We start from the raw sequence: 72,089 nt of genomic DNA on the forward strand, positions 1-72,089 counted from the left end.
AGTATTTTCAATTCCATTATCTTAATTGATCCTTACAAAAGATCATGTGAGATAGGAGGGCAATATTAGCATCCCTAATTCACAGATGGAAGAAAAAAGCCCCAAGAATTTTAGGTAACTTTTTTAAAACAAGAAAGTAACTAAGTTAGAACTGAAAGCAGAAACCAGATATGTGGATATCGCTTCTAAACATAAAGTTGTTTTAAAAATTAGCATATGAAACATAAATCTTACTATTCATTCAGTGAATATTTATGTTTTAGGTGCTGAAAATATGGAAATGAACAAAGTAAAGTCTCTGTTCCTATAAAGTTTTTTTTTCTCATAATTGCAACAAATTGATACTTATTGAACATCTCCAGAAAATGGAGTTTATTGCTTAACTGACATCTAATTAGCTGAAACTAGATGCAATACACCTCTGATTTTTTTTCTTCAATTCGGATACTTTAAGGATTTTTGCAGTGCCTCAGAGTTACTAAAACAATCAGTTATTTTGGCACATTCTTACTGATTTAGAAGATGAAAAAAACTAGTTATGCAAATGACTGTAAAGTGCCCTGTTTTAAATGAATAATTTCTGTGTTTTTGCCTGTTTTTAATTAATCAGATGATGCAAAATTTTAACAAAACTGAATTATCTTAGATTTTTAGTTATTTGTACATTAATTTTTTTGTTTATTCAGAATCATTTTTCCATTTAGTGGAATATTTCTGAGACTTAGAAAAATTTAAGTAAAATTTCAGATGAATTTCTACAGTTCTCTTATTAGAACGTATATACTAGTCTTATTCTAATATACTTTCAATACAAAGGTATTTTTTTCAAAGTTGGAATTACGTGTTATTGTAGAAAATGAGTGAGTTAAGAAAACTCTAAGATACATAACAGAAGCCTCTGTTCAATTTTTTTCCTTCTTTTGGTGATATGGTATTAGTCTTTTGCTTCCCCTCCTTCATTGGCCTACCATTGTGCTAGCTATTGTCCAGTCTACAGTGCTGATCCCTAAAGTTGTTTCTCATCTTGGCTTAGGTTTAAAAGATGGGGTAAAAGACGAGGTAGAAAATGCTCTTCTGTACCTTGTATTAAGAGTTAACCTAATTTCTTCATCAACTTGTTCTGAGATGTTTTGTAGCGTTATCAACAATGGCAACAAATAGTAATTCACTGAGCACTTGTGTGCTAGGCAGTGTGTTAACTGTTTAACATGCATTATTTTATTCGGTCCTCATAACAGTTTTAAGATGTTCGATTTTAAGATTTTATAGGTGAGCATTTTATAGGTGAGGAGACTGAGGTTGAGAGAGTTAGGTAAACGACTTGAAAAGGATCTGAACCCAGTCTTCTAAATCCAGTGTTCATTATTACTATGCCAGTAGTCAGTCTTCCATAATTTATCAGTTGGCAGCTTTTAACTTAACTGTGATAACCAAGTCCTGCCATTCTGAACTTAGGAAAAAAAGATTTTGGTTAGCCATTGAAAATGTTGATAGCTTGATATATACATCTAAGAAAAAAGACATTCAGAAGAATGAGAGAAAGGATATGAACAGGGAGTTTTATATACAATCCAAATCTTACTGAAGAAATGTGCATTAAAATAATGATGCTATTTTTTATTTGTATTTTTCTTCTCAACAGAAAAACAATTTGTGCAGTGTATAAGTTTTTATAAAAGGAGAGTTAGCAGCAGAATGTATTGAAAACTTTATATATCTACTGACATACTCATTCAACTTTGTAGCAAATAACTCTAAGGAAATAAGCAGATATGTAGACATATAAAGATAGTTTTGTTTGTTTTTTTAAAGAGAGGATCTTGCTCTGTCACACAGGCTGGTGTCCAGTGGCACAACACAGCTCACTGCCACCTTGAACTCCTGGGTTCAAGCCATCCTCCTGCCCCAGCCTACCTAGTAGCTGTGGGACTACAGGTGCTCAACACCACACCCTGCTAAACTTTTTTTTTTTTTTTGGTAGAGATGGGGTCTTGCTGTGTTGCCCAGGCTGACCTTGAACTTATGATCTCAGGCAATCCTCTCACCCCGGCTTTCCAAAATGTTGGGATTAAAGGTGTGAGCCACTGTGCCTGTCCAAAGATAGTTATTTGCTGTACTTTTTATTACAAAAAAATTGGAAATAACTTAATTTCAGGGTAGTAAACTTTAAAAATGATAGTATACATAGTACATAGTAGAATACTTTGTAGCCATATCACCAGGACTAGTATTTAATTACGTAGAGGAAAAAAAGCAGGTTATAAACAGTATCTGTGGTATATTTTATAACTACACATTAAAAGTGTAATCTGTATACATAGAAAAAATTGTATAGGAGGCCATTGTTTTGGACAGGTCTTCTCTGCTAGGCCCCAGCAAGCCATACCAAAACAGAATGGAGTCACTTGTGCTAAGTGCCACATAGTTAAACTGAACTTTGAAACAGGCCAGTTTTCCAAAAAAAAATCCAGGAGATTCCAATCAACCTGAGTCAGTGAAATAAGGAAGTCCCCTGTTTTATCCTTATAAGGAAAGTTTTCTGCTTTGAGACCACCAGATCTACTTTTTGTCACTTATTTCTGATTTCTTCAGCCGTTTTCTGCCTATAAAGCCAACCTCCTTTGAGCAGTTCATCAGAACATTCATTTTATAGAATGAGCCCATTTCTAGAATCACAAATAAAAGCTAATTAGAACTTCAAATATGTAGTACTTTTGTCTTTCAACAATACCAACACTGGATACTTCTTTGTGATGGGAAAATGTGATTTTTTAAATTCTTAATTATCTACATTTTCCAACAGCTTATAGCTTTTGTAATTTGAAAGAAAGTTTTTTGAAATTGGACTAAAGAAACAACTTTAAGACCCCTGTTGGTAATCGTAGATCCGTAAGGATTGAAACAAAGATAGGGAACCATGACTCTAGAATTGCAAACTTTCTTCAGCCTGTGAAACGCTCTAGTCAGCTGAAGACTAGTTTCCTTAGGGGGGTAACAGAATTTTTATTTCAATCCTTTTATTTGCCTGATAACTTCACAAATAGTACTGGGTGTAAGAGAAGAGAAATTGGAAGCATAAATTGATGAACTTAAGGAATCAGATTTTAATGAATTTTCCCTAGTTCAGGAAACATCAAAGCCAGAAGCAGAGGATACAAAGACAAGGGAGCTGAAAAACCGATTGTCAAATTAAATTACTCTAATAAATGCTATGCGTATACAGTGAAGTAACATAATCATACTAGCAAATAGTGCTTTCAGAATACCAAGCTCTGTTCTAAGTACTTTGCTTACATTAACTTGCTCACCTCTTGAGTAACCCTGTGAAGTAGATGCTGTTATTAACTTAGTATAGAGGTATACAGCAAGAACTTGAGCCAGACTGCCTGGATTTGAATTTCGAATCCACCACTTACCAGCTACCTCACCTTAACTCTCTGTGCCCAGTTTTCTCATCTATAAAAATGTGGATCATATAGAATTGTATAGCTCTGTATAGAATTGTAAATCATTTAGACATAGTAAGTGGTGTTTCTCAAAAATAAAATTTTTTAAGTCTCTCATTTTTATAGCTGAGGAAACTGAAGTTCAGAGGTGACTCGTCATCTGCCCCAGGTCCCAGTGAGAAAGTGGAGGAGCCGGATTGTGCCCCTTAATTAGTAGGATTATATTATGGGAAGGAAGACCAGAAGGATAGCATCTTGGGAGGGGACTGGTGAGCTACATCTTGCTGGATGATAAAAAGTTAGGCAGACAGAGGAGGAGGGCTGGGTAAGGAGGGGTCTGGTAAAGGGAGGAGCTCTGTGAGCACTAGAAGGAGGCATGAAATAGAATGGTATGCATAGGGCAGGATGAGTAGTTAGGTGTAATTGGGACTTCAAGTGGGAGGTTGATAAGTGAGACTGGAGAGATGGGCAGGAACTAGGTGTGGGGGAACTTGCATGTTGTACTCAGTAATACCTATTTTATCTTGTGGTTGATGAGGACGTAGGTCACATAGAACTGGGGGGCAGTTAGCAAGCTGTTGCACTAGTACAAAAGAGATTGGAGGAGCCTAACCTAGGGTTACTAGCAGTAGGATTGGAAAAGGGGAAGCAGATATGAGAAATATAGAAGGTGAAATTGACAGAGTTCAGGATGATCCAGACTTGGGAAATTCGAAAATACCCTGAAAACACCAATTTGTGTGTGTGTGTGTGAAGAACATGCTGTTTCAGGAAAAGTATAGCAGGCAGTTGGAAACCGGATGAATCAGAGGTTAGGTAAATTGTGACGAAGTGCTACCACGTCTGTTTCTGGCTCTGGGAGACATGGAAACAAGACCGGAGATATTAAGTGATTTAGAATGAGATCACAGAGTTAAGTACCACAATCATATTCGATACAATTAGCCCAAGCCACATCATCTTTGTATTCCTTTTCAACAAATGGAAAGTGTAGAGTGTGCCGAGCTGGTAGGCAGTTGCTAGGTACTACAGATGCCTGCAGCCCTGGAGGAAGAGGCAGGTCTTCCCTGGGGGTGTGTGCAGTGAGGGGACTTCACTCCAACATCCTCAAGGTCAGGTAGAGAGCATACAGTAAATACCAGTCTACTCTTTTAAATTTGAGTTTGTGACACTGCCAGGCTAATGGCTGTTTTTCAGTTGCCTTTCTTGAAAGCTAACCTGGAAGGCAGATAATTCTGAATGCTTTGATTATTCTAGAGGCCTCAATGAGCACTTTTGGCTCTTTTGGAATTGAGAAGGATTTGGAGTCAAGTGGGATGGCTTAATCTCTTTTTAAAAAGAAGTATTAGAAATTTGAACTCACCTGCTGCTGCCGCTGCTGTGTTTATTTTCTAATAGATCATTCAAAGGAATTATACCATTAACATTTGAAATTCTCCATAAGAACATTAGAGACACAGACCTGTGGAGGAGGAGTCTTAAAATCTGGCTCTCTCTTAGTCTCTTCTTAGGATGTACATCTTCTCTTCTTATTCCCGTAGACACTAGCTTTTTAGGCTGTCCCATGGGGGATCTCAACAGCCTGGTATTTCTGTGTGGAGAGAAGGAACACAATCTTTTCTTGCTTTGTAGAAAATAGAGAAATTTATAGATTGCCTAGGTTTTTTCAAAGACTGGGCTCTGTCATTTCTTTCAGTGCTGCCCTGAAGAAACTATAAAGGTGATTGAATGGTGATGGCATGGCTAGATGGGTAGATATTCAACAGTTTTGAATGTGCATTGAGAAAGCAGTGAGAACTTACCATATGAGAACAAATTTTTTTGGGGGGGGGAAGTCCTATAAGGATCCAAGCATGGAGTGGGCTGTTTGTTGCAATTGTAAACTTTCTCTTGTTGGAGTCTATCTCAAGGATGCTATCAGAAGGACTCTGGCTGTGGGTGGAAAACTGCACTTTCTGAGCCGTGTCCTTTACAGCCCAGAATTTTTGATGCCTGTGTTTTTACTTTTCATCCTTGTACTATTTTGACACACACCACTCTACTTTCTTTTTTTTTTTTTTTTTTTGAGTTGGAGTCTCACTTGGTTGCCCAGACTGGAGTGCAGTGGCCACTCCCGGCCACCGCAGCCTCAACCTGCTGGGCTCCGGTGATCCTTCCGCCTCAGCCTTCCGAGTAGCCGGAATTACAGGCATGCGCTACCACGCCCGGCTGATTTTTTGACTTATTGTAGAGATGAGGTCTCGCTACCCAGGCGGGTCTCGAACCCGCGGGCTCAGGCAATCCACTCACCTCAGCCTCCCAAAGGTGCAGGATTACAGGCTGAGCCACCGAGCCCGACTCACTCTACTTTCTGAACTCTAGTTGTGCTTGTCAAATCACGATTACACGATTCTGTTTGCTGTTTCCCAATGAACCTTTCTAGCTAAATTGTTAACTCCTCAAAGACAGGAATAATGTAAAACATTTTCTAACACCTACAGGGTTTAGCATTGTGCTAGGAACTCTTGATTTTTATTTTTTATTTTAAAGATGTGGGGTACAATTCAGGGTTAGGTACATAAGTGGTCATTGTACAGGTGAGGTTTGGGCCTCTCTTTGATTCTTGCTGCACCTGATTTGGGATCCAGTATCCTTATTAGTATTATGAGCTCCTCCCTCCCCCAGTAGTGACAGCTACTGCCGATCTCTTTCATGTAATATTAAGATACATGTTCAGGGTCCACTTATAAGTGAGAACATGTGGTGCTTAGTTGTTTGTTTCTGTGAAAGATCACTGAGTATAATGGACTCTAACTCCATCCAAGTTGCTGTGAAGTTCATAGTTTTGTCCTTCTTTATAGCTGCATAATCTATCATGTATATGTACCACTTTTTTTTAATCCATTCCACTTTCGATGGGCAGCATGGTTGGTTCCATCTTTTTGCTGTTGTGAATAGTGCTGCAGTAAACATGTGCGCAGGTATCTTTTTTGTAAGGAACTTTTAATTCTTGATTGATTAATCACAATTACTTCTAATTTCTGTGCATTTTTGTTCAGAGATAATGATTTTCAGTGATACTGCTTTAAGAAACACAAGACAATATTCTAGACATCTCAAAGAAATGAAACTATTTTTATGAAGTACAAATTTCATTCTTCTTTAAACATTCTTATTGATACAAAATTTGTGGGAACAATGAATTCCAGTTTTCAGGCACCAGCACCTGAAAGAGGCCTAATTTAATTGTCCAGATAAGAGTTATCTGTAGAAAAGCAGTCGTTTACAAACTAGAGTAAACCAAGGCGTAATGAATGAATTTTATTACATTTTATTTAGATGCATTAAAGTCTTTATACCCTTTTCACAGTGAATGTCTTATTTTATGTTTTTGAAGACTTCAAAGACAAATAACCTTAAAAGAGTCATGCTAACATTATCTGTAGATACATGGAAAATTAGTTTATTGCGTAGACTTCAGTTTTAGAATCCATATAAATGTAGTAATTGGTTACAGTAATATAAGTGAACAGCTAAGTGTCTGAAATTCTGAATGCCTAGGAATAGTAATTTGGTTTCAGAGTACGGATGTAGGTGATAGTGAAATTAACATGGAGTCTTTTTTCTCCAGAGTATTTGAGATTAAATATATTTTGAATTGGGCCAATACCATTCTTGCTGATGGCAAGAATTGAGATTTTTGAATGATTCTTATCAACCCATTTCCTGCAGAGTCTAGACCACTGTATATTCTTATAAGATTGATCCTTCATCAGTCCCTGGTGACTGTGGAGAGTCCCTTGCAATAGCTGTTTATATGGTCGTTTTTATAAATGAGGATTTAGAAATTAGTGTATAAAAATAAGATTTGCTATACAAAGGTAAATCTAAATATCAAAAACATGTCTTTAAAATCTTTATAGATTACCTTTTTATTAAAAAATTGGTTTTCTTGAGGATGATTATTCATATTATAAAAATATTTCTGGTATTTCTAAAACAGTCATTTCTTCTACTAAAATGATCTGCTTACAGTTATTTGATAGATTGTGTAGAAAAGACTCAGCATGTAAAGTGGGTTGCATCTGTGCTCGCCTTGCTTCATAAACTTTAGTTTGGTGATTCTGACTCTGGAATCAATGAGTCATTTCTTAATCTAGTATGATAATATTTTGTGGATTATATAATCTTTTAAAAATAATCATGTCCTTATAAAATATTTATTTCAGAGCCCAGTGACTTGATTCTAAAAATTTATAGAGCAGAATCATATGCTGGTCTCCAAGAGTATAAAGCAGCCATTGAAGATTTAAATGCAGTTCTCTTCCAACTTCCAGATTGGCCTGAGGTAAAATGACTGTTTTATATTTGCATAAGTTTTAAAATTTCAACTGTAGGGAATATGCATTCAGTCACAGTTACAAGTTTTAACAAAATGGATGGTTGACTCTAAATAAAATACATAGCATCCTAAAAATATAGGTTCAGTATTTTTAGTGGATGAGTATCATCTGACAATTTTTTTTTAATTTTAAGAAAGTTTTGTTTCATGAATAAGAAACAAACAATTAATGGCACAGAAAAAAACACGCATTATTAAACAAAATTTCCACAAAGAAATACAATTTACCATATTGTAGAAATGGATCCAAACTGAACTTCATTGAAGGAGATTTTTTAGTGGTCTTTGAAACTGGAAAGTTGTTTGTTCGAGACACTACAGTAGCAACTAAGTGATGAGGCAGTGATTTAATACAGAAGATGGGGCAAAGAAGGCTGCCTTGCCCATATGGCTTTAAAAAAGACTTGAGAAATGCATATAAGATATAATCAGTTTTTTAATTTTCCTTTTTATCAGATTACCAAAACAGATCAGCTCATCTCTCATACATGTTCTTTAAGATAGAAGTTACTTTTTTATATGACTTTTCCCCTCTATTAGAAATGGTGCCTTTGAGGACAGTATAATAAGGGTGCTTTAAAAATTATAAATTAATTGCAGAAATGATGCAAAGTCCTATGATGGCATGACTGGTTAGTACAAAGCAGATATATATTAAGAATAAGAGAGCAGTGGGTGGCATGGATAGATTTTAAACTGTTGAAAAGAAAAGAACTGTCTGGACTTATCACTGAAGTGATGTAATTAGAAATGTGCTTTTCTTCAGCCATTGAAAAGGTAGGTAAAAACTTTGACTAGAACATTCTTTCGGCTTCTCTGATGTTATTTAATAGTAATAGTTTTATGACTTGTAAAACCTCTTTCATTCTAATCATGTAAGCAGGGCACATTTAAAGTTTACCAATTGACCTTTGTTGGTGGACTGTCCCACAAATTGAAGTCTGGTTTATCAATGATTATTAGTAGGGTTCCAGTTTTTGTCATAGAGCTAGCTGAACTCATATCATGAAGGAGAAAAAGACAATAAGAATTTATAGCCGGGCTCGGTGGTTCAGCCTGTAATCCCGTGCCTTTGGGAGGCTGAGGTGAGTGGATTGCCTGAGCCCGTGGGTTCGAGACCCACCTGGGCAGCGAGACCTCATCTCTACAATAAATCAAAAAATCAGCCGGGCATGGTAGCGCATGCCTGTAATTCCGGCTACTTGGAAGGCTGAGGCGGAAGGATCGCCAGTGCCCAGCAGGTCGAGGCTGCGGTGGCCGGAAGCGGCCACTGCACTCCAGTCTGGGCGACAGAGTGAGACTCCAACTCAAAAAAAAAGAGAATTTATAAAAAGTGTCATGTCTACAAGTAAGTACTTTCTTAGGAAATATAGACAAACATACATTCCTAATAACTTCTAAGACATTTACCTTATTGCCCTGATTCTAAGATGCATGTTTTTTCACATTTTAATGTTTCTTTAATCTTGATGCATCTTAAAAGTCAGCATAATTTTACATATTATTCCCTTTTCCATAAAACAGCTATCATTAAATCAATAATATTTAAAGCAGTACTTTCTTAAAAGTGAGGAAATGTGTTATTTCTGGCCTTACCTAGCTCTGACTTGCTGTGGAACTCTGGTTAGGTCATTGTCTGGTTCCCAGTTCCCCTGTTAGTGTTTCTCCAGTGTGGTGTGTAGATATGCCTTTAAAACGTTGGGACCTCAGTCATTCAGAGTTTCAGAATCAACATTTCTGAGCAGACTGATTTGTTTTTCTTGATAATGATTTTTTAAAAATAATTATATATTATAAAGGTTTTATTTATGTGCTTTTATTGAAGGTCTACTTCAGGAAGGGAAAAGTGCTCCACGATGCTGGTTTTTTAGGTGATGCCTTACAACTCTTTCTTCAGTGCTTAACCCTTGATGAAGATTTTGCCCCTGCAAAGCTACAAGTAGAAAAGGTAATCAGTTTACCAACTACAGTAATTCAAGGCAGGTCTGAGGCATAGACCTCTTTTCCAAAAATGCTAATACAAAGTTAGAATAAGAATTTAAGAAATTATAACTTAGGAGCAATTTAACAAGTGGTTTTCAGGTTTATATACTTAGTGTTTTGGGTTCTTAGTGAAATAAAACTTTTCATTCACAGTTATTTCAGTGTAATTTTTTTTGTTTAGTTAATTTGGTTTTCTTTACTCTTTTTTTTTTTTTTTTTTTGAGTTGCATTCTCGCTCTGTCACCAAGGCTGGAGTGCAATGACCTGCTCACAGCCACCCCAGCATCAACCTGCTGGGCTCTGGCAATGCTTCCACCTCAGCCTTTCAAGTAGCCAGAACTATAAGCATGCAATACCACGCTAGGCTAATTTTTGATTTGTTGTAGAGATGAGGTCTCACCAAGTTGCCTAGGCTGGTCTTGAGCCCGTGGGCTCAGGCAATCCACTCCCCTCGGCTCTGAAAGTGCTGGGATTACAGTCTGAGCCACCGAACCTGGCCACTTTATCTTTTTAATAGTTTTGTTCAATCCAAGCCAGACTGATGGTTCTTAATTGATCAGTGGTATCCTGAAGTTCCTGCTCAGGAATCTTACCTGCGTTTTGCCAGTTACTTCAGGTCTCACCTGTGCTTAGTTCCTGTGATTTCCTGTAGTGTTGCCCCAGTCCATTTGTTTTGCCGTATTTTTCTCAATACTCTATGTGTCATTTTCCAAAGTTCATTCTGTTTATGGTATGTAAGTTGGTATTAAATTTAAAAGGTAGGGGAAGAGGTAAGGAAAAGAGCTCTCTTATCAAATGTGTTTTGGAAACATTGGGTTAAACCAAGTTAGACAGGTTTCTTCAGAAGTCCTGAGAGTCTTTGACATGTCAGCATGAAATAAAATAGCCTTCAGCTCTTGCCAGACTTATTCACAGAGTATCTGGAAAGAGTCAGGTCTTTGAAAAAATTCTTGGAGAAAATCTAATACTTAGTACAAAGTCAGGATTCCACTCATGATGCTCTCCTCAGTATCCTCTAAATATGCCACATTATTTATCACAGCTGTAGTGTTTCTTAGAGTGTGATTTTTTTTTTGTCAGAATCACTTTGGGTTCATGCTAAACATAAAGATTACTGAATCCCACTGACTGCAGGTCTTTGGGATCAAAATCTCTGAAATTGGGGCACTGGTTTAACAAGCATCCCTGGAGATACTTATGTGCCATAAAGTATGAGAACTTTGAAATTTTTCTCAGATCTCAACTCCCTTCAGAATCCAGGTAGCGTTGGTAAATCCTCTATGAGTTTGTTTGCATATACATTCTAACCCACTGACTTAACATAAAATTTTTCACTATTATTTGTTTTCTGGCTTTTCCATATTTGTTTGTGTTATCTCCCTGGTGAGTCTGCAAACATTTTAGAGCCTGTGTATTTATATTTTCGGTGCTGCCTGACATCCTTATATTTCTGGAAACACTTGTTTGCTGGTAAATATGGTCGGGTGAATGCAAAACAAATGATGCTTTAAAACTTTGTTTTTATCTAATATATTTCTTGTATTATAATTGACATATAATAAAATGCATGAATTTTGCAGTTCAGTGAATTTTGAGAAATATATAAGCTCGTGTAATAGCACCCCAGTGAAAAAATAGAGACTATTTCCATCATCCTAGGAAACTTCTAGACTACAAAGTTTCTTCATCTCCTTTCGAGTAAATCCTCCATCCCTACTCTTAGAAGCAGCTACCGTTCAGATTTCTATCACCATAGAGTAGCGTTGCCCATTCTAGAACTTTGTAGGAATGGAATTAGTGTGTACTCCTTCATGTCTGGCTTTTTTGATTGACATAATATTTACAATACATCCAGTCATTTTTTCCTTTTGTGTTTATTGTTCATTAAATATTTCATTATATGAGCATACCATGGCTTGTGGTATTTAGCTAGTAGTGATTTTCATTTGAATAGTTTCCAGTTTTTTAAAACTATTATGCTTAAAGCTACTATGAACGTTCTTGTACAAGTCATTTTGTGGATATGTTTTCACATCTCTTTGGCAAATACTTAGGAGTGGAGTTGCTGGATTGTAGGGTAGGTGTGTGTTAACACATTTTTTTTAAATCCGAGGAAATGTGAAAGTATATACAGATTTTTAAATGTTTGTTTATTAAACGGGGTATTGCTTTTATTTACATTGTGTATATTTCCAAATAATGAATTTTATCTGTTTAAGAGATAGTATAGCTGAAAAACAAGACCTCCAAATTTGGACTTTAAGAAATGCCTTGCTGTTCTTAAAAATACAGCTTACTGGACAACTAAAAAAAAAATCAGAATCCCTTATTTTCTTCTAGCCAGGTTTCTACTCTGTCTTAACCTACCCTGTTTCTGTGATAGTTTTAGGTGTATTCCTGGTATAAGCACCCAGAAATTTTATTTTCCAACTGTCTCCCTCTTTAACTCCCTACTGTTACAGGGAACTGCCATCTGGTATGCCCAACCAAGTTCTGGGCAGTAGAGTGACTGCCCACACAGGTTAGTTGTTCAGAGAGAAGTTAAATTCAATGTAAATAAAGGGAGTTTTTTAGTTTTGTATTTAGAGGTCCAAGTTTTTTAATTCACATGAATACTCTAAGTTCAACCTTAAAATATGCATTGGGGTGAACATCAACTATTTTGATAGGATAGGGTTCACTGAGATTCAGAGACAGACATTTTATACTCCTTTTAAGATATTTTCTTTTTATAATCCTTATTTTAGAAAGTCAGCCTTTACCTGAGTCTTACCACTCCCATGCCTTCATTTCAAAATTTTGAATCATTTTTTTGAGGTGATTTGACCCCATGAGGTACACTTTGGTTTTGCAAAACTTTATAAACTTACAGTATTGCTTAGCTTGTTTCTTTCCTGCTCACTAAAAATAATGTCTGGTACAAACATTCCAAAAGTTTCTTAAGTAAATTTATATTAAATTATTCTTAACCAAATATTTTGTATTTTCTGTTACTTTTAATATTTCTCTTACAGATTTTATGTGATTTATTATCACCTGAAAACTTAAAAGAAGGCCTGAAGGAACCTTCTTGGAGTTCATTACCATGTACTAAAAACAAGCCTTTTGGTTTTCCTTCAGTAATGGAAGAGTCTCCGTCTCCCAGTGAGCTTAGCCCAAAGCAGGTAATGGATGATCATGGGTTTAGCATATCTGTTTCTTTACAAGTTAAGTTCTTCACTTTCCTAGTTTCAAGCACTAGAACCTTTTTAAGTACTTTTAAACTGTTTAGTTATCTTAATAAAATTTTGTCTGTAGCCTTTTATTTTACACTAAAACCTTTTATGTAAAGTATTTGCTTATTAATCACAATTTTAAGTCACGTGAATGTTAGGCAACTTTTAGTGTTTAGAATATGTAGAGCATTGTATTTATTTTGATTTCAGGGTAAGAACAACGATATTATAGCTTTATAATAAGGTTTAAACCTTATTATAACATAAGTCACATTAATGTCTAGGGCTAGTACAGTTGTCCCTCCTATCTTTGAGGGATAGGTTCCAGAACCTCTCACAGATACCAAAATTCATAAATGCTCAAGTCCCTTATATAAAATGGCATAGTCTTTGCATATAACCTATTCACATTTTTGCATATACTTAAATAATCTCGAAATTACTTATATTACCTAATACAATGTAAATGCTATGTAGATGGTGTTTATACTGTATTGTTTAGGGAATAATGACAAAAAAGGCCTACATTTTCAGACCTTTTTTTTTCGCATATATTTTCTATGCCCAGTTGGTTGAGTCCACATATGCATAATCCATGGATATGGAGGGCTGATTGTACTGGCAAAAATAATTTGCTTGTTACAGTTTTGGAATTCAAAGTTGTGATGTTAAATGAACATTGAAATGAGCATTGTAAGGCATTGAAATTTCACTTCAGTTTAATTCTTGATAAGAGGAATAAAAGATAAAAAGAAATATGGTTATCTGTGTTTATTGTATTTTTGTAGAATGAAGAAATACCAGAGATCACATCAGAGCATGTCAAAGGAAGCTTAAACCGTGCTCAGTCAGCACAGTCTATAAATTCAACAGAAATGCCTACCCGAGAGGATTGTTTAAAAAGAGTGTCCTCAGAACCTTTACTGTCTGTTCAGGAAAAAGGTGTTCTGCTAAAAAGAAAGTTGTCCCTTTTAGAACAGGATGTGATTGTGAATGAAGATGGAAGAAATAAGCTTAAAAAACAAGGAGGTAAAAATTTCACTATACTCTAATATAAAATAAATTTTTTGTGTAGAATAGCCTTTAAATTTTTGTCTAAAGAAGAAAACCCTGTTTCTTTGTTTTAATAGAAACTCCGAATGAAGTCTGTATGTTTTCATTAGCTTATGGCGATATTCCAGAAGAATTAATAGATGCCTCAGACTTTGAGTGCTCTCTTTGCATGAGGTACGCGTATAAAACTTTATAGAAGATGAATATTTTATGTTATTTTAAATAAAACACAGTGTAGATAAAGGTAATAATAAACAGTGTAAAATAACAAATTGCTGGACTTGCATTAAAAATCAAAAGACTTGCATTTAGTCCTGTGTTTACCTTCTACACCTTGGGCCAATGAGTGGATCTCTGAACTTTAGGTCTCCTGGTTTAGAAAGTGGGGTCAGTATCCATGTAGCCTATATCTCAATGTTGTAAGAATCAAATGACTTAAGTATAAAAATAATCTGAAATTATAAAGTACTATGAAAGTTACAGATGCTATTATGAAACTTTGACATATCCATGGCCTTAGATTTGGGTAAGAATTCTAATTTTGTGCTTTATGTATATTATTCTGTCTTTTTAATGCATGTTAATCATAAAATATTTTCAAAATAACATAAGGATAAGGACTTCTATTATGCAGAATGCTTATAATTCTAAAAGTCTGAATGTTTTGAAAGAATATTCCTTACTCATGTCAATTATGGTAGATTCAAAGGACTCATGAAGAGTCAGAAGGCCTGGTGTTGGCCATACTAAGCTGGTAGTAACTATATTCCTGAGTAAGTCTCTTAATTCTGAGCCTTGGTTTCTTCTTCTGTGAAGAGAGGGGATTACACTAAACAATTTCTAAAGTACTCCCAAATCTAACAATATTTCTAGGAAATTCAGAATGTTTCAGAAAATAATTGTACAGTAAATAAAATTAGTTTTTTCCTGCATTTTTTAAGTATTAAGCACAATGTTTCTTTAGGATTCAACTGTAATATTTTAATTAGATTATTTTTATGGATTTTATATAGTAAGACTTTTATAAACCTATTATAAAGAAACATTTTTAAGTTGATAGTAAAATGGGACTCTAAAGGCAATACAAAAGGTAATAATTATTACTGATATATTTTGTTATTTTTAATGAAGTCTTTGAAATATGCTGTGTATTTTACATTCACTGCACATCAGTTTAGACTAGTCACATTTCAAGGACTTAGTAGCCACAGCTGTCCAGTGGCTGTTGCATTAGTCAGGATAGCTCTGGGCCCTTGGCAGGGGACCTCTGTTAATGGAGAACTTTTAAAACATTCAGGAGGACATAGTTTGCCTATCTTTACCCTCGCCCTCCTTTCATGCCCACTGGGCCCTCCTTCTGCCTCTAGAAAGAGGTTAGTGTTACGGGTCTGCCTCTAGAAACAGGTTAGTGTTATGGTTCCATTAGTACAAGCTTTTCCAATGGGTTGATTAATGTGAAAACTTAACATGTAGTTTTGTTGATTTCAGGTTGTTTTTTGAGCCAGTGACAACCCCTTGTGGACATTCGTTCTGTAAGAATTGTCTTGAGCGTTGTTTAGATCATGCGCCATATTGTCCTCTTTGCAAAGAAAGTTTAAAAGAGGTAAATATTTGTATATGTGTCTGTTAATTGGCCTTAAGTTTGGCAACATGGTTTGATTTCTGTTCAGCCATAGAAATGGTGATTATCGTGTTCAGAATGAATTACATTATATGTCCTGAGTGACTAAAAAGAATAATGTTTATTACTCATATGCTAATATTGGAGAAAAGTGAAACTGAAGAGAGTAGGGGAAAGAAAATAGGACCCAGAGGGCAAGCCTCTTGCACTCAATTTTTTTCTTTCTTTCTTTTTTTTTTTTTTTTTTTTTTTTTAACAAAAGGAGGTACAGCTAGTGACCTGGTCAGGGATAGGTTCAGTTTTCATGATGACAGTATTGGGGAAATCCTACTGCCTTGCTTCTCAGCCTCAATAATAAGCCAAATTTGAGGTCTATTCCAGCTCCCCTAACATCTAGAACAACTCTCTCCAATAGAATTTTCTACATTGATGGAAATATTTTATATCTTTTCTGTCTGATGTGGTAGCCACTAACCAGGCATGGCTACTAAGCCTTTGAATGTTAGTGTGACTGAGGAACTGTACTTTAAATTTTGTTTAACTTATGTTTAAGTAGGCACATTTGACTAGTGGCTATCACCTTGGACAGTGCAGCTCTAGAAAAGTGTCAACTGGAAAGAAGAGGGGAGGTACAACTTCCTGCACTCCTTCTTGTAGAGTTCGTGATCATTTCTAATAAGCTGTCATGGGAATGTTGTCAGATCTCAGTGGTAATCTTCTGTAACTGACGAGAGGACTGCACCCTCTCCACCATGCTAGAGTGACGCAGAAAGGTGAGGCTAAAATCTCTGATTCCCAGAGGCAGTTGTAAGTAGCATCGATCAGGGAGAGTGATTCTGTCTCTGGTGATTGACAGAATTATTCAAAGAAAAAAAGTGTCTTCCACATATGAATAAAAAATTAATAAAATTTTTATAGATAGAGTTATTCCTTATATAGAAAACAGCTCAATAGAGATATCATAATAGCATATGTGTATTATATTTGATATGTGTCTTACATGTATAACAAGCTGTTATGTAAGACAAACCCATATACAGAATGTTCACAAAGATGGGAAACATAAGATAAACTTATTTTTAAAGAGTTTGTTAGTTACATTTTTAATTAATATGCTCAATGTTAGTGAAGGATTCTAAACATGCTGTTTTTCCAGACTTATTAGATACTCTCTAGTTCGTTATGCTTCTTTTTTCAGACTGTTAGATCCATTGCTTTAATTTAGAAACATTTAATCTTAAAAAATGTCTGGAGTTTTAAAAAATTAAGCATATTATTTGAAAATATTTCTAACACACTGGTTAAAAATGTTTATTCTGTGTCCATCTTTGGAGACACCCTGTATAATATAATTTGTAAAATCTAGAAATATATAATATGTAATTTAAAAAATAATATTGGTTTGTGCTACAGTTTTACATTTTTTCCTACTTGTCATTTATTGTGCTTATTTTTCTGTTTAAATATATTTTAAAGAAATGATTTTTATAGCAGCATAATAGGCCAATGGTTTAACATTTCCTTATTATTGGGTATAAAAGTTGTTTTGTTCTCTCTTTTTATGTACAATGCTTTGGTCAACATCATTTTAAATTAATGATTATATACATCTTTGACTATTTCCTTAGGTTAAATTCCTGGGAGGTGAATTACTGGATCAAAGCCCATATATTTGTGAAGCTCTTAAAACCAATTGCCAGATTTCCTTACCCCCAGAAATGTTACACAGGTTTAGATTCCTATCAGTAATGTAAGAGAGGTTGTAGTTCCCCAAATGTTACATGACTGTTAAATTTGTAAACATCTTTATTAACTCAACAGAAAGTGATAATAGGATTGCTTTTATAATGCCTATAATTTGATTAATTTTGTGATAAGCTCTAACCTTATCTGTGTATTTATTACCTACTTAAGGGAACCTCTGCCCAGGCTATATAGTCCAGTGGTTCTCAAAGTATATTTCCCTGACCAGCAGTATCTGTTACGAGAATTTGTTGGAAATACAAGTTCTCAGACTTCACTTCAGATCCACTAAATCAGAAACTCTGGAGTGGGGCTCAGCAGTCTATATTTTAGCAAGGCTAGATTCATGCTAAAGTTTGAAAAACATGACTAGAACAAATTTTCCACCCTCTCACATTTCCTAATCGATTCTTTATTGGATAAGGACAAAATCCTTGTTTTTGCTGACACTACAGATTAAAGAGTGACTTCTCTCTGTCTTGTGATTGTCTCCCAAGAGTTTTTCCTCACTACTTCTATTAAGTAAATATGTATGGGGCATTTTCTTTGTACAAAGTTTTGTGCATACACTTTGATTGTCCCTGGTCCCAAGCAATTTTTAGTTAAATTACAAAAATTTAGTGTATCCATATACACTTACTACAGTATAATAGTGCCTTTTATGTGGTAAAAACAGTAAAATAGTGGGTTCTTGGGAGACAGAAAAATAATTAAGGAAGACTTTATGAAAAAAGTAAAACTGGAGTCAGCCTTGAAGACTAGATAGATTTTCATAGGCAGGAGTGAGAAAGAAGACTTTTATCATTTGGAAAAGAGAATGACACAAAAACTCATGAGGAAAGTACAAAGTATTTAGAGAGTAGTACAAATGTACCATTTTATATAGAGTTGGAATGGATGGATCCGCTAAGAAAAGCAGTACCTTGAGAAGGGTCTGAATGATCATCAGTGATAACGGAATTAAAATCTGAAGGAAAATTTATCTGGAGATTTTTCCTCTGTAACTGGGAACAAAACAGAGAATAGTTTTACTCTTCCTAAACAGAGCAAATGCATCATTTTCTTAATTCCTTATCTTCTTTTTGTATCTCAGTTAAAATGACTGCTTAGTACCCATGAGCTGTCAGACGGAAGTTGGCATTGGTTGCGGGAGATGACAGGGCAGGGCCGACTGCTGCTGAGACAGGCTCTGTGATCATGGCAGGCGGTTCTGCACAGGGCTGGGTTCACATTGCAGCCATGTATCTTTAATGCCCTTGAGCAAAACCTCAGACAGCTCACTTGTGTAGCATCAGCCATTGTAATGCTCCACCTCACTAATTAAATTAATTTGGAATTGACTGTATACATTTGTAATAAAGGCGTTAATATATCAGTTAAACTGTGTTGCCTGTTTTATACTGTAGGAAAACAACTACTGGAATGTAAAATAATATTGTCTTTTAGTATCTAGCAGATAGGAGGTACTGTGTCACACAGCTGTTGGAAGAATTAATAGTGAAGTATCTGCCTGATGAACTGTCTGAGAGAAAAAAAATATATGATGAAGAAACTGCTGAACTCTCACAGTAAGTTTCTTCTCATAAAAGTTAAATTATGAACTACTGCCCTTTAAAATAGTAAAGAGAAACCTTCTCACAGCAAGCTGGATCCTGTCTTTAACTCAGTCTAGTCAAAGGCATTTTTTTAAACAAAATTTTCAGTTTCCCCTGTCCTCAACAGACAGAGTTCTTTAAAAGTTCATTTGGTAGCATCCAGACATTCTGTAGGAATTATGGACTCAGCTCTTGAGGCTTAAGCAGTATGTTAGGTGGGGGAGGAATTTCCCACAGTGACATCAGGCAGTGGAATGGGGAATAGAGAGGTGGTGCTGGTAGCAGTGACATTGATGTTAATGACAACTCTCCTGTGTCTTGTGCATAGGGCAGGTTGAGGAAAAGTGGCCTTACTCAGCCGGGGATTCTTAGTCAACTAGAGGTTTGGAAGGAGACTTTCCAAACTTTGAGACCTGAGACTGAAATTGGAAGGGGTGTCTTAGGGGCTACATCGTCATTTAATCAAGGTACTGACCAGGAAAAGAAGTGAGTTATCAGGAAGGCAGAGAACCCAGAGGTAACTCTGGGATTGAGTAGCCCATACCACCACTATCGGAAGAGCACAGGGCCTGGCTGGAGCTGGCTGGGCTGGGCCTGACTTTGCTTTCCTGGACATCTTTCCTTTTATTTCCCATAATGTCTTCTCCTCTTTGGCCATTACTTGGGTCTCTTTAAATTTCATTTACAGGTTTTTAATTTCTTAACTCTGTTTCTTTCACTTTCTTTTAACTGACCACGTTAAATTTTAAAAATTGTAATTTTTATATGCTGTTTCTGTTTAACAACCTTTGTTTCCATTTTTGTTCAAAATGTAAATTGAACATTTTATATTTCTCACTTTCTAACAGAAATTGTGCCTGTAGACTCTTCTTTTACAATAAGTGCTTCTCAAGTGTCTTCAGTGGGTCCGTGGCCTTCAATAGAAGAAAGATTTCCAGTCTTTTCTTTACAGAAATAAATATTGATTCGTCTTCCCACAGAATTGACATTTTATTGTGTGATTTTGTGATATAAAATATTATGATATAAGGATTATGAACCTTTTTGATCAACACTGAAGCATTTAGATTTAAGAAAGCTACAACTGTACTTTTGAAATCTTAAACAGTGATTCCACCACATGGCCCACAGAAGAGTGGTGTATGCAAATGAGGTAGCAACATGCAGAGAGCTGAGTGTTGGAGAGGGAAGCTTCAGGGAATCTTGCTGCTTCCTGATGGGGCTATTTTAAAACACATATTTAAACAAGTTTTTTTAAAATATTATGTTTGTATAAGTAATTTATGGTCATTTTGAAGAAAAACTGAAAAATATAAATAAGCATTAAAAATAAAGCTGTGATCTGCAACCGAGAGGTAACCGTGATTGGCATTTTGGCATATATCCTTCCAGACTTTAATACACACACACACATATTTTATGGTTTTTTGAGTCAAAGTCTCTGTTGCCTAGGCTGGAGTGCAGTGGCACAATTATGGCTACTGCAGACTTGACCTGTGGGCTCAGGTGATCCTTTTGCATGGGCCATCCAAGTAGCCGGGACTACAGATGCATGCCACTACACCCGGCTAATTTTTTAATTTTTGTAGAGATGAGGTTTGCCATTTTGCCCAGGCTGGTCTCGAGCTCCTCAGCTCACATAGTCCTCTTGCCTCAGCCTCCCAAAGTGCTAGAATTATAAGCATGAGCCACCATGCCAAGTCCAGTGTGTGTAATTATATTTTAAGCAAAGATGGGATGATGTTATTCATCTTATTCTATAACCTCCTCTTGTTGTGAATATAAGCATTTTTTCTAAGTCAGTGCCACACACATCACAGAGTGTCCCATTGTATGGATTTACCATAGTTTATCTTCTAGTCTCCTCTTGAGGCTTCTACGCTGCTACCCCTGGTGCTGTGGCGAACATTCCTGTAGTACTTGTAGAATCATTTCTAAAAGTGAGCCTGTAGGTTCCAAGGACAGGAACATTTCCTATCAAAAACACGAGGTTTCAGATATCGACAGCCACATCGTTCTTTAGCAGGACTGTTGTTCCACACTGCCCCACACGCTGCCAGCTGTTCCCATGCCCTTGACAGAACTGAGCATGGATGTTATCCTTCTGTTACTTTCTACTAATCTGGCAATGAAAAATGTTCTGTCATTTTAATTATCTGGAAAAAAATGTCAGGTTATTTTTTTTTATCATGAGTTTGAACATATTTTCATGCCTAGGAATTTTTAATTATTTGCATTTCATCTGTTGTGGGAACTCGTTTTTTTCTTATTGTCATCTAAGAATAACTGAGTGTTTTATGGATAAAAGATTAACTGTTAAGTGTTACAGATGTTTAAAACAGATTTTTAATATAAAATGCCAGTTACAATTCTCTTTTGATTCATAAAGATACTTAGCTCTGTGTGATAACCTGGTGTTTCAAGATTCACTCTTACTCATATGAGTAAGAGGATCACAAACAGGTTTTTAGTATTCATAGTGCATCAGTGTGAGGTTAAAGAAAGGGGTGCTGGTTCTTCTTGCCAAGAGTAAAAATCACCTTATTTAGAACGAATTTCTTTTTTACATTAATTTATTACTGTTACTAACTTTACTCATTTTTTGTGTTTTGATCTATAATAAATATTCTCTCCTTCAGCTTGACCAAGAATGTTCCAATATTTGTTTGCACTATGGCCTATCCCACTGTGCCTTGCCCTCTTCATGTATTTGAGCCAAGATACAGACTGATGATTCGAAGAAGTATACAAACTGGAACCAAACAGTTTGGGATGTGTGTCAGTGATGCACAGAGCAGGTATGCTTTTTTTTTTTTTTAACTTAAATATTTGTACTTGTATTGGAACTTTGAAGATAGGTGAGGTCTTGCATGCTTGTGATTGAACTTTGTTACTAACTGGAGTTTTCTTTAAGTTTTGCAGATTATGGTTGTATGTTACAAATTAGAAATGTACATTTCTTGCCTGATGGAAGGTCTGTGGTTGATACAGTTGGAGGAAAGCGGTTTCGGGTTTTAAACAGAGGAATGAAAGATGGATATTGCACTGCAGACATCGAATATCTGGAAGATGTGAAGGTATTTAAAAGTTTTATTTTCCAGCACACTTTGGTAGACTGTGTTCCAGATATACAGGGTGATTTTTTTTTTTCTAGGCATATGAACAGTTCTTCCTATCAGAGACACTCATCAGTGCTACTTACAAGAATGAGCTCCAAGTTACCTTGCTCTTATCTTGCTTCTAATCATTGTCATTCTAAGAGAATTTGGGAAGACTAGAACCTTAATCCTCTTCATTTCTACAGGCTTAATGAACAGCATAGTGTCTAGAATGTGTATGTATACATATAGTAGGTACTTCACAAGAGTGGTTGACTAAAATGAACTTCCAACCCATCCAGATTTTGAAAGGTTCAACTTTATTCCCAGTTTTATTGAATGTATTAGTAGTCCAAGGTGATACAATCAGCAGATTGAAATTTGTTGTGAAGGTAAACACACAGAATCCTATAAAGAACTATTCTGTGCCTAGATTAAGATTGTTCCTGTGCCCAAGTTAAAATAAATAGAGTTGGATGCTGGTTAAAGCTCTAAGGCAGCATAGATAAAGCACTGCCAGTATGCATATTAGGGCAACCTGCGTAGGGTTATTGTGATATCTTTTTTGGATAGAGTAAATGAGCCCCTTTTGATGTTTGCAATACCTAATTTTCCAACTGCAATGTGTTTAGGAACCAGTAAAGTGACTTGTGATGCTGTATATAACAAATTGAAGGTATTTTCTTTCGGAAAAGCATTATAAAAACATAAATCTTATACCATCACTAGTTCATTGATCTAAGGCCCTTCATTTCAGTCAACATTTATTAAATGTTGGCATTAGGTATCTTCATATATGTTAACTCATTGAGTTTTCATAACTCTATACTTAGCAGATGAGGAAAGTATGATTCAGTAACTCCTTTGCCAAAGATCATGTAGATGGGGTAACAAACATGATTTAAACTCAATTCTCTGATTCCAGGTTCTGAGCCTTATCATTGCCATCATAGTCTGCTGATAAACTTGATTAGACTGATATTGCCTGTCCTATATTATAAAAATTCTATGGAGCTGGGTGCGGTAACTCATGCCTGTAATGCCAGCACTTTGGGAGGTGTAGGCAAGGGGATTGCCTAAGCCCAGGAGTTCAAGACGAGCCTGGGCAACTTGGAGAGACCTTGTCTCTACGATAAATTTAAAAAAAAATTAGCCAGATACAGTGGCCTGTGCTTGTAGTTTAACTACTTGGAAGGCTGAGGTGGAAGGGTCACCTGAGTTCAGCAGGCCGAGGCTACAGTAGCTGTGATTGTGCCACTGCACTCCAGCCTAGGCGACAGAGTGAGACTTCAACTAAAAAAAAACCCCAAATTATATGGGGTAACATAGCTTTGTGCAGTGGGCAAAGGTATTGTGTGAACTGAAATTTTGAGATGCTCAGTACAGTCTGTGTGTTAGGCATGCTTGGTTAATGGAATCATTTGCTAAAGGCATTGTAAGACTAGCAACCCTATTTAAGTTGTCTATAAATTTACGTCTTCATATATTGGATTTGATGGCAAAATCTCTTAAGTATGGGGCTGCACATCTATGACTATATATACTTACAAATATAAACATAGATAATAGAATAGTACATTGAAAGCATTATGGATTTGATGTTTAGAAAATTGAGTCCTCTGTGTCTTTGTGGTGTTAGGAATTTTTCCTTCTAATTTCCTTATCTGTAGAATGATTTTCCTGTCCATTCTGGAAAAACTTCTGAAATTTGCTTTCTATTCCCAAATTTTTTTTTGCATTGTAGTAATTCTATTTTCTGCGACTTTTAATAAAAGTTTAAGTTCTGTTATATTATGACAATAAATAATTTATAACAAGTAATACTATAACAAATTATAAGTTATTTGCTAACTTTAGAAGCTTGCTTTTCAAATTTCTACCTGCTTTTTGGCCAGCTTTTCATTTTCCATCTCAGACTCTTACACTTCTTAGCATTCCTTGTTTACTGGATCCCATGGTTTGTTTTCTTGAATTTTTTAAGGTTACAAAGCAGATGCTTTTAAAACAATGATTTAATAAGTCACAAACTTATTTCTTGCTCCTGTCAAGTCCCATGTATGTGAAGAGGAGACTGAAGCTTGTGTGATCATTCCAAGTCTAGAATTCTACAGTTGTATGACTCCTCTGCCTTTTTAAAAAAATTATTTTTATTGTGGTAAAATCTGAATAACAGAATTTACCCCATTTTAGCCATTTATAAGTGCACAGTTCAGTGGTATTAAGTTCATTCACATTGTTGTGCAAAAAGCAGATGTTCTTTGAACCTTAGTTTCAATTTTCATTTCCAGTCTTTCAAAAGTAAAAGTTGTTTTTTTTTTTGTCTCTTATGTGCTGTACTCCTACTTGTATATTCAAAATGTTTCAGAATTCCTTTGTTGTTTTTGTTTTAGTCATCCTTAAAGTATGAGAATCTGAGTCAGGCCTGGTGTTTGTTCAGATGAGTTAATATATATGAAATAGAGCACTACCTGGCATGTTGCCAGTGGGGTTTAAGTGTGCATTAAAGAAACCAATATAAGATGGATGCATTAAATTGAGTTCTTCCCACCTGTGTACAATGGGACTTCTCTTCTGGATCTCAGACTGGAAGACTGATGCATTTAATTTTGCATTTGCAGTTTGTGGATTCTGTAGTCTAAAGGGTAAACGCAGGGGTTGTGGAGTTAGCCATAGCTCTAGGCCTTTACAGTGAAGTTATCATTGGATCATTGATTCTCTGTCTTTTAACCTGCTGGCTTTATATGTTCGATTATTTGTTGTGTCTTTTTGTTTTTGTGCTTTGATCCAGTTCCCTAGTAAAGGATGTAATTATGCCTGGACTCCTGTTACTGTCTGTCATGTCACCTCTACCCCGAAACCCCCCCATCTTTTCTTCTGTTGTAGTCATTGTCTTCCACTTTGTTCCACTGCTTTAAAAACCCATTGATTCATAAAGACCAAAAGAATTCCATTCCAAATTTGTATAGATGTTTGATCCATAACTCATTCTCAGTCTTCTTCTTCCCACTCAGGGGATTTTAGTAGATTCTGCAGTATTGCACTAAGTCAACAAGGTTAGGTGGGGGTCAAGCCTTGTTGTCTTTCTTTAGCCTGACCAGTTAGCCCTGTATGCGCAGAAAGATATATTGTAGCATAAGAATTATACTCTGATAGCTTAGCACTGAAATAGGTTTCCCCCTCCCTAGTTTTCTGATGCTTTTTTGTACTTGTATAGGGTTGGTATATGGATGGGGGATTTGACACAGAAGTCTTACTGACTGTTGTATTTCTAGGTGGAAAATGAAGATGAGATTAAGAATCTCAGAGAACTTCATGATTTGGTGTACTCTCAAGCCTGCAGCTGGTTTCAAAATTTAAGAGACAGATTTCGAAGCCAAATTCTTCAGCACTTTGGATCGATGCCCGAAAGGGAGGAAAACCTTCAGGTATGATGGCTTTTAGACTGCTGCCAGAAGTTTCACTTTGCACATTTTTGCACATTTTCTCTGACCCCAGTCTTTAGACTCATGGCCGTGTTTTCTAGAGCCATGATAACCATTGCATTTTATATAGGTAGAGGCTGGAAATAGGGTCAGCTGAAATGCCTATAGGAGACAGTGCCAGAGAGGAAGCAAGTTCTCAACTGAAGATTGTCTAGAAGGAGGGATAAGGCATGAAACATGGATGTTACCATCTAGAGGCTGTGTCTAGGAGACATCTGTGTCTTCGAGCCCATCAGCTATTGCTGTTATTCCTTGACAGTGGAGAGACTTACCTCCATACAGTGAAAAAAATTTTCTTGCCTCTCCTTATCCCCAGCATTTTACCCCCTGCCCACTTCAGTGCATTTTTGTTTCTTCATGTTTAATACTTCACTCCTCATGGAGCTGTTATGGTCTTGCTCATCACTTAGGGTTTACATTAAGCTTCGTCTAATGAATGTGTTATCAGGCACTTTCTGTGCCAGCAAATTTGTGCAGGAGGCACTGAAAGAGACAAAAAGAAGGTCCTAATATGGAAAATCTGATTGTAGACTCATCAAAGCACTAACTTTTAGGCATAAGCTTTTTTTATTTTTTGAGTTGGAGTCTCACTCTGTTACCCAGGCTGAAGTACAGTAGCATGTTGACAGCCACCGCAACTTCGATCTGCTGGGCTTAGGTGATTCTTCTGTTTCCGCCTTCCAGGCAGTTGGAACTATAGACATGCACCACCATGCCTGGCTAATTTTTTGATTTATTGTAGAGATGAGGTCTCACCAAGTTGCCCAGGCGGGTCTTGAATCCATGGGCTCTGGCAGTCCTTTCACCTCGGCCTCCCAAAGTGCTGGGATTATAGGCATGAGCCACCTCACCCGACAGGCATAAGCATTATGAATTGAATAAGATGTTTAAGGTCAGAAGATGGTAAGTTCTATAATGAAATGACTGTAAATAAAGACATGAAGATGGAGAGATAATAGATCCCACCATGATGCACCCTGCCTCACATTCCAGTTTTTCCTAAGGTTACTCTAAGCCTGTCTGAATCCTAGTTGAACCCTTCACCTGAACTAGAAATTTCAACATCAGGCCGCCTCCAAACTGAGTACTCATTCTCCCCACACTTCATCAGTTGCCACGTTTGTTTTCTCCTGCCTTCCTGAAGCTGATTTAACATCATAAAAATAGACTTTGATAGGAATAAGTTTGAGTAAGACATTTTATTATTTTTTATTGTTTATTTTTTGCGTTGGAGTCTCACTCCATCACCAGACTGGAGTGCGGTGGCCGCTCCCAGCCACCGCAGCCTCGACCCGCTGGGCTCCGGCGATCCTTCTGCCTCAGCCTTCCGAGTAGCTGGAATTACAGGTGCACGCTACCATGCCTGGCTGATTTTTTTGATTTATTGTAGAGATGGGGTCTCGCCAAGTTGCCCAGGCAGGTCTCGAACCTGCGGGTTCAGGCAATCCACTCACCTCAGCCTCCCAAAGGCACAGGATTACAGGCCGAGCCACCGAGCCCGGCTGAGTAAGACATTTTAAATGATAAAAAACAACTTATAGAAAAGTTCCACATTAGTTTCCCATCACCATCACCACCTTTGCCCTTTATTACCTTGGCTTCCACCACTGCTGATGTTGAGTTGAGTGAGTTGGGATTTGGTTAGGAAAGGAAAACCAGCCACTCTGCATGTCCCAGGAAGGGTTTAATGTAGAAGGTAGAGTTGTGCAGTAGTTGGGAGCACTTTGGGAGGGTCAGGGATGTCACCTACAGAAGTCAGGGACTCTGCCTCCACTGATCTCCACCTGGAATGGCAAACAGTGTGCTTCTCAGGCACTTGTAAGGAAGCTGCTGTACTTCTTAGGAATCTCAGCAAGCCCCAGCGGTATCCCAGTCTGTATCAGTGAAGCAGGTGGTTCTCAGGAATTCTCTGGAATGCTGCTGCCCACACTTTGCAACAACCTTCAGGGAATAATGACTTCTTTGCTTCCAACTTCCAATCTCACAAGAGTGCCTCTTGCCGGCCAAGTCTAACCTGGAACCGTGTTGAGGGCAGGACTCTGGGAAATGTAGTTTCTGATGTCTCTGGAAGCAGAAGCAGTGGTAATGATGCTGAGCTGAAAACAAGACAATACACAAATACAGAAGTTTCATTTGATTCTAGAGGAAGCTTACAGAGGTCAACACTGATGTCACAGCTCCTTTTGTCATTCTGAAACTTCATGTTTCAGGTGCAAGGAAATGCAAATAAGTGCGCAGTAAAAGTGATACAAATCCTTGTGTGTAAATTCCTAGTCATTCCAACAGCCAGTAGTCAGCTCTTACAACATCAGAGGAACTTCTTTGTTGGAGATCTGTTTATTTTACAAACAAAACTAGAAGTGGAAGTAGAGTCTTCTCCTTCCCTCCCTCCCTCGAGAAAGGGTCTCACTTTGTTACCCAGGCTGGAGTACAGTGGTGCAGTCATAAGCTCACTGCTGCCTCAGACTCCTGGGCTCAAGCAGTCCTTCTGCCTCAGCTTCCCAAGTGGCTGGCACTACAGGCATATGCCACCACACTGAACTAGTTTTATTTTTGTAGAGATGAGGGCTTCACTGTGTTGCCCAGGCTAGTCTCAAACTCCTGGCCTCAAGCTGTCCTCCCTCCTTGGCCTCTCAAAGTACTGGGATTATAGGTGTGAGCCATCATACCTGGCCATTTAAAAAATATCTTTTAAAAATATCTTTCCTAGGGTTCCACAATATTTTGAAGAAATTTTAAATATTGAACTTTTCTTAGTGCTTCAAAGATACATGTTAAGACATTTTATTATCAGCTAGGGGCAGTGTTGCCCCACTGGACATTTGGTATTATCTAGAGACATGCTTGGCTGCCACAGCTGGGGTGGTGCTATTGGCATTGAGTGGATAGAGGTCAGAGATGCTGCTGGATGTGCTGTAATGCATAGGACGGCCTCGTACAACAAAGGCATCTGGCTCAAAATGTCAGCAGCCTGAGGTTGAGGAACTTTGCTCTAAGGCAGAGCCGTAGAGAGAAAAGCCTGAGTGTTGGCTATGGAGCCAGGTCTTGATTTTGAACTCGGCTCTGCCACATATGAGCTGAGAGATCTTGTACAATTGGCATTATGTTTCTGAGCTTCAGTATCCCCATTTTATACCTACATGATCACTAAGGATATTTGTAAAAGGACCCGGTGCATAGTAAAGTACTCAATAAATAGTAGCTTTTTGGTGGTTTGTTACTGTCATTGTACTTGTCTTATTAATACTATAAATTGTTCATTATTTTTAGGCAACTCCTAATGGACCTGCGTGGTGTTGGTGGCTTCTAGCAGTTCTTCCTGTAGATCCCCGCTACCAGCTGTCAGTTTTGTCAATGAAGTCTTTGAAAGAACGGTTGACAAAGATACAGCATATACTGACCTATTTTTCTAGAGACCAATCTAAGTAACTAACTGCTTGGATGTTCCTGTACAGTTACCCCAATCTGGCTGTGTTGATGGCCAGATTGTCCGCTGCCTTTGCACATCCAGTGCTGGTTTCAGAAATGTAATGAAACTTTTTTTTTCTTCAACCTCCTGAATCATGTGGTTCTGCAAATGAATACCTTCAACTAGGATTTAGACCACTAAGAACTTGCACAGAACAACACACACTGAATGTGTGTTAAACCTCTACATTGTGATGAAGTTGCACTATGTACCATATTCTAAAATGAAATAAGAACTCTGTGTATGTCTATGGCGTGTGTGTGTGCGCATGTGTATGCGCGCGTGTGCGTGTGTGGGTAATGTGTGTGTGCATCTTCTCTGGCTTTAAAATTTTAAAAGAAAAAAAAGCCATAGAGAGCAGAACTTGCTGAGGGTCATTTCTTGCCCAAGTTTACAACATAGCGACACAAGTTTTTCAAATTGAATTTGCCTCAGATGTATCTGTCCTAATGCTTACATTTGCACAAGTATGTAAAATAGAGAATTGAGTATCCTTCTCCATTGGAAATACTGCTCTTGCTGAATTGTCTTGACCATTGACTATGACACAGTTTCTTATTTATGTAAATATTTGCATCACAGTAGCCGCCAGGCATTGGATGCAGAACCTAGAGCCAGTTTTCAGGAACAATCGTCAACCTGACATGGTACTGTGCATCTATTCATAAAACACTTAAAACTGTGAAAATATGGTTTACATTTAATTGTATATAGAGGTAAATGGAGAACTCAATTCAGTACCAGTTAATTTGTACATTTTAGGGGGCTTTTCACATTAACTGCCCATCTGTGTAATTTATGGTTTGACATGATGTGTGTGTTTTAAAAAATTACATAGTATAAACCCATTAAGGATCTGGGAGAAGAGAAGAAGTTTAATGTAGAGCTAAGCTTTTAAAGTTTGTTTTGTTTTCGAATTCTGGTCTCGGTGCAAACGTTAGTTATGCCTTATTCATATCACAACTAGGTCACCATGCTGCGACGTGGTTTATATTCATGCGGCCCTAGAGACTTTTGTAATTATGTGTTGCAAACTTGTAACTGTCTCTATTAACTTTCTTTTATGTAAGTAATTTGTAAAAGTTTCTTAAATTTTTTGCTTTTGCTTATTTAATTTTGAATAAAAGCTAAATTCATAATACTCTTTTTCTTAAATTTTAGGTCATTATTTTAAAAAGGTTGGTAGAGAAACCAAACTGCTCTTAGAAAGTAAAGAACAGATGAGTTTTACTTACTATTTTTTGGCATTAAGCTATGATTTCCATAATATTTATTGTCAGTTTTGAGCAAAAAAAAGAAAAAATGCAGTTTCTTAAGGAGGCTTTAGGCCTCAGGACCATCCCCTAAAGCACTGTCTTCAACCTTTTAAAAAAATCCATGTCCACTTAGGATAAAATTAAAATTCTTACATTCATGCTACATCATTTGTGATTCCTCTTGGGTAAGGTAGACTTGATCATTTCTGTCCCTAATTCCCCAGCTATGATTTTCCCAGTGTAAATAAGTCATCTTTTAATATTGAATGGTTTTATAAAATTATATATTCAGAAATGACTTGCTAGAGGACCACTCCTCACTGCCACAATTAAGCCAGTTGAGAATCTATTTAATAGTTCTGTAGAAAACATCTAAAGAATGGACAGTTCCCCCAAAAGTACCTTATCAGTAGTTTCTCAGGTGTTGGATTAAACTTTCTTGTAATAAGAAATTATTATGCCAGTTAAGAAGTGACTTGCTAATGTAGATGGTTTACACACACACACACACACACACACACACACACACACACACACACACACACACACACCCTAATGGAAATGTACATATCATTTGATTCTAATTTTGCAGTAAATGATCTCTGATAGCTTTTCTGTTTAGGGATTTTTGAAAAGATCTATGAACATTTTTTCCTACTGTATTTTACTTGTTACAGCTTACATACAGCTTGTTTGTTTTTAAAAAACTGACAGAAATATTTCTCCCTTATCATTTCAAGTGTCTAAGTTCTGTCATGAATCAGAGTTTCAAGCCAAAGTAGTGAGTCGCTACTCATGCATATGTCTCTACATGTCCAATTCTTCCTGTTCTTCAAGGTCCAACTCAGATGCATTCACTCAGCTAGGAGAACACTGAACTTCATAGCACTTTCCTTGTACTTCCCTTATGGCACATAATGCAGATAACTGAATTAAATGCATACAACCTCTCGCAAGTATTATAACTGATGTCTAGCAGTTTTAGACAGGTTTAAGCTCCCAGACCTAGGCCAACCACTGAACAGAATTGAAAAATGCCAGTTAAGAAGGGAGATTGGATAAAGATGGTTAGACTGAGCAAATAATTTTGCCTTCCCTTCTTTCCCCAATTAAAAGTACAAAAAAAAAAAAGTGAAGAAAATCAAATCTAATGGCATTATAAACCAAAATGTCATCAATTGACCAGTGCTTTTGAGGAGTTTCTGAGATACAGAAGGCAGGATCTGATATATAAGGACAGGAAGTCATGGCTTTGTAGAAATGAGGACCATAGGCCAAATGGGAGTCGTTAAAGGGAAGTAAAACTTCCTCGTGGAGATTGGGCTTGAAAAGCTTGGACCATTCTCCCTCTCCCCAACTTGGGCTGTGCAGTTGGTGGCAACAGCAGTTGTTTTCAGGCCCATAGCACTGAATGTGGGCCAGAGAAGACCTACAGCCCTTCAGTAGCCGTAGCTCCCTGACAGTATGAGGAGCCCTCAGGCAAGACAGCAAGCTCCTGGCCTCCCTCATGTGACAGCATGTTCCAGTATTCCCCCAAGAAAAACAGGCAGGCTGCCTTTGAACCAACCCCAAATGCATGATCCCAGACAACAGAGGAGCAGTCAATCAAATCCTTGAAATCTGAGGAACATGAACACCCTAAAAAAGACAACAAACTCAGTATCCTTAGAATTGAAGATGCTGCAATCCAAATTATGAGAATCTGAAAATGTTCCTTAGTCTCCGTTACCACAGAAGCATTCAATAAAAGTTTGTTGAGTCAATGAATGAATCGTGAAAATCCATGTGATAGTGAACACGATAGAAGGTAGATTAAAATGAATGAATGAAGATGAAGTTGGGTTCCTTTTCAGGACACCGCAGAAAGCTCAAAAGAGTAGAAGTATGAGAGGGAAATTGAGACATGGAAGACAGTTAAAGTTTTTTTTGTTGTTTTGTTTTTTTGGGTTTTTTTTTTTTTTTTTTTAGTTAGAATCTCAGTCTGTCACCCAGACTGGAGTGCAGTGGCCGCTCCCGGCCACCGCAGCCTTGCCCTGCTGGGCTCCGGCGATCCTTCCGCCTCAGCCTTCCAAGTAGCTGGAACTACATGCGCGCGCTACCACGCCCGGCTAATTTTTGATTTATTGTAGAGATGGGATCTCGCCAAGTTGCCCAGGCGGGTCTCGAACCCGCAGGCTCAGGCAATCCACTCACCTCGGTCTCCCAAAGCACTGGTATTATAGGCTGAGCCACCGAGCCCAGCAGAGTTAAAGTTTTAACATCCATCTACTAGAAGTTTCTTAAGGAGAATAAAAGAAAAGTGAAGAATACAAGTTAAGTTTCCCAGAGGTCAATATCAATAAAATATTCTACTTGCTTTTGTGGGAAATCAGATTTATTCGTTAAAAGAAGAAGGCAAACTGGCACAAACTAAGGACAAATAAAATAGCAATAACTCGGTTGTTCGGCATTAATCAGCAATGAGACAACTGGCTCAATGGTTTACATGCAAGGATATATACATTTTCTTAAGTTAATGTTTAAATGCCAATATTTTAAAAATATTAAACCTTTTTTAAAAATCGATATTTTATGACCCACCTTAGTAAATGAGCTCTTTGCAGACCTACCTCTAGCTTTTGACTGTTCACCAAAATTAAATCTAAAAGGTTTTTTTTTTTTTGAGGGGGAACACAGTCTAGAATATTAAAAATAATATAGCCTTAACTTTAAAAGAATATGTGCTCAATTTCAAAATGTAGTAGGCATCACATTTAATTCTCAGAAAAATTCTGGGAAGTAGGTATTTTCCTTGTATGAATGAGAAAACGAGCACACTAATTTATGTAATTTGTCAGAGGATTACACAACTGATACGTGGTAGAACTGACCTTGAACGTGAGCAGTCTGGCTCCACCTTTTTGCCACATGAAGTTATTAACCATCTGAGAAGATCAATGAGTGAAAGGTCTGGAAGTGATGACTCCCTGATGTCACACAGTCTTTACAATGAGAGGCGCATTTTACAGATCTGGAATTGAAACATGTTTTTAGCACCTCACCAAGATTGTCAGTCTGATCAGGTTCACCCCTACATTTTTGTAGCAGTGTGAAGAGATAAGCCTTTTAAAAAGGAATCTTGCCACATATATAACCATCAAATATCACTGAGTTGTCCATACTCTAACTCAATTCAATATTGGAGGAATTACCTTAAGGAAATCATTTTTAAAAATAAAATCTACGTACATGATGATTTTTTCAATGTAGCTAAGACAGAAAAAACTTAAACTAATAAGTGACAAATACAAGAAACTCAAATGAGTATTGTGCTATCATTAAAAATAGCTAGAGACTCAGTGAAAATATACAATTAAATTTATTTACACCACAAATACCATACTGTATGTATATGATTAAAGATGAGAAGATACTATGCAAAAATGAAAGATTAACAGGTAATATATTTTTCTTTAGAAATAAATTCCACATTTTTTTCTATAGGGAAAGCCAGCCATCTAAAGCTAATCTTCTCAGTCCACATAGCACTTGGATTTTGGTGTCTGAGATTGTGACCACATAACTGAGCCTTTATGAACTTGAGGTTATACTGATAAATTGCTATATTTGAGTTACATAACTTAAAGGCAAAAAACTGGAAACAATAAAATGACAATGATTGAGTAGATATATTCCTTTAAAAATACCCTTAGAGTATTTGATATTGTACTTTCACTGTTTATTAGGAAATTAATGAAGAGAAGTCAATATGACTATTGACTATTAGTGATAAGAATGTTAAACCATAGAATCAGAATATTAAAATAAGATTAAAATATTTTTTGTAACGGATACAACATAGAAAATGAAGTGAACTGACTTTATAAGACTGACATTTTTACCACCAATCATCATAGACTATAATGTGTTCCTACTCCAATTAGCGATATTTAAGTGACTAAGTGACAATAGAGATGATTAAAAAAAAAAAATTAAAATCCTGGCTCCCTTACTAACTAGCTATTAGAGGTTTGGTAGGCCTTTCTATGAGCCTGTTTCCTCTTCTTCAAAATGGAGATTAGAGACAACATACAAGAAGGAACCCAAGAAACCCTGGAATTATCTTTTTGGAGGGCGGACCCCTTATAGTACAGGCTGCCCCCACTAGGTAAGTATTCTAGGAACCCATTGGTATCAGTGTACCAGCCTGCTAGCATTGTTGTGAGAGGTTCTCTTCAGCTTCAGGGAATTTTTGTGTGTATGTGGAGGTTCTTTCAACGCGTTTGCCCATTTTATGATGGGTGATTTACGAGCACACCTGCCCACACTGCACTGAGTTTTCAGCAGTTTTTGACCCAAAACTGCAAGCCCCTTGTGCCCCACCCTCCCTATTCACCAGATCTCATCCTGAGCAACTTTTTTTTGTTTCCTTGGATGAAAAAAGTCCTCAAAGGGAAATGTTTTGCCCATGTGGAAGAGGTGAAACAAAAAACAGCAGAAGCACTGAAATATATCAACACTGACAAGTTGAAAAACTGTTTTGAGCAGTGAGAGAAGTGTCTCGATAGGTGTAGTGCATCAAACTGAGAGTACTTTGAAGGTGACTGAAGTGTAAACATGTACGAATAAATGCACAATTTTGTATAAATAAATTCCTGATTTTGGGTCTCCCCCCCCATATATACCAATATGCAACAGAATAGTAGATACTCAAATGAAGAGAGAGCCATTATTACTATAACTAAATCTGTAGTAATGAAGCTTTTAAGATGAACTTGTAAGTACACCCAGGAAGGGTGAGGATACCCTGAGTGTCTAAAGTGAAGAAAGTTGTATGCCATATAACTTGAGATTTAAAAAAAAATAAAAAATTCTGATCTGACATTGCCAATGACACTGTACTCTCTTTAGCCATTCAAAGTAGAGTTCACTGGATAAATCTTTGATTTATCCTAAAGAATAGAAAACAAGAAAGCCGGGGAAAATTTATGAATCATTACATAGTATAGTCACAACTCTTGCTTACAAGACAAATATGGGAACTGTCATTGCCTTCAAGGGTAATGACAATTCTTTAGCCTGCTGCAAGTATTAAACTACTTGCAGATGAAATAACCTTGTCCATGAGTTGAATTAAGAGGAATGGCTTATTTTCCATTTATGTGACTCAGAAACAACCCTTGAAGTCTTAGAAATCTCTTTCCAGGAGGTAACAAAGTGGCAGCTATTGCCTTTCTCCGTTAGAGTTAGAACATGAAGCGGAATCTACTATTTGCCACATGAAGGATCTCATGTAGGATGAACTTTGGTTAAACGCAGAAACTACACTACATAATTTGAATATATGGGAGAATAATTTATTGAAAAGTTTGCATTCTTCTGATATGCCCGCAACCATTCAAACTATTTCAAGTAGTTAATTTTTAAAATTTCTGACCTCAAGGGATTTTGGCTTGGCAAAAAACAAAAGTAGCCTAAAGTACAGTGCTTTTCCTGTCTTTGGTTAAAACCTAAACCATTGAGGAGTGTATGCAAAGTTCTGGAAAGATGAGAAGAACGCCTTGACAATTAGTGATAGAGAAGAGATAGAAGTCTGTGAGTCTTATGAGAAAGTGGGGAAGCCTTATACTGCTCAATGACATTCCTTGATTAGTCAACAAGTTCTTAGGGGGATGGCTTTATGGTACAACTTAGAAGATTGGGAGCCCAGGCAATAGGATTCCAGGTTGTCACAGTTTCCCCAAGCCCAAGAAATGGTAAAGAAGCAGCAGAGCCCCCTGCAAGGGACCTTGTTTGCTGGGATTATGACTAATCACCCATTACCAAAGACATCTGGGTTTTAAAAACCCAGGACTTCATACCATTTTGTTGTGGAGGAGGATAAGCTATAATAAATGTCAGTGGTATGAATTTTTTACATTCCACCAGGATGACGTTCAGAATCAGAATTTGGTTTATTTAAAGAAAATAAAGAAACACAACATTTCTTGCACAACTGAATTTGCAGACTGAGATCACATTCTCTGCCGTTGTGAAAAACAGAGATCAGTAAAGTGGCCATCGAAATGGGAAGTCAGTGATTAGTTCAAGAGATTATATGTACTAAAGTAGAATCCATTGGATTTCCTGGTTTACTGAGTTAGACAAGAGATAAAAGGAAGTAAGAACTAAAAAATGAGCCTGAGATCTCAAAACCAAGTGACCATCAACTGTAATAAATTAAAAAAAAAAAAAGAAAGAGAAAAGGTGCTTGTTTGCAAAAAGATGATGATTGCGGTTTCCTGGAATGAAGTGAGATTTTTCAGTCAAAAATACTTTGGAGTTGATATGATACATCCTGGGACGTGCTGTCCTCTAGTGGCAGAAAGAAGTCAAAAGAGAAAACTGCTTGGGACATTCTTTTTCTGCTTTCTTTTTCTTGTGGGAATTCAGGAGATAATAAAGTTATTTAGACATAAATCTTCAAACTTCCATTGTGTATCTTCCCATTGTGATCACACATGGGAATTGGTCTAATTGACAAAAAAAAAAAAAAAAAGCAAAATACCTAATCAAATCAAGGTCCTCTCTATCAACCCTTGGCTCTGGAAGCGATCAGCTGCTGTCAGCTATCAAGAATTTTATCCCGGTATATATGGGTGCTGAGGAAGGAAGTGTGACTCTCAAGTGCTTGCGTAGGCTTAGCTGTCATCACTCACAGGGGATATTTACTCATTCACATCTCCAAAATCCAGTGCTGGAGCCTCTGAAAAAAATCAAAGGTATACATTAAAATCAGATTCTCAAAGTTTTTACATTCTAAGGGTGGTAAAAATGTTTGCAGAGCTCTTCCCACTCTTAATGTTCTTCAGAAGATCTCAAGCCCATGTATACCTTCCAATAAAATCTAAATGATAAGGATTTTCAAATCTATATTTCCAACACAGATCTTTCTCCTAAAGACCAGAGCTACATATTTATCTAACTTCTAATTAGGTTCTGTCTGTTTCACAAATCCCTCAACTTACTGAATGTAAAAACATTCGGGGCTGGACACAGGGTCTCACACCTGTCATCCCGTGTTTTGGAAGGCCTATGCAGGATAATCACTTGAGGCCAGGAGCTCAAGACCAGCATGAGCAGCAACACAATGAGACCCCTGTCTCCTAAAAAAGAAAGAAAAAAAGTAGGTGAGCATGGTGACGCACACTAGTAGTCCCAGCTACTCGGGAGACTAAGACAAAATAATCCGGAGACTAAGACAAAATAATCCCTTGAGCCCAGGAGTTTGAGGCTGCAATGAACTATGATCTTGCCACTTCACTCCAGCCCAGAGTGATAAAGCCTGACTCTGTCTCTTAAAAAAAAATTAAAATAGTAAAACATGAGCTCAAGACATGATTACCTTCCCAGATTAATGGTATCCTCATTCCCCTGAAAACTTTGTAGTTATAGTTTGCCATTTTTTTCTCAATTCCTCATCATCATGCCAATTTTGTCCCCCAAATCTCTTAACTCTGCCATTTTTTTCTCCACATCTGCCAACTGGAGCAGGTGCACCCTGGGTGCATACAAAGCTTTTCAAGGGGTAGGTGGGCATAGATAGTTTTAAGGAAATCCATTTTTATATCTTCAACATCCATATGTAATTTTTCCTAAATTTGATTTGCCTAAGAATTCATCTGTGATGGGGGGAGAGGTAAGCGAGCCCCCATTCTCTCTTAAAATAGGTCACCTCTCACTTCTTAAGCAGTATTAAATTTCTCTCTAATTTGCCTCCTAGCACTTACTACCTGTCCTGATTATAGCATCTATCAGATATTGTCATTATTTTTACATGTTTTGTATTAGTCACTCAAATTTCATATAGGGTGTTCTTATCCCTCCATGTAGTTTCAAGAGCAGAAATCAAAAATTTTAAAAACAAGAGAACAATAGTATATAACATTTAAATCAGGAAAATCTCCCATGTGTTCAAGGGCAAAAAGATTCAAGAAGATATTATGTATTTTTTTAATGAGTATTGGCAAGAATGAAATTGCTATCATATTTATTCTATCAAATATACTGATTTTATGAAACTTTCAAGCCATCACATAAAGGAACAGTGTTAAATATTGATGTTAATGTTGAGAAAGTAAATGATTCTAACAACTGGATTTTAAAAATCCTTTGCAAATCAGGTGATTTTTGTGCTTTCTATAGAACTGAAAGAGGACTGACTGAGTTGTCAGTATATGGGTCATTAAAAATTACACTTAATGATGTAACTGTGATTTTTGGCATGTAATTCAAGAGGAGTACAAAAAAACTTAAGTGACATTATTGCTTCAAAATTCCTTCTATTTCCATATACTTATACATGAACTACTTATAAGTATTCTTAGTCCTTAAATCTTTACAAATGAAAAATAAGAATATAATTGCTCAGTTGCTAGGGAATCTTGTACAATTCAATAATGAATAAATAATACATATCCATGGATATATGAACTAGTTGGGGGGGAAAAAAAACCTTCCATGGATTTCATTAGCAGATGCTTTCCCAATACATTTTTACTTTTCATGTCAACATTATTAAAATTTGTAAGAATTTTGATCAATTATGTGTTACCAATAATTAATTATAAGAACTCAACTCAGAGAAAAATTTAACACTCCTAGGACGTTGTTGTCTAAAAAAACTCCAAAATTTCCATTTCAGTACATATATGATTTGCTGCAAAGAAATATGCCATGCACAACAAACCTTTCAAGTGTAAAATATATATGACAATAAGATTCTTTGGGGAGTAGTAGAATAGAATATGAGTTAAAGAATGAAAAGAAATAACAAGAGAAAGCTGTTATACATTTTTAAAATGTGTATTGAGTAAGAATAAAATTGATCATATTTATTCCATTGGGTACATTTAAAAATAGTTTATACTGTTTTATTTTAAAATATCAATTGTTGTAATAAGCTAAAAATGATATGTTTTGCCATTAAAATTATGATAAACTCAAAAATATGCAAGGAGGAATATAGTGTTTCAAAATTCTTGTAGGGAATCCATGAGCAAAAATATTTGAAAACTACTTATTTAGACTATTGCCTCTTACCTGAATTAGTCTGAGTCTCTCCCCACATCATTTTAATCCTTCATAACATCAAGAATAATCTTTCTAAAACACCACTTGGCAGAATACTATTCCCCTGCTAAAATCCTTTGATGGTCACTGTCAAAGCAGGTCTAAACTCTGTCGCTGTGGGCTCAGCCTACAATGCCTCCAAGCTTCTTACTGTCTTTTTGTCCCAACTACCCTAAACATAGTCTCAGAGAGCTCCTCACTGCATTCTTTTGCATTTGGTTCCTTGTCTTCCAAGCCACATTCCTCTTCTCTAAATGGCGAAATTCTACTTATTCTCTAAGACTGAACTAAAAAAAAAAATCACATCCTCTGTCAAACAAATACCTAACTTCTTAAACAGCATTAAATTTTTAATTTGCAACTGGGCTCGGTGGCTCAGCCTGTAATCCCGCGCCTTTGGGAGGCTGAAGTGAGTGGATTGCCTGAGCCCGCGGGTTCAAGACCCGCCTGGGCAGCGAGGCCTCATCTCTACCATAAATCAAAAAATCAGCCGGGCGTGGTAGCGCATGCCTGTAATTCCGGCTACTCGGAAGGCTGAGGCGGAAGGATCGCCGGAGCCCAGCAGGTCGAGGCTGCGGTGGCCGGGAGTGGCCATTGCACTCCAGTCTGGGCGACAGAGTGAGACTCCAACTCAAAAAAAAAATTTCCAATTTGCCTCCTAGCACTTGCTACCTGTCTTGATTATAGCATCTATCAGATATTGTCATTATTTTTACATGTTTTGTATTAGTCACTCAAATTTCATATAGGATATTCTTACCCCTTCATGTAGTTTCAAGAGCAGAAATCAAAATTTTAAAAACAAGAGAACAATGGTATATAACATTTAAATCAGGAAAATCTCCCATGTTTATGTGCTTGATACTTAAAATGTCTTCTGTGTTTTTCAAAATGCTTTTATTGATGAGTACTCAGTGAATGCTTCCCAAACCTTAATTCTATTGATTTAATAATAAATGAATTGGAATTAGTCAAGTTGCTACAGGGAAGGAAGATAGGTCAGACTCTTCTAAAGGCAAGACAAGAGAGGAGATAAAGAGGAAGGAAGGGTGGGAGGAAGGAAGGAAGGAAGGAAGGAAGGAAGGAAGGAAGGAAGGAAGGAAGGAAGGAAGCAGGGAGGCAGGGAAGGGGTGTATATGTAGGGTTCTTGAGGTGAATTTTACTATTACCAACAAATGGAGATAAAGAAATAATGATGTTGCAACATTCAGAGCAAATCATTGTTGATCAGCTTAGTATGCTAAAACATATTTAAGCAAGGACAACAAAAGAAGACAATATTGCAAGGTGAAAGATTTTAAGAAATCTTTATGAAAACCAATGAGTAAAAAAAAAAGTATACCTTTAGTTCCACATCGGTAGAGTTGGAATAGACCCATGAATTACATTTTATACTCAAATGGCGACCTCCAAACAGGGTTGTCAGTGCAAATGAAAACAGGTGTGCAATAATCCCACGTCTAGGAATACAATAGTTACCATTAGTTGAGTACCTCCTGAGTACTAGAAATACAAGCACCATACTAGGCATATATAATGTGTATGTTGCTCCTGAGAGCCTAATGCCAAGTTGATTATTGTTCTTTTGGTAAATGACCTAGATGTTTATCTAGAGGCTCTATTTTTTTTTTTTTTTTGAGTTGGAGTCTCACTTCGCAGCCCAGGCTGGAGTGCAGTGACACGCTCACAGCCACCCCAGTGTCAACCTGCTGGGTTTGAGCAATCCTTCCGTCTCAGCCTTCCAAGTTGCCAGAACTACCGGCACACACTACCACGCCCTGCTAATTTTTTGATTTATTATAGAAACAATATCTTGTTAAATTACCCGGGTTGATCTCGAACACATGGGTTCAGGTAATCAACTCTCCTCGGCCTCCCAAAGTGCTGGGATTACAGGCTGAGCCACCAAACTCGGCCTAGAGGCTCTATTTAAAAAAAAAAAATCTTTCAAGTCTAATAGTTTGTTAGACTAGAATTCGGAGTTCATTTTTCCTTGGTACATGGCGGACCCTTTCAATATGTAAGACAGGACTTCTTTTCTTTCTGAAATGTTTTCTTGGCAAATAAATTTAAAAAATACTTCTCTTCTGTTAGATTTATTTCCTTATCTTCTGTATCTCTCACTTCTCTCTTATCCTTTTTACCTCTTCATTTTGTTTTCATTCTCTAGGCTATTTTTACTCCTTTCTTTAATTCTTTAAAAAATATATTTTTTCACTTACATCTATTCTTGTTTGAATATCATAAAATTAAGGTTTCATTTCTAATATAATTTTTTTACTTTAATGTACTAATTCAGGTCAACTTTGATGTCACATATTTCTGGATTTGTTTCTACAATGGTTTTTTGTGCCTGATTTGAAATGTTTTTTAATCTTTTCAAATGCTGCCTATTGTCACATGAGTATTGTGGTATAGTTGTCCTCTGCTTCATAGGTTCCTTAAAAATCAATTTTATTCTCTGATAGTAGAACTAGACTAAGATGCCACAAAAAAACCCTGTAGAACAAGATTCCTTATAAATATAGATGCACAATTACTCAGCAAAGTAATAGCAAACTGAGTTCAGCAATGTATAAAACAGGCTTTCTTCCTATGACCAGCTTGGATTTATTCCAGTAATGCAAGGTTGACTCAGCATATAAAAATTGATTAATGTAACACACCATATTAATATAATAAAGGTTAAAAACTACTTGATTATATCAATAGAGGAATAAAAAGCATTGGACAAAATCCAATATACTTTCATTATAAAAATATTTACAAAACTAGAAAGAGAAGAGAACATCCTCAACCTGATAAAGATCACTTATCAAGCCCAAAGCTAACATTATACTAAGTGGTGAATGACTGAAGTATTTCCCCTAGGTTCAGGAACAAGGCAAAGATGTCTGCACTTGGCACATCTATTTAACATTGTACTAGAGGTTCTAGCTACGGCAATTAGCAAGGAAAAGAAATGAAAGGAATTCAGATTGTAAAGGAAAAAAATAAAACAATCTTTGTTTACAGATGCATGATCTTATATATAGAAAACCCTAAAAAAGCCAAAGGAAAACTATTGGAGCTAGTAAATAAATTCAGCAAAGTTTCAGGATACACAAGACCAAATACTAAAATAATTGTATTTCCATATTAAATTGATTAAATTTAGTTATTAAATTAAATAAATGAAAACCTCAACATATAGTAGCATAAAAAGGAATATAGTAAGAATAATACATTCAACCAAAAAAAGTGTATGGCTTTTTTTCAGCATTTATTTCAATAGTTTTAAGAGGTAAAAATAGTTTTTGGTTACATGGTTGCATTGTATAGTAACAAAGAAGTCCGTCTTTAAGTGTCCCCACCCTCACCTGCCTATGTACATTGTACCCAGTAGGTAATTTTTATTCCCTCCACCCCTTTCTCTCTCCCCCTTCTGAGTCTCCAATGTCCATTATATCATTCTCTATGTCTTCACAAATCCTTGGTTTAGCTCCCATTTATAAGTGAGAACATGCAGTGTGTGGTTTTCTGTTCCTGAGTTAGTTCATTTAGGATGATGTTCTAGAATTCCATCCAAGTTACAGCAAAAGACATTATTTCATTCTTTTTGATGGCTGACTAGTACTCCACAATGTATATATACCACATTTTCATTATCCACTGATCAGTTAATGTGCATTTGGGTTGGTTCCACATCTTTGCAATTGTGAATTGTGCTGCAATGAACATGCAGATGCAGTTGTCTTTCTTATATAATGGCCTCTATTCCTTTGGGTAGATACCTAGTAATGGGCTTGATGGATCAATTGGCAGATCTACTTTTTTGTTCTTTGAGAAATCACCATATTGACTTCCATAGAGGTTGTACTAATTTACACTCCCACTAAAAAGTGTATAAGCGTTCCCTTTACTCTGCATTTAAACTGAAAACTGCAAAATACTAAAACAAATAAAAATGGAAAGATGCCCTGCTTCTTAGGTTTGAAGACTCAGTATTGTTAATAGTGCAATACTCCCCTTATTAATGAACAGATTTAATGTCATCTCTATCAAAGTTCTATATGTTCTGAAGAAACAGATGAGCTGATCTTAAAATTGATAAGCATGCCAAAATGATCATGAAAAAGAACAATACTGGAAGACATTTTTTGATTCCAAAACATATTACAAAACTACAGTGATAAGACAGCGTGGCCCTAAAATAAGCATAAACATTTAGATCAATGGAATAGAACTGAGAGTTCATAATTAAACCCTACTATCTAAGTTCAATTGATTTTCAACAAAAGTTCAAGTCCAATCGATAGGGGAAAGAATAGTTTTTGAAACTAACATTGCTGGGACAACTTGAAATCCACATACAAAAGGATGAATTTATACCCCTACCTCATACTATATAAACTCATATTGGCTCTAAATGTAACAGCTAAATCTGTACAATTTTTAGAATAAAATGTAAGTAGGAATCTTCAAAGTCTTGGAAATGCACAAGCAATCAAAACAAAAATAGGTAAGTTGGAATTCATCAATATTAAAAAGTTTTGTGCGCCAAAGGGTGCTGTCAAAAAGTGAAAAGACAACCCATAGAGTGTGGGAAAATATTTGCAAGTCATGTCATCTTATAAGGGTCTAGTTCTTGAATATATAAATAACATAACTCCACATAAAAAATAATAACCCAATTAAAAACTGCCCAAAAGATATGAATAGCCATTCTTACAAAAAAGATACACAAATGACCAATAAGCATATGAAAGGATGTTTAAATCATTAGTCAACAGGGAAATGCAAATCAAAACCATAATGATATACCACTACACATCCACTAGGATGGCTGTAAAAATAATACAACCACCACAACAAAACCCTGTGGAAAAATGACAAGTGTTATGGAGAATGTGGGAAAATGAAAATCCACATATATATATAATTTCCTCCTAGTTTGTGATCACCTTTTCTTTCTTAATAGTGTCTTTCAATGAGCAAACTCTTAAAATTTTTTTTTTTTTTTTTTTGAGTTGGAATCTCACTCTGTCACCCAGACTGACTGGAGTGGCATGCTTCTGGCCACTGCAGCCTCAACCTGCTGGGCTCTGACAGGTTTCGCCTCAGCCTTCCAAGTAGCTGGAACTACAGGCGCATGCTACCACACCTGGCTAATTTTTTGATTTATTGTAGAGATGAAGGCTCGCCAAGTTGCCCAGGTGGGTCTCGAACCCTCAGGCTCAGGCAATTCACTCACCTCGGCCTCCCAAAGCACAGGATTACAGGCTGAGCCACCGAGCCTGGCCAAACTCTTAACATTTTGATGAAATTCCATTTCTCTTTGTTTTCCTTTTATAAATTGTGATTTTTGTGTCATAGCTAAGAAAACTTTACCTTCTCCTGGGCTGTGAAGATTTTTTTCCCATTTTGTCTTCTAGAGGTTTGATGGTTTCAATAGATCAATAGTCAATTTTGAGCTAATTTTCATGTACATGGGAAGTTGTTTGCGTTTTTTCCCTTATATAGCTATCCAGTTTTTCTAACACCATTTCAGAAAGTCAAACTTATTAAGATATAATTTGCATACATTAAATTTACTCTTTGGCAACATAGTTCCATAGGTTTTCACAAACATACTAAAGTGACCCCCCCAAAAAAAACTGGAATTATCTTTTGGAGGGTGGGCTCCTTGTAGTACAGGCTCCCCCCACAGGCAAGTATTCTAGGAACCCAGCAGCATTAGCTAGTGTTGGTGTGAAAGGATGCGTTCGGTTTCAGTGATTTTTTTTTCTTGGATATTCTATCAACGTGTTTGCCTATTTCATGATGAATGATTTATGAGAGCACTTGTCCGCACTGTGCTGAATGTTCAGCAGTTTTTGACCAAAACTGGCATGACCCTCTGCCCCACTCTCCCTATTCACTGAATCTCATCCTGACCCAAGTGACTTTTTTTTTTTCCCAGATGAAAAAAGTCCTCAAAGGAAAATGTTTTGCTCATGTAGAAAAGGTGAAACACACCACACACACACACACACACACACACACACACACACACACACACACACTGGCAGAAGCACTAAAAGGCATCAAAATTGATGAGTTCAAATTGATGAGTTGGAAAAAGTGTCTCGCTAGGTGTATTACCTCAAATGAAGAGTACTTTGAAGGTGATTGAGTTTTAAACATGTAAGAATAAATACAATTTTTAATAAATAAAATCTGGAGTTTTTTTGCATCCCCCTCATACAGTCATGTAACCAGCCTCAAATTCAAGATTTTGAGTAGGTTAATCAACCCCCAAAAGTCCCTCATGCCTTTTTGTGGCCAAACTCTCCTCCACCCTTGGAAACCATTGATCAATTTTCTATCTGTATAACATTGTCTATTCCAGAATGTTGTAAAGGGAGGCTTTTGAACCTTTTGATCAATATAGACTTTTAGTCTGACTTCTTTCTCTTAGTATGATGCATGAGACTCATCCATGCTTGTATATATCAGTAACTCATTCCTTTAAATTTCTGAGTAATAGTTCGTTGTATTGAAATACCACAAAGCCAGACTTGGTGGCTCATCCTGTAATCCTGCGCCTTTGGGAGGCTGAGGTGAGTGGATGCCTGATCCCGCGGGTTCGAGACCCGCCTGGGCAGGCGAGACCTCATCTCTACAATAAATCAAAAAATCAGCCGGGTGTGGTAACGCATGCCTGTAATTCCAGCTACTCGGAAGGCTGAGGCGGAAGCCGGAGCCCAGCAGGTCAAGGCTGCGGTGCCTGGGAGTGGCCACTGCATTCCAGTCTGGGTGACAGAGTGAGAGAAATACCACATACCACAGTTTGCTTATCTATCAATTGAAGGACATTTGGATTATTTCCAGTTTGGGGCTATGGCAACTAACACTGTTTATTATGGGTTGAATTGTATAATCCCTAAATTCATATGTTCAAGTCCTAACCCTCAGTATCTCCAAGTGTGAGCTTATTTGGAAATAGGATCATTGCAGATGTAGTTGGTACAGATGAGCACCCAATGCAGTATTAATGCATATTAATCAATATGACTGGTGTCATATAAGAAGAGAAGAGAGACACACATAGAAATCATGGGAAGACAGAGAGACACACAAAGAGAAGATGGGCCATGTGACAACAAAGCAGAGATTGGAGTGTTGCTTCTGCAAGCCAAAGTATGCCTGGGGCTACTGGAAGCTAGAAGAGGCAAGGAAGAATTTTCCCTAGAGGCTTCTGGGAGCATGCCCCTGCCCATATCTTGATTGTGGGTTTCCAGAACTGTGGAAGAACAACTTTTTGTTGTTTAAGATATTGGGTTTGTGGTACTTTGTTATGGCAGCCCTAGCAAACTGCCACAGCATTCATTTCAGACTGACGAGGATGATGATACAAAGCCTGTGTGGAAGTGGAGCTGAAACGGATTACCTTTTATAGATTGCAATTGATTCTAGGAACTGGAGGGGAGCATTTGCAGCTCAAGTTGCCAAAAAATGAAAGTAATCACGTGTTGACAAATCAGCAGATCAGACTCAAAATAATCATGCCTTTGGCTTCAGAGATATTTGTTCATAAAGCAATTTAGACCAGCTGGTAGATGTGAGACACATAGACAAGAAAATTCACCTTCCTATCCCAAGTCAAAATATCTGAAAATTCCAGCAGCTCATATATATAGTAGTTACTCAATAAATATCTATAGAATGATTGGGTATATGCATGCAAATATAAACAAATGATTTATGTTACCACCAACTTGGTAATTTTTTTTTTTTGAGTTGGAGTCTCACTCTGTCGCCCAGACTGGAGTGCAGTGGCTGCTCCCAGCCACCGCAGCCTCGACCTGCTGGGCTCCCGTGATCCTCCTCAGCCTTCTGAGGAGCTGGAACTACAGGCATGCGCTACCACGACTGGCTAATTTTTTGATTTATTGTAGAGATGAGGTGTCGCCAAGTTGCCCAGGTGGGTCTCTAACCCTCAGGCTCAGGCAATCCATTCACCTCAGCCTCCCAAAGGCGCGGGATTACAGGCTGAACCACCGAACCCGGCTTCCTTGGTAATATTTTTTGCAGTTAAAGATCAATGGGGGTCTACAGGGGAGTAGAAATTTCACGAAGTCAAAAGGTATTTGGCTGGGTGCGGTGGCTCATGACTGTAATCCAGCACTTTGGGAGGCCAAGGTGGGAGGATCACTTGAAGTAGGGAGTTTGATACCAGCCAGGGCAACACAGAGAGACCTCGTCTCTATAAATACAAGAGAAAATTGTTAACTGAAAAAAAAAAGGTATCCATGTAGTTACTATGATAATGCTATCTGCTCTTAATTTATTTTCATCTGTGATTTTATAGATATTTATGTTACCCTGAACATATTGACTATATAAGAAGATGAGGAATGCCATGCAAAGTTAGATTCCTTTAAAAAAGACAGTACTATTTTCAGAGTTAGATTTTTGGTTCCAAATATATTTATTAGCATCCCACATGTGCCTACCACTGGGACAGCTATTTGGGGTCCTGGTCAGCCCTTAGAAATGTATAGTTTAGCAGGGAAAGCAGAGACATACACGAATGTGCTCACCCTTCCCCACTAGGGTGGGCTAGCTGAGTAGTAGCAGAGGAGAGCTGTGAAGTAGATGAAGGAGTGAAGCTGAACACTTAGTAAGTGATAAATTACTTATTTAAACACGTAAGTTTGGGTAGATTTTAAAAAGGGGTGGAATCGTCCATGCAAAGGAATCGGCATGGGATTAGGAAACCACATGGAGTTTTATATTGTTTGCAGTGTGACCAAAAGGAGGGTGGGTGATGGGAGAAATAGTCCTAGATGTGGCTGAAGTGGTGGGCAGGCATTAAATTGCAAAGGAATTACAAGGAATTTCTTTATTCTACAAAAAGCATCCCTAATCAAACATTCATTTTACCCAGATTTTTTTTTTTACATGCATGACAACCACAAAAAGCTACATTGCTTTTGACTTAGTCAATGTTATTCTCACACTAAAAACTTTATAACAAGATATCTTTAGTTAGAAAAAGATCAAGGCTAGTGTGGTATCAAAATAGTTTTAATTAGTGGATGAAACCAGTCAACCAATCGACTATTTATTGAGATTTCACTATGTATATAACTGTGATGGTTAATTTTGTGTCAATTTGACTTTGGCACAGGGTGCCCAGATATTTGGTTAAACGTTAGTCCAGGTGTCAGAGTGTGTGTAAATGAGATTAACATTTGAACTTGTGGACTGGGTAAAGTCAATTGCCTCTCCCAGTGTCGGAGACCTCGTGGAATTTACTGGAGGCCTGAATAAAACAAAAAAAGGCTGAGTAAAGGATAATTTGCTTTGTCTGCCTGATGTCTCAACATAATACACATTTCACCTCCTTCTTCAAAATGGTTATTATCTTGACTTCTAACACCACTGATTGATTCTGCCTGGTTTTTAATTTATATAAATAGAATCACATAAAATATCATTTTGGGGTCTAGCTTATTTTAATCAATATTTCGTTGATGAGTGATCTACAGTTTGTTCATTTTCTTTGCTGCTACAGTTGGGGTTTTTTGTCACGTTTTTGCCATTATGAGTAATGCATTTGTGTACATGCCTTTATGAGACACTATACACAATTGGGAAGGTTAAAAAAAGGCCCCAATCAGTGTAATAGAATCACTTTCAACTGTTGTAAAAAATCTGAGAATTAGTTGGGAGACTGGGTTTTGTGACATTTTCTTTTGTTGTTGTTAAGTTAATGGAAGATTGCTATGCAATGTCACCCGTGATCAAATGGGTGTTTTCACGTTATGCTGTGGTAAGTGAGGGGAGTCTGAGATATATGTGTCTTTTTACTGCGTAGGGCCAACCAGAAGCTTTGGAATGAGGTGAATATGTGTACTAGGTCCATTTGATTAACCACTTACTTAATCATATTAATGTAATGATCATATCTTAAATATGAATTTAGAGTTTAGAGATGGAGATGTTCAGACAGATATCAGAAGTTCACCTCTTCCTAATTGAGAAAATAGAATTTCTTAGCAAGATAAAAATTTTATGATCTTCTTTTAAAATGTGCCAAGAAACACCTATATTTCATTTCTCCATGGGTTAACCTGGTGATTTGTCAAATTTCCCACATTTCTAGAAATTTCTCTTTAAGGTTGCTCATTCATCTTCTTCTGTACATAAGTGTTCCCTGGGGGCAGAAAGGATCAACTGGAGGCTGAAATGTCAAGATTTTGGAAATGTCTCATTCTAGCTTTTTACTTGCATGGTCCGGGAAAAAGAATGTGGAGAAAATAGGAAGACTTGCTTGTAAATTTCTAGACTCAGACTTTCTTTCTTGATTTCCACTGGTAACCTGAAAGACTTGAATATACAATCAGGAAGACTGTCCAACCCCTAAAAAATCCTCTATAACTGCTGCTGAGGGTTAGATTAACTTAGACACTCACCTCACCAGGCCCGTATACACACTGATTTTGATGGTTGTTTTGTTTGTTTGTTTATATAACGACAAGTATAAAATATACTTTTCAAAGAAAAATAACGCAGACATATAGAAAGGAAAAAGTGAAATGTCCTCACTATTTCTCCCCCCATTTCAATTATCCAACCTTGTAAATGGTAGACGTCTTTCATTGTTTGGACATGTTTTAGACAGATGAGGTTTGCTGAAAGTTTCTTCACACTAAATTGGTAGATAATTGGGAAAAAGAATGCTGCAGGAAGCACCATCTGCATCATTTTCTCATTTGTAGAAATGTCTCAACTAATAAATCCAAAAATACCCCATGAGCTTTCAAAAATTCAAGGTTTGTAACAATTGACACTAATGTGAATAGATGAATAAACCTCAAACTTCCTGCTAGCTATTAAAACAGCACCACTTAAAGAATATGTGTGGCAACTCTTCATCCCCATGACAATCTTTGACTAGTGCATCTCACATTTGATGGAGACTTTCTTGCCAATAGTATCAAAGTATGAAAAGCCAGAGTGATTCAGTTGTCACGTCAAATGTTTTAACAGTTCTTTGGTCCTAGAGACTCACACATACATCCCTGTCAAATACTACGATTCTCTCCTTTTACTGTATTAATGCTACCAACCAGATCCCGGTTTTAGGTTGAGGAAGATAACCAGAGAACATTCCCTCAGGAATTCATTACCACGTTATTGTCCACCTATCTCTCTTACCAATTGCTTATGCTGTTGCTCTTCCTGTGTTCTATCCCTGACATCTGTCACATTTTAAATCCAAGCCACTTCTTTCCCATCCCCCTTCCTCTGTCCAAGCCACTTCTTTCCCATCCCCCTTCCTTAGATTTGCAAAGTGTAATCTGAGTGCTGTGGCTACAGTGATGCCTATGAGTGTCCTTTCTAAGGCTGCTGTTAAGTCACAGTTATTTATCTGTACTTATTCATGCTGGACAGATAGTTTGTATCCCACCAGATGCTTGGCTTTCAAACATGAGTAACAGAGTCCCTGCTCTCAGGGAACTCTCATGGTAGTGGGGAAGTAAGTGAAGAAACAGGTGATTAAAAACCAGGGCTAAGAACAGCGATTGGCATAGGCCTGGGGTATTAGGTAAGCTCCAAAGGTGGTCACTTAATCCATGTGACTTTTGGGTGGATGGAATCTTAGAGATAAATAGTGTTCAATCAGGCGAAGAGGAGAGGGCATGAGCTCTGGAGACAGAGAGCAGCGTGGAGGAAGACCTAGCGTTCTTATTCATATTTTTTCTTTCTTTCTTTCTTTCTTTCTTTCTTTCTTTCTTTCTTTCTTTCTTTCTTTCTTTCTTTCCTTCCTTCCTTCCTTCCTTCCTTCTTTCTTTTTCTTTCTTTCTTTCTTTCTTTCTTTCTTCCTTCCTTCCTTCCTTCTTTCTTTCTTCCTTCCTTCCTTCCTTCCTTCCTTTCTTTCTTCCTTTCTTTCTTTCTTTCTTCCTTCCTTCCTTTCTTTCTTTCTTTCTTTCTTTCTTCCTTCCTTTCTTTCTTTCTTTCTTCCTTTCTTCCTTTCTTCCTTCCTTCCTTCCTTCCTTCCTTCCTTCCTTCCTTCCTTCCTTCCTTTCTTTCTTTCTTCTAGAAACAAGGTCTACTATGTTGCCCAGGCTGGTCTCAAACTTCTGGGCTCAAGCAATCCTCTCACCTCAGTCTCCCAAATTGCTGAGATTACAGGTGTGAGCCACCACACCCAGCTGGGTTCTTCTTTATAAATGACAGTAATTACCAAAGAAGGCAGATAGATTTCTGCCTTTTGGGTGCAAGACTGTTAGCCTGTGATAGTTTTGCCAACCTCCAAGAAGATAAGAAATTCAAATATTATCTGAAATTTCATCAACTTCACTTCATTTATAAGTACCCATAATGTTTGACTTATCCCACAAATGCAAAGAAATGCATAAATCCACCTCTGCTCCAAACGTCATTATTGGAGAATAAACATTAGATTGTTTATTGATAAAAAGGAATGCTAGAGTTAAACATGATGAGGAGAAAAAGAAACTAGAGATTAATTTGTCTTCTTTGTATAATGTTTGGTTTTAATGGCTTTAATTTTAGGGCGAACCCAGCTGGTCAAGTCATAAAGATGTTATCTTAAGTAGCCTAAGAGAATAGCTTGTTTACCAATTTATACAGGATGATTAAGTGAAATGGACAAAATCATATGTTTTGAGAGGCAAGTTGAGTTTACCAAGAGAAGACTTTGTAAAGTGGTATTACTTAATCTTGATGACTCATTTCAAATAATATAAAGACCCTTTATAATTAACAAGTTCAGGAAATAGTTCAATGCATCATTAGCATAAGAATGCTGTGATCATACTTTTACAAGGAAAATTGTAATGTACATTAATAGGTGGATTGGGCTGTGTGGTATTCAGAAGAAAAATATAAAGTAGATGAGAGCTGAGATTCATTAAATGTAAAGGAGCCAGGCAGTCTTGAAAAGCCCATCTGAACTCCCAGTAAGGAACATAGACATTGTTCTTTTGTGATAATATATAGAACAGTTCAATATATTACCAATGTATTTTTTTGTATCTTTTCTATTGTGCTGGGACTTTTCCTCTATTCCTGGTAGCCCTACTGGAAGCCATGGCTCAGCAAAATATGGGGAAAAAATGTCAAGCTCTGGACTTTCTAAAGAGGAGGCAGAATGTGTTGCAGGGGATACATGAGTCATACACAGCAGGTTCCTGAGATGATGCCCTGTGCCTGTCCACCCCCTTCTATTTACAACAATCCTAGGGAAAAGGGCAGGAGAGACTGTTCAAACAAACTGAAATTGTTTCCAAGACCCAAAAGAAAAAGAGATTAAAATACAAATTAGTTCATTTGTAAAACCTCTAAAAGAGAAAAGTGAGAGAGTATACTCCCAATCAGATATCAAAATATACCATAAAACTATAATGAATAGGAAAAGTATGGAACTGGCCCAGAATAGAGAATTAGATCAGTGGAATGGGCCACTTCACCTCAACACACCATTTATTATGTGCATTCATTCTAACCTCAATGAGAAAAGGTTCAGCTATTCAATCTTTGGAGTAAGAAAGGCCTATTTAAGCAAAACACAGAACCCAGATAATTTTGACAATAATTAAGCACTTCTGTATGATCAAAGCTACCTTAAACAAAGTTAAAAACAAACTGATTAGAATAAAATACCAGAAGCATGAACAATAAAAACATCTGTTCACTTGGTAGCAATTCTCCATGAAAAGGCAGGGGTTTTTTGTTTGTTTGTTTGTTTGTGTTGTTTTGTCTTTGAGACAGGGTCTTGCTCTGTCACCCACGCTGGAGTGCAGTGGCACAATCATAGCTCATTACAGCCTCGAACTCAGGGCTCAAGCTATCCTCTTGCCTCAGCCTCCTGAGCAGGTGGGACTACAGGAGTGCACCAACATGCCTGGCTAATTGAAAAAAAAATTTTTTTTCTTTGTAGACAGGAGACCTCGCTATGTTGCCCCAGCCGGTCTCCTACTCCTGGCATCAAGCAATCCTCTCACCTCAACCTCACAAAATGCTGGGATTACAGATGTGAGCCTCAGGGCTCAGCTGAGAAGGCAGATTTTGGTCAATAGGAATTCTATTACCTGACACATAAGGAGAACACTGGGAGTATTCTCCAAAGCACTTTCTCGAGGAAAAGTGACAGGAAGGTTTTATGGACCTAGGGAGGGGGAAGCGAGGGTGTCAATTGCATATAGAGGAGGGATCAGACACAGTGGCGCAGACACAGTGAATCATTATGACAGCACATAGGTCACATGTTGTGGTAATGAAGCTATAGCCCTTGCTTGAGGTGGAGACTTTTGTTAGCATGGTCCGAGGAAAGATCACTTGGTTCATTCATAAGTTGCTGAGGTCTGTCAGGAGCTGATTTTAACCAAGGAGGTGACCACATTCCACACAGGGTTTGGGGGAAAACAGGCTGCAGGGCTGGAGGCTGTAAAACAGGCTGATTGCTCAGGTTGATTAAATTCCTACAGTCCCTGGAGATCTTCTCCGTCTGCTTATAGTCTCTATCTATAATATATAAATAGCACCTATAAATCAGTAAGAAGAAGACAAATAATCTAATAGTGTTCAAAGAATATGAATGGCTGACCCACAAGACACAAATTACAAATGATTAATAAATTTGTTCAGTTTCAATAATAGTCAGGAAAATGCAAATTTCTCCAGTCTCTTTACTGAAGGTCTACCAAGAACCTCCATACTAATAGGAAAGACCCTGCCAAGGTATGTCATTTGGAATTATACAACATCTCTGCTTTCTTTTCTCTTCTTTTGCTCCCAAAATCCAATCAGACAGGAGACTTTTTTCCACTTAAATTTGTTCTCAGCTTCTAACTTTCTTTTGTTTCCTATTTCCCATCTACCATTTTTTTTTTTAATTTAGCAGAGTTTTATTGAGCAAAGAACAATTTGAGATCAGGCAGCCCCCAGAATCAGAACAGATTCAGAGAACTTTGGGACTGCCACATGATCAAATATTTACAGACAGAAAAAAAAAAAGTGACATACAGAAAATGAAAAGGAGGGGGAAGAAACCCAGCTGGATTGATTGCAATTCAGCATTTGCCTTATTTGAACATGGTTTGAATAGTTGACCACCTATGACTTGCCAAAACTCTGTGATTGGTACAAAAGTGGGTTACCGTCCTGTACACATCCAGTTAGGTTACAGTTCACTATATATGGAGGACTGTTAGACTGAACCCAAAATAAGTAGCAGGTAGCTTTAGGTTAAACTTAATTTAACAATTCTCTTCTTTTGGCTAACCTCTCAATTTCAAGAGATTGACAATAATTTTAGTCATCGACATCACTCTGTTACCATCATAAATGGATATATTTAATTTCAAATCACACTGGGAAATAGCAGAATGGTGAATTTTGTAAGGTGGGAACAAGGAAACAAAAAAACATGGTAACCTCAGGTTGGTTTTTTTGTATTAGAGCAGAGGGGGCTTCCTTATTTTGCCGAAATCTCGTGTTTTTTAGGAAAAAAAGAAAACTTTCTTGAATGTTTCAACTTGATTACTCATCATTTAGCGTGAGTGACTCCATTTTGGTTTGGTCTGCTGGGGCCTAATGCACAAGCTCAGTCCAAAACAATGACCTCCCATAATTTTGTTTAACAATTCTTTCCTTTCGTTCATCTAAATGAGAATGTGATCAAAATCAGGGCTTTAGTCTTACTATCACTTACCATCATTTTGGTTTCTGGTCTCAGCACATCTTTCGTAGATTGTGGTGTCTTCATGATTACACATTACTTTGAGCTTTTATCATTCTAATTGAAGAGAGACAATTTGACATTCTATAGATGGCTGCATGCAGACATTTAAAACCTTCAAAAGAATACAGTGCTCCAGGGCGACTATTGTTGTGACTATCAAGAGGATAACACCAAGATTTTGGAGTATGCTCCTTGGCTAGAGTCCTCATGAAACAAACCAAGTAAAATCAAATAGATCAAAGAATGAACCACTCATTTTAACTGAGCAGCCTATTTGTTAATGCCTTGCAGGTTAGTCTCTACAATATCTGATGTATTCATCCATGTGATTCAAGAAGTGTCAACAACTGCACAAATTCTTCCCTGTTGAGTCAGTAGGTAATCTAAAGCAATTCTATTATGCAGTACAACTTTAGCAAGATAATTGAAAGGAGTCTTTTGTGCAACAGTAGCCTTTACAGTAAACTACTGTAGAGTCTAAAATGAGGAATACATTTCTAATCATTGCTTTATTTATGTTTACTCCAAGCCATGAAAAAAAGGAACCTAACAAATGATGCCTATCTGGAAGGGTGAAGCCCTCCTGGAAATGTTCTCTTTAACCTGTTATGTAGGTTAAATACAATGGACCAATCTTCTGTTTCTGATTGATAATGGTGCAGCAAATATAACATGAAAATTTCTACCCACATTGGCCCTTCATCTTTTATCCATCAAGGCTTAAGGTTACCTATGTATAAGATCGGCTGTGAAATCCTCTACAGATAAAAATGTGCCCATAGGTACACGCAAGAGAAACCTTTTTTTAAGTTCTATCTTTCATAGAGGAATAAGAAAGAAGAAAATTGAGAGAGATATACATTTGATGATGGCAGAGATGTCTTGATCTTTGATCTTGGAAAATCTGTCCATGTCAAGAGTGTCATCTGCTTCTGGGAAGAAACTTTCTTCATTACCTTAAAGAATTTTACCTTAAAGTCTCCAATAAGCGTATAGTTCTAAGAGTCTGAAGGGGCTCTTCTGAGTTGTAAGATTATGGACCCAACGTTTGAGGTCCTGAAGTTTTACTGCCGTGTGGGTGACAAGGGAAGTCTTTTTCTGATGTCATTTCCAGAAGACCCAAACTCCAAGTTCTAGGTCATGAAGGAGTTGTTTATCCTTAGTGGGTGGATCATGAAAGGCTTCCTTTACATGGTGAAAATATACTTTGGTATACTGCATTAAAGCCTTTGCAGCATTTAGTCATATCAGAGTTTAGCAGAGCAAGAAATATATGAGGTTACATTATTAGGTACATAAGCCGTCCAGAGCCTATTTCATAAGGGTCAGCTTATGTTTCCATTAGAAGTAGATCTGATTGTCATTAATCTGCAAAACCTTTGACCAAGGCAATCCAGTTAATTTAGCTAGCTTTGCCTAATACTGTTGTAGTTATGATACGTTATTTGATTGTTTTATAGCTTGCCCAGTGAAATAAGTACCTCTATTGCTGGATATTTCTCCAGGAATTCCCTATGAGAAAAATATATTTTCTAATAATCATTTAGCTACTGTTATAGCATCAGTCTTCTTGTAGGAATGGAAAAACTTCCACACAACCAGAAAACATGCATTGGAAATGGCAGTTGAATGAAATCCCTCTATAAATGTTCAAATTCTCAGATAGCAGAAATGTACCTGAAGTTTTGATTGTTTTTTCAGGGTGGGTTTGACAAACCAAATGTTGGTCATAAACCATTTTAGCAATGTAGAACAGTCAACAAACACAGACACCCACACATATATGTGTGTATATTATATTTGAATAATTTAATCTTTTCCACAATGAGTTACAGAGAGCAGAGCTTTTAATGACAGAAGTTTTATGAACTCAGGATGAACCAGGTGGCCATCTAGGCTTTCCATGAATTCATACTTAACAATGGATTTATATCCTCTGAAATAACAATTTTTGTTTCTCCAATTCAGGTGCATAGCATTGTTTATTAAATGTGTTATTTTAGATAATTAGACTTGGACCATGGTGTTCATTCAAACTGCATATCTTAGCAATTTAAGTAATGAATGGTTTTGCATGAAAATCTGGCAAAGTCTTTTCTTGGTACTTGACTAATTCTTGTCCTGCCTGGGTTAGCAGTTTTATATACCAGTAGGTCTCTTCATTAGAGTTCTGGGAATTCAATTTTGGAAAGTATGCTAAATATGTCAAAGGTTTGAAACAGTAGATTAAAATAGGATCATAGGTCAGTATAAAATAATAGTCATTCATTTAATAAAAGTGATAAATAAAAGATTTTTAAAAGAAAAAGCCTTAACTCTGATAGAGGAGAGACTCAGTTCTAAATAATCTAAAGGCCTAGTAAAGCCAGCATGAGACATAATCTGTCTCTTCTTCCCCTCTTTTTTCTCTAGTTTACTCAACATATGGGCAAAAGTCTTTTACTATCTTTTATTTTATTTTATTTTAGGGAGATCAGGGTCTCACTCTATCACCCAGACTGGAGTGCAGTGGCATAATCTCAGCTCACTGCAGCATTATTCCTCCTGGACTCAGGTGATCCTTCCACCTTAGCTTCCCAAATAACTGGGACTACAGTCGCAGCTCAACATGCCTGGCTAATTTTAAAAAAAAATTTTGTAGATGTATGGTCTTGCTATATCGCCCAGGCTGTCTTGAGTTTTTGGGCTCAAGCAATCTTCTTACCTTGGCATTCGAAAGTGCTGGGATTACAGGCATGAGCCACTGCACCAGGCTGACTGTCTTTTATTAATACGACACAAAATTCTTGTTCAAGAAGAAAACTAAATATTACTTTTGTGTTGGTTTATCATCAATACTAAAGTTAGTTTTAATAAAACCTTATAAATAAATCCATCCAATCTCAGCTAACTTTTGAACACACAAGATAAGATTTACGTCTACGTTTTAAAACCTCTTAAAACTTAAAAAGATGTTTCTCTTTCCTCAATTTTTTATATCCATTTAGTATTATCTATATCATTTTTCCTTCATTTTGAAACTGCCGGAATCCCACTCCAGCTGGGTTCAGAGTTTTCCAAAGGAGGAAACAGCGTCGGCGTTGAAGGAAACACTTGGACAACTGACTCGTGTTAGCAGGACAGATGACGTTTATTGACAGTTAACAGTGAACTTATATATCCTTTTACAGGGAAGTAATTTTACAAAAAATTCTCATAATTGAACACAATCAGTAACTTTATCTAGTACAAAAACAGAGCAAATAGTTCATGCATGATGTTCTCCAAAAAACCATTTCAACGTGCATTTTCCTACATATCAATGCCTTCTTGAGAGCGTCACTGTCTTGTGATCACTAAAGCAGGCAGTCCTCTTTTATTATTTAAAGCACTTAATCTAACTGTTATCCTTTTAAGCTTAAAAGAACACACCTGCTGGGCTCGGTGGCTCAGCCTGTAATCCCGCGCCTTTGGGAGGCTGAGGTGAGTGGATTGCCTGAGCCCATGGGTTCAAGACCCGCCTGGGCAGCGAGACCTCATCTCTACAATAAATCAAAAAATCAGCCGGGCATGGTAGCACATACCTGTAATTCCGGCTACTTGGAAGGCTGAGGTGGAAGGATCACCAGAGCCCAGTAGGTTGAGGCTGCAGTGGCCGGGAGCAGCCACTGCACTCTGGTCTGGGCGACAGAGTGAGACTCCAACTCAAAAATAAAAAATAAAAAAAGAACATACCTACTGCCTAAATCTACTCTATAGTGATTACCAAGTTTCAAAAAGTCATCAAGTACTAAACTGCTATAGTAATCCAATCTTATATTTTTAATTACATGTGCTTAATCCAAATAGCAGGAAGTAACATAAAATTTAAAAATAGCCATTCAGGTGTACATAAAATTTCACTTTTAAAATTCAAATAAGCATAATTAGTGCATTGGTATTCTCCTCACAAATGATAATAATCGCCAATCAGAAGGAACAAAATCTACCAGGCGATTGTCTACCCACACATGATAATTAAAGTGTTCATCTATAGTTCCCTGGCAAGGCCAATGAATCCCCTTACATGCATTAAAGTGAGCACCTCCTGACCTACGATAACTTTCCCAACAACAATACTTAATTATGCGATTACATGATCGAATACTAAGAGGTCGGGGACATGGAAACTTAAGGGGAAACTCATATAAAGTGAAGGTAATTTTCTCTCAAATTCCCCTTTGTTTCTGTGCATGGGACGAGGAATGACGTGAGTGGGTTTTTATTTTCCATCTTCAGACTACAGAATTTTCTGACTGCATCAACAACAAAAATAGAAGAAGCATGGATTTCAGTTGCCCAGGTTCACTTTGCGACCTGGGGTCTTCAACCCTCTGAACTTTGTCACCAGGCAGACCTCCATGGCTGGCTCCCAACATGAAACAACCATTAAATAATTTCTCTAGATTATGCAAAATTACTTTTCCTTGTACAAAAATCACATCCTCATGTCTTTTTTTATAAACTTCACAAGACACATCTTACTTTATTTATATACTCTGTATACGGAATTGCTTTTCTTATATCTAGTAGTTTTAATTACATAGGCTAAGTACAGTTTTAGCTCTTATTAAACCTAATTTCCAGTGAAAAACTTAGAAAATACTTTTGAACTGTTTTATATCAGTATTTATAGATAGACACCATTTCGCTTTTCTATATCACATATAAATAAGATGCCAAAGTGTGTAAACTTAAACTTATGTTTAACAACTGTTTCAGTATTTTAAGTTACTTAGAAATGACTCAGATATTTTATGATTATCTATTACTTAATTCAACATAACTTGGCTTTAAGATTTTAAATTGCTGAAAAAAATGTTTAAACTATGACACAGATACTCTCTCTAATGTCTTTCTCAGCTGTCTTAGGTTCCATGTACTCATGAAACTCCCAGGGTGGCTATAAAGGACAGGGCCCATGTGGATCCTGAATTTACACTGTAGGTATAGAGCTCAGAACAGAGGACAGAGCTGTGAAGAGGATTCTTGGAAGATCTGACCCATCCCAGCATACCAAAGAGGATTATGGGTACATTTTGGTCTTGGCTCTGCATTGCAGCTGGTACCCCTGGTGCTGAGGACACACATATGCTTGGGTCCACCATAGCTACCTGTCCAGATCCTAGAATCCAGAGAATCAACACCAAAGACATAGGCTCACAATAAGATGTGTATAAGGCTTTGGGGGAACCCAGCAGCCAGTCCTCACAGCTTTAGTTCAAAGACAAATCAAGAAGTATCAAAAATATTACAGAAACAGTAGTTTTGTGACCTTAAATCATGTAAAATAAACCTGTCTACAGCAGACCCAGGCAAAAATATCTGGATTATATTTAATACCTATAATTCTGAAGACATTTCTATTTTTATTTTAGTAACAATTTAAAAACTAGTTTTATTTACCAAATACTATCTTATCACATTCACATAACACATATAGACATACAGACACATAGACAGAAGCATACTTATAGCTTTCATTAAGATTTTTTATTTGCCAGCTTCCAAATCGTTTTTGTTTTCCCTATTCAGACTAGCAACCTTTCAGTTACCTATTCCATTTTCCATTGCCCTAAGCAATTGTTAGCTAAAAAACCTTAAATTCTTGTCCACTGTTTTGATGACACCCACAGCAACTGTCTGTCTCATATCACAGATTACAAAACGACCCAGAGGAGGATAGTCAGAGAAACTCTCCACATGGGCTTGCCAGGAACCATATCAACGATGGCAGCATCACCAGACTTCAAGAATTTAGGGCCATCTTCCAGCTTCTTACCAGAACGGTGATTAATCTTTTCCTTCAGCTCAGCAAACTTGCATGCGATGTGAGCCGTGTGACAATGGAAAGGAGAATGTTTTGTGGACCATTCTGGTTTTTGGGGTTTTTTTTTGTTTTTTTGTTTTTTTTTGCGTGTGGCAGTTTTAAGTTATTAGTTTTTGAAATCAATACTTTTTAATGGAAACAACTTGACCAAAAATCTGTCACAGAATTTTGAGACCCATTAAAACAAAGTTTAATGAGGAAAAAAAAAATAAAACTAACCCTAAATTCAGCTGGGCTCTGTGGCTCAGCCTGTAATCCCGTGCCTTTGGAAGGCTGAGGTGAGTGGATTGCCTGAGCCCGTGGGTTCGAGACCCGCCTGGGCAGGCGAGACCTCATCTCTACAATAAATCAAAAAATCAGTCGGGTGTGGTAGTGCATGCCTGTAATTCCGGCTACTCGGAAGGCTGAGGCGGAAGGATCACCGGAGCCCAGCAGGTCGAGGCTGCGGTGGCCGGGAGCGGCCACTGCACTCCAGTCTGGGCGACAGAGTGAGACTCCAACTCAAAAACAACAACAGCAACAAAAAACACCTTAAATTCGTACTTCCAGAGGGATGACTTAGGTGAAACAAGGTTGAAAATTTACATCTTAAAAGCACAGAGTCAAGATTTCTTGCATAAATATTGTACTATCATTTGTTCAAACCAAGGAAGGAAGATATAGATAACAGCCCAGTTAAGACATGATGGCAAAGCAAAGCACCTTAAAACAAAGTAAAACTCCTTAAACAAAGGTAATACATGTTATAGTTTCAACCAATGGTAAGAGTTTCTAGTGACTCGATTCTTCCTCTCTTCCTGATGCCAGAGGCATACACCCTTAGAAATGGATATTTTCTTTATAGATGCAGATTTCTTTTACAAAAGTGTTTTAAAATAGCCAGCTACATTTCAGAAAGGTATATTTTGGACACCAATTTGGTTCAATAGACTGTTTTTTTAATTTAGCTTCTGTTTCTTGGCTAAAATTACTGAAGTCAGGACAAAGTCAATTAAGGAATGGAGCAAAGAAAGCATCCTCCATGCCTGGACTCAGCATGACTAGTTCTGAAAAAGAAGTAAGATTTCTTTGCCTGAGGGCCTGTCTTATATAAACACTTATCTCAGCTTTCTTTTTGCCTTGAGGTAACATAATAACTAATCCAAAAGATTAGTAGATTTACTTTTTCTTATTGATTAGTTGCTTAAGCTTCTTATTTGCCTTCTGTAAAAAAGTCTTTTAAAGGAAACAACAAAAATATCAGAAGCTTCTGCACATCAACAGGTGTTCCTGGGTTAGCTTAATTTGGAGGACTCATCTTAAAATGCACATCTAAAAGTGCAGTATTATTCATTTTGAATGTTCTACCGTAACTTTAAATTACCTTTAGTAAGATTTCACCATTTATATATGTGATTGCTGCTTCCAGGGCCTAATACTTATATATGTAAATGTAGGTAGAGCCAAAAGGTCAAGTATGTAGTTCATCAGAAATTAAGGAACCCATTTTTATGTTGAAGCTTGGCTTTGGTTCTCAGATCCTCTTATCGACGTAGTCAATGATTTTTCCTTACCTAAGCGTGCAATAAAAAGAAACAAAGGAAATTGAACAAAAAAATCCCCACGGATTCCCAAAAGCTGGAGATCACACTTTCTGCAGTATTACCACTTACTGTGCTTTTCTCTGACCCTGTCAGTCATTTGAGGCTTCTAACTGGATCCAATCCAGTTAATTACTGGATCCAATCTGACCCTGAACCCAATCCAGTTTATGTTGTGATTTCTGAAATCAGTTTAGATTTTTAAATATTGCTCACATAAACTTACATAGCTCAAAACACTAATCTTGAAGCTATGGAATCTGAGAGAGAACTTACCCACTATCCCCAGTTGCTGTGAGAGAGCCATGGACACAATGGGCCTGGTGGGTACTGTGCTTGGTCATGCAATACTCCTGGGGGTTGCTGAAAGCTCTACTTCGAATTCCACTTTTGACACCATCTGTTAAAAGAAAAACTCTAGACAAGCTGAATACAGAGTTTAATTGAGCAAAGAACATTTCACAAATTGGTCAGCCTCCAGAACCAGAATAGGTTGAGAGTGACGTCTACTTTTTTTTTAATGCTCAACATTCATGGAATTTCTGCCACTTTAGTCTTCAAAACTTATACGTAAGTCCCTTACATACAAACCTTCAAGTTGCAAGCTTTCAAAGATGTGAACATGTGTTCACATGTCTAATACCCTGTATGCCAGATGTGTACAACTGTTCTGCCTACTGTACTTTTCAAGGTACTGTACTTGAAGTTTTAATTTTTTTCTTTTTTTATGTATTTTTTGTGTGAAAAGTATTATAAACCTATTACAATAATATTATATATAGCCAATTGTGTTAGTTGGGTACCTAGGTTAACTTTGTTGGACTTATGAACAAAATGGACTTATGAATGCACTCTCAAATGGAACTCGTTTGTATGTAGGGGACTTACTGTACTGAATTGTTCTTTCAGTTACCATTTTTATAAACATCAAAGAACTTTAATTTTTCTGATTTATTTATCGTTATAGAACATTCTCTTCTTAAAATATTTAGTGTAGCTTTTACCCCTTGCCCTGCATCTTCTGTGCCCACTAAGTTGGTTTGGGTTTGTATTTTTCATATCAGTGATATTCCTCAAATGTGTGATGACCTCCGGCCATCTATTCATATTTTAGAGAAAGACCCAAATAAATAGGGCCAGGCTTGTTGAATGCTGGCTCTATAGAAACTCATTAGGCAACCGGACTTCTTCCTGAGGTACTTCTGGATGGGCATATTTTTCTCTCCATTGTGCTTCTGTTTCTCGACAAAACAGCATAGGAAGCAGGTTGAAGACTCACCATTCAAATGTCCCTTCATTTCTTCCCGTTTTGTCTTCCTGGTCTATGCTGGGTCTGCTGTCCCTGAGAACAGAGCCTCGGGGCTCAAATCATCCTGAGTGTGAACCTCCTGGCTCTCGTGGGGGTAGCTGGCAGATGAGAACTCGACTTTGCCTGTTTCCAGGTCCTTGCCTCATCTCTCTGTTCACAGGATATAGTGCCTGCAAGTTCTGAACCTTCAGGCGATCTTCAGAGCAAAACACAACTCCCATCAGTTGTTCCCTCATGCAGGCTGCTGGCCTTGACTTCCTCTGTTCTGTTGGTTCAGTCACCACTTCTTGTCCTCCTTCTGTCTTCTCAGTATTTTTTTATCTCTCTTGTCCCCTGTGGGCTCATCTCCAGTTACCTTTGTCTCTGTGGAGTAATAAGATTTCTCTTTTATTACCTATACTTTAGTAAAATGTCTCAAGGTAGAGGAATTAAGCATATTCAGTCATTATATTTTATTTGGAAGCCCCAAATGAATCTCTCACCCTTTAAAAATGGGGTTAGTTGTCAAATGAAGAAAATCACTCACTAGGTCTATGTCTGTTGTGCCACTAGATGGTGCTGCAGCATCTGTGAGATGAAACACCCGGCCAGTCAGTTCCAGAGGGAAATGGACAGATGGATGTTCTTAAAGCCCTTTCTCTCATATGAATAATAATTTTTTTAAGACCACAGTAATTTTAGATGTGACCACTGTGTTTTTAAGAAACTTTTTCTTATTATTAGAAGTGAACACTTTTCGATAATGACTTTGAAGACTGAACCATGAATGAGTATCCTTACTAGTATTTTCTAGAAGTGAAATCTTAAATGACTTGACTTTACCAGGATTCAGTGCTCTCATGTACAGTAAAATAAAATAATAACAGTATCTTATATATTTTGTAGGAGATCAATATTTATAACATATCTCATAGGGACATATGCTAAGAATAGCAGCACTGTTAGGATAAATGGTTTTAGGCTTTTAAGCTTGTCACTTCTAAGGTCAATATAATTTCTGGCAGCGTTAGTTTGAAAATTAATTGTTTCTTCTCATTTCCATCCATCTTTCACTTACATGGTAAAGGGATTTTTTTTTTAAGTGAAATTATGGGGCAACCCTTTCGGGTCTCCCTCCCGCCCTAGGAGCTTTTCTGTCCTCTCAATAAATCCTGCTTTCTCAAAAAAAAAAAGGAAGAAAGAAAAAAAAAGTGAAATTATGAGTATGCTTTAAAAAATTTTGAAAATGGTTATACGTAAAAATGCTTTGGATTCTGTAAAATGTTCTATGGTCAATGACTCACTTGAACTTGATCTCTTCGAGGAATGGAACCAGTTCTTGTACATTCAGAAGGTCACATCACAAATGTTTCTGGGAGTGTCTGGTTAGATACTGATTTCTTCTTCTGTGGAAATTGTCTATGATCCTTAGAGATCTAACATCTGCATTTTTGCTGTGAGACACTGTCCCAAGCCCTGGCTATTCAGTTCCTCCTTAAGTTCATTTAGAAACCACAGTGTTGTTGAGCTGAAAAAAAATTTAAGCTGGGCTCGGTGACTCAGCCTGTAATCCTGTGCCTTTGGGAGGCTGAGGAGAGTGGATTGCCTGAGCCCATGGGTTTGAGACCTGCCTGGGTAGGTGAGACCTCATCTCTACAATAAATAAAAAAATTAGCCGGACGTGGTAGCATGTGCCTGTAGTTCCAGCTACTCGGAAGGCTGAGGCGGAAGGATCGCCAGAGCCCAGCAGGTCAAGGCCGCGGTGGCCGGGAGCGGCCACTGCACTCCAGTCTGGGCGACAGAGTGAGACTCCAACTCAAAAAAAAAAAAAAAAAAAAAAAATTAAAAAAAAAGAAAGCATGGTATCCTTGCAATGAATGTTTTAATCTGTTTACCTTAGCTTAATTTGGATGTCATTGTCTAAAATTAAATGACGCTTAACAAATGCAGCAAAGTGAACTAACAAATTATTTTAACAGAATTTCTTTTAGGGATGGAACTATTTTTTGCCTGAGGATACCTTGAAAAGTAACTTAGAGTTTATGGTAAAATCCTTAATGTATAACTTGGCAGGAGATAGCTGCATTACTGCAAAAAGAAAAGAGCAAGAATTTGAAGGCTAGAAAGGGCAATGAAGTGTGTGTGTGTGTGTGTGTGTGTGTGTGTGTGTGTGTGTACGTGTGCGCATGTGCCTGAGTTTCACATCTGATTCAGTACATGGGCCACATCAAGTTCCCATCTGGATCAGGAGACTGTCACATACACACACACACACACACACACACACACACACACACACACACACTCTCTCTCTCTCTCTCTCTCTCTCTCTCTCTCTCTCACAAACACATCTACAAGCTAAACAATGCAAGAAAAATAAAGGTGAACCCAGAGGTGATCAAAAATCACCACAAACCTGCCTCTTCTGCCTAAATCTGGAAAGAATAGAAGGAATTCAGAGCTATTACCACATACAGGTAGTGTAAATGTAAACCAGTTTTACTTTGATTTCAAAGGATAGGCCACTTTTGACATTGAAATCACATTTCTAGGACAAATGTATATAAAATAAAATTTCTGGCTTAAAAATATCAATTGTTACTTTATTGTCACACCTTAATTTCATCTTGTTGAATTTTTTTTTCTAAATGTCTCACTTAAATTGAAGCGGTTAGCAGTGATCTTAGTTCTCTATCTAATTGACCAAACCGAATCTCTTCATTCGGCACATGTTGACGAAACACCTTCTAGGCACTGAATTTGGGGTTGAATGTTGTTTACATTCATGGATCTTAATATCTAGCTGGAGAAATGAATATTTACAGCAACAACAATAAGTAATTTCAAATTGTGATAAGTGCTATAAAAGAATCAAATAGAGTGTGGATATAAAGAAGAATGGAGCTGGGTGACCTATTTTGGATAGATTGGTCAAGGAAAACATTTTTGATGAGTATGAGATATGGCCAGCTATGGGAGGAATATTGCAGATAGAAAGGTAGTTTTAGTGAAGGCTCTGAGGTGAGAAAGACATAGATATATTAGAGAGCCAGAAGGTAGCCTTTTAGAAATGCTCTTCCCCAGAGTCAGAGGGCAAAAGTAGACTGGTGAGGAGTTGGGAGATGAAGTCCTTTCCAGAAATTTTTCCATTCCAATGATCAATTAGATTACCCCTTCAGGCACCATGATACATTTATTTCCTAGCTTTAAAATGCTATTTGTTCCAGCCATAGGCATTGCTTCCTCTCTATGTATCCCAGAACACAGGGCCAGGTTTGAGAGAGAGCTGACTACACAAAATTGGATATCTCTCCTTTCCACGAAATGGGCTTTTATTTGGTTCTGTCCAAAGTGCAAAAGAAAGGTGCTACCACAAAACTGTATGCACTTATTCTACTGAGATTGCAAGATAAAATGTGTTATAGCATGGCATTTTTTCTTTTTGCTTCCAGAAACCACATGTGAAAACTGGCTTCATTGTGTTTTTGACATACCTCATAGCTCCTGGAAGCTATAAGCATGAGAATAATCACAGCCCAGCAAGGCAGCTACCTTGGCATTCTTTGTTTCCCAAGAGAAAGGGAGAAATTACTAGGAAATGAAACTGAAGTCTCTGCAATAAAGAGGATATTAAAGGAATCCTCTGTGTATGACAAAAGCTCATTGATGGAAAGGATGTTATTTGCCTTTTATAGCAATTTCACAACAGTTGGCTTGCAGGAAAGTAATGATATTAAAATTCTCAAGTTACTAAAAGGAATATTCCCACAATATTCTTTGTGTGGGAATGTTATCACCAGTTCCTTAATGCCTTACTGGAATATTAATTATCTGATATATGTAGTGGAAAAATGCTTTGAGATGATAATCAAGAATTATGGGTCTTCTCCAAGATATGTGATTTTGGGCAAGTCTTCCTTCATTTTCTGGGTCTCCTTTCCCTCATTTATATGATAAAGGACTCACATGGTATCTCCTCTGGTTCCACATTCAATACTATGGAAAAGCAGAGTGTAGCAAATAGACAGTTAAGAGAAGATTCAGTGGAGCTCATATGAGTTTTGGCTTCTATTACTTATTACTCATCTGGGAAAGATTTTTAACCTTTTCAACCTCATCTCTGAAACTGAAGACTAATAATAGCACACAAATTTAATTACACTCAGTTGAGATCAAATGGAATGAGAGCTGTAAAACTCTGTGAACTGTAAACGTCAACATAAATGTGAATTTTATTATACATTTAACATGATGATACAAATTAAAATTAACAATACTAGCCAACAGTTACCTGTTATTCTAACAGCTGTGGATATGTGGTCTTTTAATCTTCACAACAATCCTATAGGATAGTACAATCACCGTCACCAATTTCCAGAGAAGGAAGCTGAGGCAGAGAAAATGAAATAACACTCACTGGCAAAGAAGTCACATCAATGGTGGGTGACAGAGTGAGGCAGTTTGATTCCAAGTCCCAGTTTGGATTCTTTATTTCTTTTTGTTTTTTCTTTGAGTCAGGGTCTTCCTCTGTTACTCAGGCTGGAGTATAGTGGCATGATCACAGTTCACTGCAGCCTCAACCACCTGGGTTCAGGTAATCCTGTCTCAGTCTTCCGAGTAGCTGGAATTATAGGCGTGCACCCACATGCCTGGTTAATTTTTTGAATTTTTGTAGAGAGGAGGTCTTGCTATATTGCCCAAGCTGGTCTCAAACTCCTGAGCTCAAGCAATCCTCCCACCTTGGCCTCCCAAAGTTCTGGGATTATAGACATAAGCCACTATGCCAAGCCCTAAGCTTGGATTCTCGATGGGCTCTAGTCCCCCTCCCCCCCAAAAAGAAAACAGATGCAAAGGGACATTATAGACTTAATTTGGCCATGGATGTTGACTAATCCTTCTCCTACAGCTTGTTGACTCATATCCTAAACTGAAAAACTTATTTTTTTTGTAAAATTATTGCAAATCATTAATGTATTTAGAACCTTGCAGCAAATTTATGGTTTTTAAATTGTTCCTAAAAGTTATATGTTAAAAGAAATTGAATGATTGCTAACTAGAGTTCCTATTTGAAGAGAAATTCTGGAAATAAATTGTATCAAGCTTAAAAATACAATTCCAAAAATCTGAGAAAACCAAACCAAAACAAAAAGAATGACAACAAAAATCTAAACCAAGTGTCCTTGTTGAAGTTTGTATATGTCCTCCCTTAGCGTCTTAGTGAAGCCATCCCACTGTCCTCTTCTCACCCCATCCTAGAGAAGGACTTAGAACAAATGTCTGTGCCACAGTTCAACTCAAGTCTGCTGAACAAAGGTTGGCTGATGACAGGCATGATTCTATGGCAGAATCTCAAAAACAGCAGGCAACAATTTAATTAGCTCTAAGTCAATAAATCTCCATGAACCCAACAAGTCAGTAGACCATAAACCTCATTAGCAAGCAATTATCAGCAAAAGTTTATTCATGTAGAACCATGATGCCTATTCCATGTTGGCAACACCTAACATGGAATATTTATAATTTTCTAATAATGAAATTAAGTGCATCAGAATTAATTCTGCTGGAATCCTTGATTTAGAAAGCATTCACACAAATGGACATAACACACAGGCCAACCCCAGTTGATCAATGGTCAAAAGATAGAAAATTCACAAAATAATTTTATAGGCACCTTGTAAAGTTTTTCTCAGAAAAGAAACTTCATGAATATTTTATACAGAAAGATATTAATCTTGATGGGAGTGGGTTGAACTTGTGTTACTCATCCATAAATTATATACAACCACTCATCATATGATTTCCTCACTTGAATACTTCCCTATCTTAAGCAGCCCTTGGAATCTGCCCCTAAATCTCATTTATGATGCTAAACACTGCTTTGGGTTAAGAGGCGATGGAAGTGTTTTGATTTGAGAATTTGTGAGTTTTGATCAAAGAATCTAATGAGTTAAACTATGTGTAATCTAATGAGATAAAGCATGTGTACTAGGCTCCCAGTTCCACCACCCTCAAGACACACGCTCCATCCCTACAGTTTGAATCCAGCATAGCTACCCCAATGCTTGAGAACTCCTTGAGTACCCATAGTAAGTCAAACATAAAATCTCTCCCTTCAAGTTCATAAAAATAGCCTCATATTTTCAAGAGTGATAGTCCAGTGGAATGTTGTTTGTCCTGTGTTCTCATAGGATTACTCTTACTGACTGATCTTTTGGGGGTTTTCATTGCCTAAACCTGCTTACTTTGCTAATTCGTATGAATTAGGTTTGTCTTTGTGTGATGAAAACTCAAAATAACATTTTATTAAATATGTTAGTATAAGAGTTTAAGTAGGTGGTCAGAGGCTGCCGTGATGCTGCACTATGACCCAGAGCCCTTCTGTCTTGTTGCTGGGCAAGGCCTGGACTCAGCCTCGTGGTCCAGCCTAAGAAAAAGTCATATTCCAGGCAGCAGGATGGAGGAAAAGATGAGAAAGAGGATAAGAGCCCATGAGCACCCTGTCCTTAGGAAAAAATATCTCTGTGATGGTTCTAAAATATATCCACAAATCCAGTCAAACCTTCCCCTCAAACCTCGGCAAACCTATAGAATGTGACAAAAGTAATGCTGGGTGATTTCTCAGATAGATAGGATATAAAACCTCTGTCGATTTCTCTTGGGATGCTCATGCTGGGACCCTTCAGCCATCACGTAAGAAGACTGACTACCATGATGTCACTACACAAAATAGATGTGGGGGAGGAGACTTGGGAAGGAAGAAAGAGGAAGGGATGGAATGAGGGAGAGAGGGCCTGGAAAAGGTAGTCATTTTATTATTCTGGGTAGTTGAAAATTCAATTGTAGTACTGAAAAAGAGAACAGTTATTAGGGGACAAATAGCAGTCTCTTCCCTAATATCTGCAGGAGTGCTGCACATTTTCCCAGTGTTCAAGTTTTCTTGACATTTGGCAAAACACAGTTATATTCCAGAAGATGTATAATTCATCAGGTTTAACAGATATCTATGGTAGATATTGAACATCAACCACTGTTCCATTTGCTTTAGACAGAAATAACTCTTTTTTTTTTCTCTTGAGTTGGGATCTTTCTATGTTGGCCAGGCTAGAGTGTAGTGATGTGATCAAAGCTCACTGCAGCCTCCAACTCCTGGGCTCAAGCGATCCTCGCATTTCAGCCTTCAAAGTAGCTGGGACTCTAGGCATGTGCCACCATGCATGGTTAATTTTTAAATTTTTTGTAGAGATGACATCTCACTATGTTGCCAGGCTGGTCTCAAACCTCTGGGCTCAAGCAATTCTCCCACCTCAGCCTCCTAAAATGCTGGGATTGCAGGCATGAACTAACATGCCTGGCCAGAAATTGCTCTTGACTGTTTCTTTTTTGACCAATTCTATCCAGACCTTTTTGGGGGAGGAGAATTTTTCTTATAAATGTAGTATATAAATCACGTAAAACCTTCAAATGGCATAGAACAGTGTAAAATGAAAATCAAAATACGTTCCCTCTGTAGCCTCCAATACCTCAGTTTCCTTCACCCAGAGGGAACTAGTGTTGGCAATTTTCTGTTACTCTCCTCAGAAATTTCATTCAAGGATCATGTTACACATGTATGTATCTTAAAAACAAACCCATACTAATGTGGTATGTTATAAGTACTGCTACAAGCCTTCTTTTCTGCACAAAAATATATTTTGGAGATCCTTCTATGTTAGCAAGTATAAATAAACCTCTTTTGATTGATATATAAAACTTATACATATTTAAATTGTAGGATTTTATAAGTTTTGACTTACATATACACTCATAAAACTATCAGCACAATTCAACTCACAATTGCAAAGATGTGGAATCAACCCAAATGTTCATCAACGATCAGTGAATAATAAAAATTTGATACATATATATGTATACATGTTTATGTGATACATACATATACACACAAACACACACCATGGAATATTATTCAGCAGTAAAAAAGAACGAAATAATACCATTTGCGGCAACTTGGACGAAACTGGGGAGCATCATTCTAAGTGAACCAATGCAGGAACAGAAAACCAAATACCTTATGTTCTCACTACAGTAGGAGCTAAACTAAGGATCTGCAAAATCACATAGAAAGCTATAATGGACACTGAAGACTCATAAGGGGGACGGTGAGATATCACCTATCAGATACAATGTACACAGGTGGGGGTGGGT

General features: G+C 37.2%; 1 protein-coding gene across 2 annotated transcripts; it reads left to right on the plus strand.

The window, feature by feature from the left end:
• The first annotated feature begins 7,652 nt into the window (after window positions 1-7,652).
• LOC103261942 (LON peptidase N-terminal domain and RING finger protein 1) lies at window positions 7,653-30,241 on the plus strand. 2 transcript variants are annotated; one of them, XM_021713047.1, is made up of 11 exons: window positions 7,653-7,773; window positions 9,653-9,775; window positions 12,825-12,974; window positions 13,814-14,054; window positions 14,156-14,252; window positions 15,567-15,681; window positions 18,889-19,010; window positions 21,677-21,835; window positions 21,952-22,114; window positions 25,408-25,560; window positions 28,888-30,241. In XM_021713047.1, the coding sequence occupies exons 3-11, from the start codon at window positions 12,933-12,935 to the stop codon at window positions 29,044-29,046; spliced, it is 1,251 nt and encodes a 416-aa protein (XP_021568722.1). In that variant the 5' UTR covers window positions 7,653-7,773; window positions 9,653-9,775; window positions 12,825-12,932; the 3' UTR covers window positions 29,047-30,241. The 2 variants fall into 2 exon arrangements, with proteins under 2 accessions (XP_021568722.1, XP_021568724.1); XM_021713049.1 differs by having other exon boundaries at window positions 14,189-14,252.
• Window positions 30,242-72,089: the final 41,848 nt, after the last annotated feature.

Source organism: Carlito syrichta, unplaced genomic scaffold (assembly GCF_000164805.1).
Source record: "Carlito syrichta isolate Samal-C Ts95f unplaced genomic scaffold, Tarsius_syrichta-2.0.1 Scaffold91564, whole genome shotgun sequence".
Lineage (NCBI taxonomy): Eukaryota > Metazoa > Chordata > Mammalia > Primates > Tarsiidae > Carlito > Carlito syrichta.

Excerpts from the sequence above, each read along its gene's own strand:
- LOC103261942 (XM_021713047.1), top strand. The coding sequence starts at position 12,933 with ATGGAAGAGTCTCCGTCTCCCAGTGAGCTTAGCCCAAAGCAG. Across the intron at positions 21,836-21,951 it reads GTCAGTGATGCACAGAGCAG|TTTTGCAGATTATGGTTGTA; the intron begins GTATGCTTTTTT and ends GTTTTCTTTAAG. Across the intron at positions 25,561-28,887 it reads AAAGGGAGGAAAACCTTCAG|GCAACTCCTAATGGACCTGC; the intron begins GTATGATGGCTT and ends CATTATTTTTAG.